General features: G+C 46.9%; 2 protein-coding genes across 3 annotated transcripts; one reads left to right on the top strand and one right to left on the bottom strand.

Moving 5' to 3' along the window:
* Positions 1-16,578: 16,578 nt before the first annotated feature.
* Positions 16,579-33,782, bottom strand: LOC117877314 (cytosolic 5'-nucleotidase 1A-like). 2 transcript variants are annotated; one of them, XM_034770295.1, is made up of 7 exons: positions 33,563-33,782; positions 27,495-27,553; positions 24,561-24,728; positions 22,450-22,579; positions 21,595-21,717; positions 19,886-20,064; positions 16,579-18,852 (listed from the first exon to the last, which is right to left on the bottom strand). In XM_034770295.1, the coding sequence occupies exons 2-7, from the start codon at positions 27,537-27,539 to the stop codon at positions 18,550-18,552; spliced, it is 948 nt and encodes a 315-aa protein (XP_034626186.1). In that variant the 5' UTR covers positions 27,540-27,553; positions 33,563-33,782; the 3' UTR covers positions 16,579-18,549. The 2 variants fall into 2 exon arrangements, with proteins under 2 accessions (XP_034626186.1, XP_034626185.1); XM_034770294.1 differs by having other exon boundaries at positions 33,576-33,782.
* A 10,806-nt stretch (positions 33,783-44,588) lies between these two features.
* Positions 44,589-68,872, top strand: SYT8 (synaptotagmin 8). The gene is made up of 9 exons (XM_034770444.1): positions 44,589-44,778; positions 54,468-54,599; positions 56,598-56,755; positions 57,683-57,778; positions 58,461-58,628; positions 59,941-60,108; positions 62,840-62,957; positions 64,049-64,182; positions 65,291-68,872. Exons 2-9 carry the CDS (start codon positions 54,485-54,487, stop codon positions 65,522-65,524), a joined length of 1,191 nt encoding a protein of 396 aa, XP_034626335.1. The 5' UTR covers positions 44,589-44,778; positions 54,468-54,484; the 3' UTR covers positions 65,525-68,872.
* Positions 68,873-71,197: the final 2,325 nt, after the last annotated feature.

Genomic DNA, 71,197 nt, shown 5'->3' with positions numbered 1-71,197 from the left:
AAAAGACCTAGGTTTACAATTTATGATTAAAATTCTACTATCTACACAATATACATAGACACAAAATGTAAAAACTTAAATATCTTAGAAACAGTAGCCAATCAGTTGTTTTAATTGTCATATTTGAATTCAGCACATCAAAATACATAATAAATAGCACATTTTATCTCTGAAGCTGACGACTTCTCAAAAATTGTAGACCAGTGTAATTAGAAGGTGGGAATCATTATTGTTATCTTCTCCATTTCCAGTTGTTTACACAGGCAGCTGGCCTTATCTCAGTCTTAACTAGCATGTATCAGCCAGCTTGTTGTCCTCCAAGCCCCTATCAAGGTGAGATACTGGGAACCTCGATCAGCAAATCCAGCCAGCTCTGATGAAATGGAGACTCAACTATGCATCAACTGCAGACTGACGGCACCACATCCCTCAGCACCAGATTCTCTCCCCTGACAGCTTCACAGAGACACTGGACAGGAAGCAGATGGCTGTGGTACCTGAGAAAAAAAGAGCTCTCAGGGGAAACAAATGGTTACTTACTGTCACCTCCAAGGAGAGGAAGGGAAAGGAAAGAACGGAGCCACTCAAAAATGACAGCCCCTGGCAGGGTCTGCAGCCATCTCAGCGAGACCTCCGGACAATGTTACCAAAGGCTGCCACTAGATCTTAAAGAAGCAGAATGGATTCTTGCAACTAGTTCATCAGCTGGTGTAAATCAGCAAAGCTCCATTGACATCAGCGGAATGAGGCAGATTTATACCAGCTGAGAATCTGGACCTTGATTTCTGTCCATTGCCAGGAAAGGGCTACTAACCAGTGAGATGAGTGCAGGCTCCATACTATAGACAGACCTAAAAACCTGTTTGACTGGGGCCCAGGGGAAGCTGGGCACTCCAGTTATTGCCAGAGTTCCTTCTCTGCTTCCCCCTGAAAAGGGAGAGAAGAAGCTGGGAGATAGTTAGCAAGACTAACAATGTCAACCAATCATTTATATTTGAGCAAGGGCCGGTGTAATAGGGTTTACAAACCCCTACAAACTAAGCACGGGCCAAAGGGAGAGGAGAATCTTCCCTGCTTATAGGCAATCAGGTGTCCGTTCCGATCCTCTGTCCGTTCACGTATCTGGGCAGAGTTCCTCTGGGCGGCTTCCACTGGCTCCCTTGACACCTTTGAGGAGCAGTGGGCGCTGCCTGGGGTTCTCTGCTCGGTGTCCCCATCAGGTTCCTTTCTTTTGACCCTTTGACCGCACTCCTGTCCCTGTTATTACTTTAGTTGTCCCCCGTAATCATTTGGGTTTCAGGCCCTGTGGGTCCTCCCCTTAGGCTGGGGGGCAGGGATCCTTTAGCAGTGGGCGGACAAAGCTTCCCAGAACCCAATAAGTATAGGCAATCAGGCTAATCCCATGCCCAACCAGCTGCCAGAATTGCCAGTGGTGGAGACATGCCCCCACAGCTGTGACCAATAAAGACAACCAGCAGAAAGGCCTAGCATAGGAGAGGGTCAACAGCTCCATGCCAGGCTGCCTGTGAGAAACCAACCAGGAGACAAAAAGAGACTAAGAGAAGAGTTTACAGCCAGGTCTAATTGTAGATGAATTGAAGGGGACCAGTTAGGGGAAAAAGCTGGGCCCCCTAGGAAGACTGCATCAAGTGCAATTGACAGCCTAACAGTAGCTTCTTTAAGAGAAGCTGTACCTTGCCCTCTCAAAGGAAAGTACTGACAATCTGCACCAAGAATGGACCCAATGGCTGCCAGTTAGATTCCAGTAGCCAAGAGGGACAAGGTCTGGGATTCTTGACTGATTGAAGGGATGCATTGCTGGATGTGTTGCAATCCACCTGCTCTTGTAATTAAACCTCTAGCATATGCCACTCACAGTACTAGCTCAATTAAATGAAGCCTGAAATGCCATGGGGGTTAAAGAGGCCAGGGCAAGTGGGCAGATGGTGGGGGAGTAGAGAGAGGATAGACAGGCAATGGGGTAACACCTGATACTTTAGCCTATTCAGAAGGTCTCCAGTTTAGTACAAATACAAAACGGTTTTGGAAGCCTCTGCTTTGTTTCCTAGGGAACATGTCTCCAAGTTGCAAAAAGCCCTGCCCAAAATGGCATGTATGGGCAGCCTTTGAGCCACAGAGACCCAAGACTGGGTGATGCAGATGAAGGCAAAATACCCATAATGCACCTAGCAATACTGCTCTTGGGGGATGAAGGTCCTTTCTATCCCCTATAGGTGGTCATCTTATGTCCAGAACCACAAGATTTCTGCCTGTTTAATGTTTTGTATATGGTATCCACGGGGGGTCTCATGTTTTGGCTCCAGACTTCCATATAGTTAGACTGCATGTGATTGATCAGCCTACTCTGTGAATCCAGGCTTCTTGGCAGAAAGATACAGCTGTTTGCTGTTTGCTCTTGACCATGCCTTTTTCTGCAGTCAGCGATGCAACAAACATAAGAGGGCTTCAGATGTGCTGGAATAAACAGTGCTTGCTGCTTTAAGAGCCAGTGACGTAGCCTCCATGATGATCCCTGAACTTGGCAGCTGCTTTTAGACCCAGTGACTTAGGCCAGCAAAATTTCAAGCTGACTCACCAAGGGGTGACTGGCACGTGAAGGACTCATCGAGTTCTTTCACAAACACAACAGTACTCTACTCTTTGTGCTAAGGGGTGTGCTGAGCTGTGTGCTCGAACCCCTTATTAACAGGCTGTCCTGTTACTAATCTCTGGGGAACGCTGGGGAAAAAATCTTTGTTTGAGAAAACTCTTCAGAGCACATTGCCTAAACATGAAACCCAGCTGTGGCCCTAGTGAGATACCCAGTACGGCAGCTGCAGGTTTGCTGTGGGTTCACCACTTACTTCAAAGCGCTGCAGTATTGGAAACTCAGTGCTCGGAATCATTTCAGCTCGTAAGAGGGTTACTAGTGGCTTTTCCACTATTACTCTAGGACACTGCAGTGTTTTACCCAGGACAGTATTTCACACTGGCTGTAGTATTTTACTGGCTCAAGCTCTTTTTTTGTCTTTTATCTAGGAAGTCAGGAGGGGCTCACTAGAAGCTACTTGTAAATGTTTTCTATAATGAATTCAAATGACGATCTTGTATGTGAAAAAGGGTAAAAACACACATCCACACATGAGCACCCACCCACCCAGGGACACACACACACTGCACGCACACACACAGAGTATGCATATATACGCACACACAGATGCAGGAATAGTCACACACATAGAGTACATATGTACTTGCACACAGAGTACGCATGTACACTCACAGTCTCTCCCTCATACACAGTGTACACATATACATGCACACATAATCTCTCTCACTCACAGTACACACACAAGAACTTAGTCACACACACAGGGTACACACATACAAACACACACGGATTACCCACATACATGCAAAACCACACACACACAGACATGCATTATCACACATATACAGACACACATAGAGGACACACATACAAAGTCCAACATGGAGAATACACACACATTTGTGCATGCTTACATAGTCACACACATATACACACAGAACACAAATGGGGGACACACAGAGTCTCTCTCTCTCTCTCTCTCCCACACACACACGTCTACCTGCCTTTTGCCTTGTCATTTTTGTTTCCAAAACAGTCTCAAGTTGCAGCCAAAAGTTAATAAATTGAAATTTCTTGGACACCATCAATGCAGCTGTCAGTTAGCATGTAAACACCTGGTGTGCTGCCAGTCCCCTCCACAGCACCACCATTTCATAAAAAAGACCCAGTTTTTCTTATTTTTCTTTCGAACTGCAATCACATTGTTACAACAAGCCCAGGATAACTGGTGCTTATGGGGCACTGCTGTGGGGAAGCTCACAACCGTAGGAGCCCAAAGTGGTGTTGCTGTGAGGAAGCCCATACTGCTGGAGTGCCATTTATACATTTGACAGGCTCTGTGTGTGTGTGTGTGTGTATGTGTGTGTGTGACAGAGAGAGTGAGTGAGCGAGAGACTTTAGGAACACTAATCTCATGTGCCAAAGTCCTGAGGCAGCTGTCACCTCCCCCTGGCATCTGGATGGACAGGGTAGTAAATGTTTTCACCCAACCTTATGGTGACCCAGGTCATTGTGACTAGGAATAAGGGGCAAAGAAAGGGGATTGGGGACATGCCTTGGGCAAGGATCCTCTGTACAGTAATCTTCCCTAGCCCAGCAGAAACAATATCCCACTGAAGCAGGTTTCTTCTGATCTCATAGTGAGCCTGTCACATGCCTCCACAGAACAAAGCTGGCTTGTCTGGCTCTGGCTGAGGAGATCAACTCAGCCTCTTAATAGGCGCAAAACGGAGCATATCTGGGAAGCCAGGATTTCAAATACCAGCCAATGGTGCGCTTCCCGCAGGCATCATGGGCGAGGGCAACGGGGGCCAAGGCTGACCTCACGGCAGGTTGCAGAGTGTCTTTAAAACACACAAATTGCCTACATGGAGTTGTTTTGCAGTCCCGGGAGAGTTGGACAGAGCACACCTCTGTATAGGATAGGTGTACAGGTACGGTGTGAGTGTCTGAGGGCAGAAATGTGCACTAGTCGTGGGAGGAATGAATTCACTCATTCAGTGCTCTCTAGGGCTGCCCCCAGCAGGCCGTGCACAATCCTTGGGTTTGTGCGGTTTGCCCCGGCTTCCTCCTAAGTCACTGCTGCGTGCAGCCATGTGGTTGGAGAGCCCGGGGTATGGTGCAAGTCTAACCAACAGGTGCTAAAGTAAGGGTGGCTGCACGGCTGAGCTGGACACGCCCAATTGCTCCAACACAGACCCAGGGTCTGAATTACTTGCCCCACAGCTGCAGACTTAACTGAAAGCAGCTCACAGAAGTGTTCTTGTCTTTAACACTCAGATGCCCAACTCCCAATGGGGTCTAAACCCAAATAAATCCATTTACCCTGTATAAAGCTTATACAAGGTAAACTCATAAATTGTTTGCCCTCTATAACACTGAAAGAGAGATATGCACAGCTGTTTGCACCCCCAGGTATTAATACATACTCTGGGTTAATTAATAAGTAAAAAGTGATTTTATTAAATACAGAAAGTAGGATTTAATTGGTTCCAAGTAGTAACAGACAGAACAAAGTGAATTACCAAGCAAAATCAAATAAAACATGCAAGTCTATGTCTAATACAGTAAGAAACTGAATACAGATAAGATCTCACTCTCAGAGATAGTTCAATACGTTTCTTTCACAGACTGGATGCCTTCCTAGTCTGGGCAAAATCCTTTCCCCGGGTACAGCCCTTGTTCCAGCTCAGGTGGTAGCTAGGGGATTCCTCATGAAGGTTCCTCCCTTTGTTCTGTTCCACCCATTTATATATCTTTTGCATAAGGTGGGAATCCTTTATCCCTCTGGGTTCCCACCCCAACCTTCTCAATGGAAAAGTACTACGTTAAAGATGGATTCCAGTTCAGGTGACATGATCACATGTCACTGTAAGACTTCATTACCCACTTGCCAGCACACACGTATACAGGAAGACTTACAGGTAAAACAGAGCCATCTGCAGTCAATTGTCCTGGTTAATGGGAGTCACCAAGATTCCAAACCACCATTAATGGCCCACACTTTGCATAATTACAATAGGCCCTCAGAGTTATATTTCATATTTCTAGTTTCAGATACAAGAGTGGTACATTTATACAAATAGGATGACCACACTCAGTAGATTATAAGCTTTGTAATGATACCTTACAAGAGACCTTTTGCATGAAGCATATTCCAGTTACATTAGCATATTTTCATAAAATCATATAGAGTGCAACGTCACACCTGTGTAACCCACACACACTCTGGGTGTGGTGTTCTGTCCCGTCTAGTGGCACTGAGACCACTTAGAGAGAGTTAAATGAGTCTGTGCTACACCTTAGCTAACGGCTCATGCTTATGAGCAAGTACATCCCTCAGCCCACGCCGCTTCCAGCAGCTCCCATTGGCCTGGAGCAGCGAACCGCGGCCAGTGGAAGCCGCGATCGGCCAGACCTGCGGACAGGGCAGGTAAACAAACCGGTCCGGCCCGCCAGGGGCTTTCCCTACACAAGCGGCGTCCCAAGTTTGGGAAACACTGCTGTAGACTGTAGAGGCTTTTAGCTCATGCTGTAGAGGCTCATGCACTAAGCTCCAGAGATCCCCAGTTCAATCCTGCCTGCCGACGACTGGGGTCTGTCGGCGTTACACCTGCTCTCCTTCCTGCTGTCCTCAGGCAGCATTGCTGCCTCTCCACACTGCCCCTGCAGACCCTCCGCCTGATGATGTGAGGAGCCCGTATCAGCCAAAGGCAAGGAGAAGTGACCCTGAGTTCTTCTGCTCGCTGTCTGAGCAGGAGCAGAACACTTACTTAGAGCTCAGCCTGACTCTTGCCAGGGTTCCCGTCTTCTGGGCCGTCACGCTAAACACAGCCCTGCAACCAAAATGGGAGAGCTCTCCTCCTCCACTGACCTGGATCTACTGCAGCCCCATGTCAAAGGATCCAATGGGATAGCAGAGATGCACATGTGTGTGGGTTGCTGCTGGCGGCAGGAGACTGGACCATTGAACTCTCTCAGTATGGCGAGCCCAATGTTCCTGCCTGTTATCCAGGGCTGGTGAATTGGTGACGCTTTACAGCATGGCTATAACCTCCAATGGGCCTGTATTTTACAAAATACATTGGTCCACAGTAAGGAGATGTGGCCTGTTTGAATTTTGGGAGGGTTAGGATTAGTCCTAACTCCTTCTTCCCCAACATAGCTTCATTCCCACCCAGAGGGAGGATTCTGATAGACCCACCTGTCCAGTGACCTACAGAGTCTCAATTGCAGAAGAACAGGCGAGTGAGTGTGGTGTTCATTTGGCTCAGCTTTACGGGTGTCACACTGATACACTTTAGTTGGAGCTGGTGGAAATTGCCCACATATGAGTTTGTGACAACATTTTTCATCAAAAATTAGATTTCAGAGGAAAACTTTCCTCCTCCACCCCCTCCCCCAAATAATAAAAAGCTTGGATGAAAAACTGTGTTGCAAAGTTTGGGGGGGGGGGAGGTTGATCAGTTATACAACTGGTCACATTTTCTTTGATTTTTTTTTTAATTAATAAAACTAAACAATAAAAACTTTCTCCTGCAGCCCACAACTTCCTCACCCCTTCTGCTATGGCTAGCGACCTCCTCCTCTTCTGTCTGTGCTGAGCCCTGATGCATGGCCCAACAGCATGTACTCTGAGCCCCTGGAGTGCTAAATAGCTTTTGGAGCAAGCTAAAGGTTTGGTCATTGAAAATCTATAACTTAAAGACCAAACACGAAATATTCAACGCCAATGGTCTTTGCACCTTAACATATGGATGTGAAAGCTGGAAATCCACCAAAGGTACAGACAGATGTCTAAATGGCTTCAAAAGGAAATGCCTTGGGGAAATACTAGGCATTAAATGGATTGAATTTATAACAAATGCTGAGATTGGTCAGCATACCCAACAACCGCTTATCTTTAAAGTTATCCAGAAAAGAGAATGGACATATCTGGAATATGTATTAAGAACGACACCAGAGGACCTGCCATGGTAGACATGCCATTCAGCAGATGGAGGAACATGTAAAAGGGGCCGACCGAAAGAATCTCTCCATCAGTCACTCTGCAGAGAAGACAAAAACTTATGGGAATTAACAACAGGGAAAACGTGCAAAGAGCAGTCCAGGATAGACAGGGATGGCAGAGCCTTGTTTGTGCTACGAGAGATGTCTGATGGCTCAGGAAGTATTCAGATTCAGAAAGTCCATTAAGTATTGGAGTGTGGACAGTTCAATAGTAACTGGGCCTAGGATCAGAGCCCATGATGGAGGATGGGCCAAGAGTCCATCACTTCGGTGGGGAGAGGGAACCAAAAGCAGAAGTGCTAGCATGGCTGGTTTGGGATGAAGCAAGACCAGTGGCTGTGTGTTCCTTCCCCTTCCCTATTGCAGGCATGTTTTGCCTCTTTCAGGCTCATCGCCCCTTGTGCTGACAGCATGGGCTGAAAACACATGGCTCCATTACCCCATCTTTAGCAGTTTATGCTGTGTAATAACCCACATGCATTTCTGTTTATTTAGGGTGAGTGTAGGCACTAGATTACCCACCCTGAATTGTGGGTGGTTTCTCTTCCCCCATCGTGCATCTGGATAACCTCCCAGTGTCCTGCCTGCCTGCCAAAGATTCCTATCTGCACCATTCCTGAGTCAGCTAATCCCTACTTGCTGAGATATTTGACTGTCAGTCTTAAACTTGGCACAGAAGCCTAGGGAATAGGGATTAATTAGGAAGTCTCATTCAGTGCTGTGTAGAAATTCTAACGTCCCAGCAGTGTTATCTCCGAGGTCCCAGCCTGGTACAGCTGAATGGTGGTGATAAGTAAGCTGGTGTGGCAGTGTAGTGGGGGTGTGACACAGGGGCATCCTTCCTGGGAAAGTAGTGGGGGTGTGACACAGGGGCATCCTTCCTGGGAAAGATGGATGAAAAAATTCACAAGGCAGCAAGAACTAATGGTTAGAGCAGGGAACTGTGAATCATGACTCCTAACTTCTAACCTAGTCTTTGACACTGGCTTACTATGTGACCTTGAGCAACTGCTTAAGATTCTCTATGGCTCAGATTCCCCCCACCCCCCCCTGCTCTTTTAGGGTGACCAGATGTAGGCTCCTATTACCCCCCTACCCCCATCTCCATCCCGATTTTTCATACTTCCTGTCTGGTCACCCTATGCTCTTTGCATTGCTTAGGTGACAGAAAGTGGCCCTAGCTGGCCAGCACAGAATTCTCTCAGGACAGGGCAAGTCTTAGCTGGAGTTAACTAGCACAGCCTGTGTTTACACCAATTGCTTTTCACAGCCCTTAGTGTAGGGGTGTGTCACGGTGCAGCAGACCACACTTGCACTCTGCCAATTTGCAACTGGCATATGGTCTCCTAGGGCTCATAGCCAGCTAGCATCAGTTAAAGCAGCTGCTAGGCTGTTCTAACTTCTGCTGGGGCTGGGGCTGGAGCAGGTGCACTCTGAGAACCAAGGGGCCAGTTAGTGCTCCCTCTCTGCCTCTGCCACACTAAACAGAACTCAATGCAAGACAGAATCTGGGCGTATGTCTCAGTTTCCTATGGTTAAATCTGGGAGAAGTATGTTTTCTTACTTCCCATGGGAGTTGTGAGGGTTCATTAGCTAGTGTTTGCTCAGTACTTTGAAGAGGAAAAGTACTTAGCATTATTAAGGGTGATTACTTGTGGGGGCTACTTGAAAAAGCTAATGTTTGCACCTGTATTTAGCAAATGTAAAGTCTAGAGCCAGATCCTCTGCTGGTGCAAGTTGGTGTAGCTCCACTGACTTCCCTTTATATCAGCTGAGGATCTGGCCCTTTATGTATTTCTTTTACAGATCTGTCTTTAAGTAGGGTGACCCGATGTCCTGATTTTATAGGGAAGTCCTGATACTTGGGGCTTTGTCTTATGTAGGCGCCTATTACCCCCCACTCCCTGTCCCGATTTTTCACACTTGCTGTCTGATCACCCTATCTTTAAGCAAACCTCGGGATCCAAACATGCCTGATGTTATCTCCAGATCTGAAGTTGGCAGTCATTCTCCCATCACCTTGCATTGCAAGACATGTAAAAAAGGAGAGTGGCACCTACTGGTGAAAATATAGAACTGAAAATGATTTTCACAAACATGAATGTTCACGAAAACGTCTAAGGTTGGGTTATTTATGTCAAGTTTGGTTGTTCCTAAACAGATGACTCCGTGTTTGGATTTTACATAATAGGAGGGGCTGGAAGAGACACCTCTAGCTCAAGTTGCCCAACACTTCCCATGATAAGATCCTCTTTTCAGTTGCTTATAACTTCAATTGTTTGAGCTGAAATTTTCCATGCCGGGTGTTGGCCTCAGGTTGAATTTTTTTTTTTTTTAAGCTTCAGCAAAAACAATTCAGCTGTTTATAAGAACAAGATCAGGGGAAAATACATTATTTGGCCCACGTTAAAAATATTCCTACAAGCATTTTGTAGAGCAGTTCTACCACTTGTGTACATTGGAGTAATGACTTGAAATTGGACAAGAGAATTGCCTTGATGTCAGAAATGTGCCTTTTACATGAAAAACTGCCTACATATGGCCATGTGAGAGCCCTTTGAAAAATCTCAGTTTGCAAATCCTCAGTATAAAGTGGTTGGATTCTGGCAGCCAAGTGCTCTGAAGAGTCCATCTGCACCCCACTCAGGGCCACAGGGTGCCCTTTCTCTGCAATTGTTGCTCCTGGGGCACCAAGAACCGGGACTGAAAGCAGGGAGATGGCCTCTCCTGTGCTCTCAATGTTCCCATGGCTAGTCCCAGTCAGTGTGGAGTAAGAAGCGACCTGACTTGAATGCAGAGAGTGTACAAGAACCAGCAGAGCGGAGGGCGTGAATTGTGATAAGGAGCCAGGGAGTGGGGAGGAGACTGAGACTGGGAACTAGTGGGTGGCAAACTGAGATAAGATGAGCAGATGGGAAGGAGCCTGGGACTGGCTGGGCAAGCAGACTGGGACAAGGAACCTAGAGTGGGAGGCTGGGACTGGGCGGGGGGAGTGAGATTGAATGAGTCTGGGGGAGGAGGGAGGCTGGGATGAAGAGTCAGAGTGGGGAGAATACTGGAACTCTGCCAGGAAGACCAGATTGGACAGGCAAGGAAACAAGGCCTAGGGTGAGGAACACAGGGGGAATGAAGACTGGGAGTAGCCAGGGGAGGAGACTGAGCTGAGGAGCCAGGGAAAGGGGGTGGGAAAGAGACGGGACTGGGACAGGGACAGACTAGAATAGAAAGGGGCAGAAGGGTCTGTGACCACTAAAGAACTCTCCCCTCAGAGCCAGGACCCCAAGATTCCTGAGCCTCACCATTCCTCTGCTGTCAGCAAATATTTGCGAAACCTACTGGCAAAATGTATATCATTTGCCTCTAGGGGCCAGTCCACATAAAAGATGACAACCTACTACTGCAATCAGTTACCCTGTTTACTCAAGTGGCAGAGATCTGTACAATGAATCTATAGGCTCCAGCCCTGTCGATGTCCCATATGGGTATCGATATGCTGCCACATGCTGAGTTTGTTTTTTCAGGTTTCTTTTTTTGTTAAACTCAGGCAATTATACACAGAAATTGCATTAAAACAACATTAATGTCCTGTTCATTGACATCCTGAATGACGCAGGGATAATGTGGTAAAATAGTATGTGATAATGTAATTAAAGACTGGATTATAATGCACACACAAAAGGAGGTCAAATTAAGATTACACAAGCAACCTTCTGGTATTTCCAAACTTTTGAAAGCTTGACTTTGCAACCTTACCGAATGTTCTTTTAATGTAGTATATAAATATTTGGAACAAATATAGGAAATTGGCCAGCAGGCACCATAACACACAAAACACTGTAAAAGTGGGTGGAGTTGGGGGTGAGGGAGGAGACAGAGAGAGAGAGGAGCAAAGTGTGTATTTCTTAACCTACAAAGGCCCAAACGTGGGACACGACGCTTGACAAAGACCAAAAGGAGGAACAGAAAACAATCATTCATGCAGGAAACTGAAAATGCGGTGGGCTCTTCTATCAGGAATCACTCAATCCTGATGTAAATAGGAGTTTCTGAGTTTATTTGTAATATAGGTAACTTGGGGACTAAAATGAATGATGTCTCTTCAAACAAAAGACACTTCAGAGCCATGGTACCTGGGAAAACAGTTTTTAGAAGCAATGTTAAATCACCAGAGATTTTATGTACTTGCTTCCTTAAGGGGCTGATCTAAAACCCTTTGAAATCAATGGAAATCTTTCCCTTGACTTCAGTGGACTCTGAACGAAGCTACATATGCTTAATAAATTGTCTGACTATGTGCATGTTTTTAATAAAAATCTTGAATAAACACTCAACTTTCCTTTCAAGTGTACAACAGGACTGTAAGAAATATTAGGCTGTTTTTTACCCCTTTATTCACACACACGGAAAAAATTCTTTTCACCGTCAAATGATGTTCATACATCTATTTATTTATCCAAGAAAATAGCATTGGCAGGAATGGAATTTGTAAATCATTTTTAAAAAGTCGTTTTCTGATCGCATTGAAATAGAAATGATTCACCTTTTTTCCTCCTCTCCCCATGATCCTTCTCTTGTTCATCCACTGGGGCTATAGAGTTTGTGGCTATAATCTGCTGATCTCATGTGTCCATGTTTTTCTCATGCTGGTGTGCAGTGTTTTGCCTCTAATGCATGACACCCTCCTCACTCCCTAAGCAGACAAGTCATCACCAGTCTGGGACTATTAACATTTCGTTATCAAACTCTGACCAGTTCCAAATGCATCTATGACCCACAGCAGTGTTACCATAATTCTTATCCATGAATTTTTCTCGGCATCTGTCATCATCAAAAGTAAGACCAAAATTTAAATATAAACAGCAAACAACATTCATTTCTGATGGCTGCAATGGTTGATCGCATGCAATGTTTTCCTATTGGATGGACATAAATATGCACCAGATGGAAAGACACAGTGTGGTCCTTTGATACTGAGTGAATATGGGATGACATTACAAAAATGAAAACTTAGGCTGAATATCAGAGAATCTATTAGCGGCTAATCTGGCATGTCTCGCACCCCCAGAAAGGGCATCTCGCACCCCCACGGGGTGCGTGGACCCTAGGTTAAGAACCACTGTATTAGCCTATGGAACAATGATGGAAACCCAATCCCTTGGCACATTTTAAAATAGACTGGATGAAACACGAGACTCTGGGCTGTAGGGAACAATTCTGCACTGACAGGCATGACCTAACAGGCCTTTTCCATTTGTGAAATCTATGATTCACCTCCTTTTTAGGGACTGGTGCAATAAAACCTTAGATTTCACTCAGGAGATACTCAAGCGATTCATAGCTAAAACAGAGGCAGACTGAATTTGTTATCATCGGACAGTAGTCACTGTTATTAGTGACTAGACCTGGCTGTAATTTTTCAGTTGAATTTTTTTTTCAACCAAAAAGGACAGTGCTGGTGAAATGTGTCCTGAAAATGGTTCAATTTCCACTAAATTGTCAATTTTTTTTTTTTTTTGGTCAAAAACTCGACATTTTCCTACGAGCCATTTAAAGACAAGGTCTTTGTATTGGACATTTTTGCTGAAATAAAATGAGATTTTTCAACCAGCTCTTCTGTGCCATGCAATAGTCTATTACTGGTGAAGAATGGATGTCAGACTCTTTCTGCACGATTGCCTTCAGTTCATCACTTATCAGCACACAGCACAATCAAACAGAGAAGGTGCAGAGAGGGGCTACTGTGATGATCACAGGAATGGAGAGCCTGCCCAAGGAGAGGAGACTTAAGGGGCTTGGTTTTTTTCTGGCTAAACAAGCCAAAGGCTGAAGGAAGATATGATTGCTCTCTATAAATAAATCAAAGGGATAAACACCAGTGAGGGAGAAGAGTTATTAAAGGGCCACTGTTGACTCCCTCAGGGAACAGATGGGCAGGATCCCCTGGGAGAATAACATGAAGGGCAAAGGGGTCCAGGAGAGCTGGCTGTATTTTAAAGAATCCTTATTGAGGTTGCAGGAACAAACCATCCCGATGTGTAGAAAGAATAGTAAATATGGCAGGCGACCAGCTTGGCTAAACAGTGAAATCCTTGCTGATCTTAAATGCAAAAAAGAGGCTTATAAGAAGTGGAAGATTGGACAAATGACCAGGGAGGAGTATAAAAATATTGCTCAGGCGTGCAGGAGTGAAATCAGGAAGGCCAAATCACACTTGGAGTTGCAGTTAGCAAGAGATGTTAAGAGTAACAAGAAAGGTTTCTTCAGGTATGTTAGCAACAAGAAGAAAATCAAGGAAAGTGTGGGCCCCTTACTGAATGAGGGAGGCAACCTAGTGACCGAGGATGTGGAAAAAGCTAATGTACTCAATGATTTTTTTGCCTCTGTCTTCACGCACAAGGTCAGCTCCCAGATTGCTGCACTGGGCAGTACAGCATGGGGAGAAGGTGACCAGCCCTCTGTGGAGAAAGAAGTGGTTCGGGACTATTTAGAAAAACTGGACGTGCACAAGTCCATGGGGCCGGATGCGCTGCATCCGAGGGTGCTAAAGGAGTTGGCGGGTGAGATTGCAGAGCCATTAGCCATTATTTTTGAAAACTCATGGCGATCGGGGGAGGTCCCAGATGACTGGAAAAAGGCTAATGTAGTGCCCATCTTTAAAAAAGGGAAGAAGGAGGATCCGGGGAACTACAGGCCAGTCAGCCTCACCTCAGTCCCTGGAAAAATTATGGAGCAGGTCCTCAAGGAATCAATTATGAAACATTTAGAGGAGAGGAAAGTGATCAGGAACAGTCAGCATGGATTCACGAAGGGGAAGTCGTGCCTGACTAACCTAATTGCCTTCTATGATGAGATAACTGGCTCTGTGGATGAGGGGAAAGCAGTGGATGTGTTATTTCTTGACTTTAGCAAAGCTTTTGATACGGTCTCCCACAGTATTCTTGCCACCAAGTTAAAGAAGTATGGGCTGGATGAATGGACTGTAAGGTGGATAGAAAGCTGGCTAGATCGTCGGGCTCAACGGGTAGTGATCAATGGCTCCATGTCTAGTTGGCAGCCGGTTTCAAGTGGAGTGCCCCAAGGGTCGGTCCTGGGGCCGGTTTTGTTTAATATCTTTATTAATGATCTGGAGGATGGTGTGGACTGCACTCTCAGCAAGTTTGCAGATGACACTAAACTAGGAGGCGTGGTAGATACACTAGAGGGTAGGGATCGGATACAGAGGGACCTAGACAAATTAGAGGATTGGGCAGAAAAAAACCTGATGAGGTTCAACAAGGACAAGTGCAGAGTCCTGCACTTAGGACGGAAGAATCCCATGCACTGCTACAGACTAGGGACCGAATGGCTAGGTAGCAGTTCTGCTGAAAAGGACCTAGGGGTCACAGTGGACGAGAAGCTGGATATGAGTCAACAGTGTGCTCTTGTTGCCAAGAAGGCTAACGGCATTTTGGGCTGTATAAGTAGGGGCATTGCCAGCAGATCGAGGAACGTGATCGTTCCCCTTTATTCGACATTGGTGAGGCCTCATCTGGAATACTGTGTCCAGTTTTGGGCCCCACACTACAAGAAGGATGTGGAAAAATTGGAAAGAGTCCAGCGGAGGGCAACAAAAATGATTAGGGGTCTGGAGCACATGACTTATGAGGAGAGGCTAAGAGAACTGGGATTGTTTAGTCTCCAGAAGAGAAGAATGAGGGGGGATTTGATAGCAGCCTTCAACTACCTGAAGGGGGGTTCCAAAGAGGATGGAGCTCGGCTGTTCTCAGTGGTGGCAGATGACAGAACAAGGAGCAATGGTCTCAAGTTGCAGTGGGGGAGGTCCAGGTTGGATATCAGGAAAAACTATTTCACTAGGAGGGTGGTGAAACACTGGAATGCGTTACCTAGGGAGGTGGTGGAGTCTCCTTCCTTGGAGGTTTTTAAGGCCCGGCTTGACAAAGCCCTGGCTGGGATGATTTAGCTGGGAATTGGTCCTGCTTTGAGCAGGGGGTTGGACTAGATGACCTCTTGAGGTCCCTTCCAACTCTGATATTCTATGATTCTATGATTCTATGAATTTCTTCTGCAATTGTGTTGCCTAGTCACCCAGTTTTGTGAGTTCTTCGCAGTCTGCTTTGGACTTAACTATCTTGAGTAATTTTGTATCATCTGCAAATTTTACCACCTGACTGCATATCCTGTTTTCCAGATCACTTATGAATATGTTGAATATGTACCTCTCTCCATTCTCACCTTTTATTCTTACCCTTTGTTTCCTATCTTTTAACTGAAGTGCCTGGCAGTATTTTCAGGTTCATCTAAGAATCCTTAATTTACTTTAATGATAAGCCTTTTGCTATCTTAATCACCCTGCCTCTGTTTATAAACAAACTCCCAGCCCAAAGGCTGTGCTACTCCCAGCTTCCAAACTCATCACATATCACACGCAAGTTGTTGCAGTTAAGAGCTCCACCTGGGGCTAGGGTAAGTAGACCTCCCCTATGAAACTCGGGGGGGAGGGGACTAGAACCCTTCCTTGCCCCCTTTAAAGGGACCAGCATTCCATTCCAGGAGTGGAATTTAGGTCTTTTATGTGCAATGCAGAGCAGTGAGATGGTTGGCTGGTTCACAGGAAGATTCCACTAATGTTTTTTAAAGGGCCTTTTCAAGGCATATTTTGTCAATTAAACATTGTTTTTCACCCACTGCTTGTAAGAGCCCCCTTGAAGCAAAAAGCTAAGTTCTGTTTGCCCAGATTTTGTGACCTGGACGCATGCCACAGCAGCGATGGGATCAATTGGCCAACACGCCTGTTTCAGTAAAAACAACATTGTGGCACCTTAGAGACTAACAAATTTATTTGGGCATAAGCTTTCGTGGACTAGAACCCACTTAATCAGATGAATGGAGTGGTAAATACAGGAGCAGGTAAAGATACATGAAAGGATGGGAGTTGCCTTACCAAGTGTGCGGTCAGTCTTATGCCCAAATAAATTTGTTAGTCACTAAGGTGCCACAAGGACTCCTCATTGTTTTTGCTGATACAGACTAACTGAAACCTGTTTCAGTAAGGAGCAGCATGGTGGCCTCTGGTGGTGAATGTGTGCATAGACAAAAGGCTGAAATTCAGCTCTGGGAAAGAAACTGCAGGTTAGCAAATATAAATTAGGCTCCATCCTACTGCTTATGCCCAGTAAAAAACCCCAAAATATCCAAAACCACTCACGACAGGCCTCGGATACACCAGCACCAGCAAGAACAATGCCCCAGTGTAACCAGCTGCACCTGTTACAGCCAGCAAGAACAAAAGCTAATGGCCACTTACTCCAGAAGAAACAAGGAATGTGTAATGCAGCGTGCTTAGAATAAGGCACTCGGCTAAGCCCTCTCCTACTACCCCAGTTCTCTGCTGTTATTTTTGAATCTTCCTGCCCCTTTTGGAATAGTTTGCTGAGATCCAAGCACTAAAATCAAAGCACTGCTGCTGGCAAGAGCACACAGGGACTGGAGTGCTAGATCATTACTGCAGCACCATACCTGTAGGGTCAGATTATCAGCTAAGTTGGCATAGCTCCTCGAGTCAAAGGAGCTACCACAGATTTACACCAACTGAGAAACTGGCCCATAATTTATATCTCTATATATGTAAATACACACACGCGCACACACACACACACAGGAAATAACTCTAGTATCCTGTGTATATTATGTCTACATGAGGGCTTTGCATCATATTTGTGCGCAGCTATAACCAACACAGACTTAGTTCTTAAAAAAATTATTACTGGAAAATAACATTGGACATGATTTGTCTTGGATCCTAAGTGTGAATGACCAGATATACCGTAGGGCTTGCCATTCTTACCCTATTCTCAGCACAAACATACTCGAGATACTGCAAGAAAAGCAGCTTTGCAGTGTTGTGCATTATAAACTGACAGTGACTTGATCTTTCTGTGCCATTTAGAGGAGAGAGCAGCAGAGAGGCTGTGTGGCTGGCAGGAAAAGAGAGAACTGAGCAGAAAAGAGACGTGAAAGAGAGAGCGGTTGACATTAAATTAACTACCAGATATTAAGGACTGGATTCTGATTTCACTTACCTTGATATAATTCCACTGATTTCTGTGGGGTTACTCCTGATTTACACCAATGGGAAATCAGAATCAGGCCCAATGTAAGGCATACCTACAAACTAGAATCTATGAGAAGACAGAGTCCCTGGTCCCTGGCACTCAAATCCTGGGAGGTGCTGAGCATCTGAAACGCCTGCTGAAGTGCTGAAGCTGCAAGTGCTCACTAGCTGCTCAGCACCCCTCAGGATTTGGCCCCATATATATATAAAACATACACACTAAAAAAAAAATAGTTTCCTTTGAAAAAGCACAACCCCCAACAAATGCAGCGTTTAGAGGGCATATTGGTATTTGAATAGCAGTACTGGCCCAACGCTCCAAAGACCAACCCCCACGTCTGAGTGTAGGCCGAGCTTACATTGCCTGCCTTTTACGACAGTTACATGCTGTCTTCAGCTCACATGGTCTCGTCACTAGAGCTGTGGTTTCAGTGCTTGTATGACATGAGTGGTGGAGCACATTATCCCTAGTGGCTGGCAGGGCTGCAGTCATTGAAGAGACGGCTAAGGCAGATCAAGTGATGGGCGTAATAGTTACATTTCAAGCATCCTTCCTTCCTGTGGATTTTTGGCCTTCTGTTGCCACATCCCCAGGATCAGATGGACCCTGTCTTTGGAACTAAGAGAGGGACCCAAGAGTAATAGATCCAGCACCACATCAGCACACAGCATCTTCTCTCCCTCTCCCCTGAGCTTGCTTAGCACAGGTTTAGAAATCCTCCCTTATCCCTTCTGGCAGAAGCTTTGTCCTTGTGTTCTCCAATTGCATTTGGGAGGCCTGATCCTTGGAGGACCTTTGCCCCTTCATCCCTGCCCATCAGCAGTTACAGGGGACCAAGGCAGAGGGTATGCCAATATCTTGAGCCCCCTGGATGTTATGAAGGCCATCGTCAAAGAAGATGTGGGGTTGGATCTGGGAGAGGAGAGGGCCCTTGGGAGCCCCGTCCATGAAGAAGGCCTCGTCAATCGCCAGCCCCCATTCGCGGAGGGTCTTGATAGCGCGGATGCCCATATCCCGGCTGCTGCGGGCAGTCACCAAGTAGGTGCGAATAGGGGAATTCTCCTGGCTGAACTTCTTGCGCATCTTCCCAAGATGCATGGCAAATGCCTTCAATGGACCCTGGAAACCACACAGAGATTAGAGGTTGGGAGAACACGAGGAGGGGTTAATTTCACCTTTGCACAAAAATAGTCAGAAAAGAGAGCTCAAGGAAGATGGAGCAATTTCTCACAGAGGCTAGGAATGTAGATTCCTTACAGCTGCAGATCTCGGACTTTCCAGGGCCTGGACCACAATTAACTAGAGGGATGGTCTCGTGGACACTTCCCCACCCATCAATCATAAAACATCCCTGTTGCAATGACAGCAATTGCTTACATGGAAACGTGATTTTAGGAAAGCAGTTTATGCTTTGAATAGCATAAACCCATCATAAACCTGAGTAGCATGTACCCATCTTTTAATGCAGCTTAGCAGCTAGAAACAAGAGGGAGCCAACACTGTGCCACCAGTCAGCTCTCCTCCAGCAAGTGGTCGGCAGAGCACCAGTGGTCTGTGAACTGTGCCATAGTGTGAACTGTGTAGTAGCACAGTGGGTTAGTGCTCTAACCCTTCACTTTTGAAGACTTGATGCAAACCCCAAGTAGGTCGGAAATGGAAGTGAATGTTGTGGCCTTATCTCAGTCCTAAGTGAGCAGATGGACACATTCCAAAAGGCAGCCCCACAAAAAGAGGACCAGTTGATTGTGACAAAGGACAGTGAATTTGCTAATAAAGGTTTGCAGACTGGGAAGAGGGTTAGAAATAGAGCAAATATTCACAGGCGGCCTATCTGATTTCAGAGCAGGGCTAGTGTCACAAACCTCATCCACAGGAGAAGAGACCTATGGCCTGTTACAGCATTCACTGAAACCAAAGGGGGACTCTCCAATGCCTTCCATGGGGTGTTGGATCAGGCCAAAGCAGTCAATGTATAGGCCAGAGGCCACCCATGAATGTTTGTGCGTATTCTGCTGCAAGGGGCTATTGGTGAAACCCTAGCAGGAGGGCCCACTCACTGGTCACTGTGGGTGAGTGTAACACAACCAGACTGAGCAGGTTAGAAGCAAGGTAGGGACTGGGAAGCCCATTAAGGCAGGGCAAGCTAACATACCTCTCCCATGGGCACGGCTTCCATTGCCCTCTCATACTCCAGAGCCCCCGACAGCCCCTTTTCTCGAAAAACCCGGTCTGTCTCATCCGAGAAGAGCACGGCATCCCCATCAAACACCACTCGCAGTTGGGTGCTGGGGGTCTGCACCTCCTGCTGGAAGATGAGAGCCGCTGACACTCCTGTGGGACAGAAAGAAGTGTCACTGCCCGGATGAGACTGGGAACCAGAGAGACTGTGTCCACGCTCCGGTGAGGGCCCCAGAATACGAGTCCTGGCTGCCTGGAGATGCTATTCAGCAGGGCACCCCCATGCGGCAGCCAGTGGAGTCACAGAAAAACTTTGTGCTTGCATGCAATGGAGGACAGGTTGGGGAGCAGTCAGTATAGGCATAGCTTCCTCTGGGAAATTGTTACAACCTCATCCAATGCCCACTGACATCCATGGAAAGACTGTCACTGACTTCAATGGGCTCTGGATCAGGCCCTCGCAGCTTCGGGTTCCCCAAGTGAAAAGAGATGATAGATTTCCATATAGGGCTCATCCGGCAGAGCCATTCTGGGGGTGGGAAGGAGAGGCAATGCTCAGATGTCACTGTTTGGAGACACCTCCGTAGGTGCTGTGGGAAGCGTGATTTGCTGCACCTATGCACCATGTACACCCAGCACTCTCCTGCCTGTGCTTATCCTACCCTGCCAAACCCAGACATGCTCACTTGGTGCAGCTGGTGAAACTGGCTGGCACCTCCACTATATTCTTCTATGCACCTGGCCTAATGCTGGCCCTCTTCCTGCAATGGAGAAAAGGGGTTCTCTGCCCACTCTCACATACTGGGATTATAGCCAGGAAATGGGTTTTAAACCAGGAATCTTACTCAATCAGGCAGCTTTAGGGTTTTACTTCACTGCAAAGAAAAGATTTCTCGTTCAGACATTAAGTTGCTTGTGGATTGTGTTGTTTGCCTGAATGAAGGAACCTCGACAGCTGGGCGAGGTCCCAGTCAAACCAGCAATGTTCATGAAAGAGAGACTCTGGCCCTGAAAGTCCTTGGAAAGACTCCTACACCCTGATTGAGGTTAAGCGCATGCTTATGTTCATCCCCATTCAGGAAAGCACTTCAGCATATGCTTAATTTTAAGTGAATCACAGAAAGCAAATTTCCAATTTATAATTATAGTGCTCTGCAAACCTGATTCTAACAGCGACTCATTCAATCCGGAAGCAGGAACAGCTTGAATTTACAATACTGGATGCTCGTAATGACCAACTTGTGGCCGAATTCATAGGCAACAATTATTCACACAAACTATTTGATGTATAATTTAGAATAACGAATACATCTGAGAAAACCCATGGTCTGTTTGTGGGTATCTGGTAAACAGAAAGAGACTAAACTCTTCAGCAACAGATGAATTATGAATTACTTGCCCAGTTGCACCGGAGACCTGCTAGTTCATTTGACATGCATCATCAAAGAGTTATGTGTGACTTCTAGACACAGCTAAACTGTTAGGTTCTGAATTGTTTCCAGGCTGAGACGTAATGTGTCAAGATCGGCACAGAACCACTTCTCTGAATCGAGTAATAAACCCTTCTGGAAAAGCAAGTCTTGACATAACTTCATCTTGGGGCTAATGCGGGGAGGTGGTATAAGGCCCAGGTATAAGAATGAAATCCCAGGCTGGGTGAGGGAGGAGAGGGAGAAAACACACCTCGCCGGAGTGCATTGCACACATCCATCCTGTCGGCTGAGAGGAAGAGCTTGACATTATGGGATTTCAAGTACTGGGTGGAATCTTCATCGCTGACAAAGCAAAACTTGGAAATCTCCAAACCTTAATGTCAGAAAAAGTAAATGAAATCAAATTAATACCTAGCTCTTACACAGCGCTTTTTGTACATGGATCTCAATGTGTTTTACAGATGAGGTCAATATCATTATCCCCACTTGATGGGAAAGCCCAGGCACTGAGCAGGGAAATGACTTGCCCAAGATCACCCAGCAAACCTATGGCAGAGCTGAAAAGCTATCTTTAATTTCTATTTCCAGCCTGCCTTGTGCTCCAGCCCACACACTGACATAGCGCTCCCTACATCTCCTGCCATGGCCGACACACCCTAATGCAATGTCCCTTTGTTCAATTGATGTCACGACCCTGCCAGGACAACAGGTGCTCCAGATATCAGTGCAATACTCCCATCCTGCTGCCTTACACTTATGCAGTGACCCTCAGCACAGCCACCATTATCTTTCCTCCCCACCTCAACACAATGTCCCTCACAACGTTAAATCTTCACTCTTTATCTCCTACAGTCATGCAACATCCTTCTCAGGTTGCCAGCCATTTCCCGCAACATCCCCTTCACTTCATCCACTTTTTGTGCTACCATCCCACACATAGGCTGGGTCCTTCCCCTTCCATACCACCTGTCCCCAGACTGGTGTGTATCCCCCCTGGATCCACCTCCTCATCTATTTCACAGCAGTCTCTGGAGGACCGGATGACAGTTTTCCCCCCATTCACTGAATGTGGGCTGACTTCAAATGAGAGGTGGGATCTCCTTACCATGTTGCTTAGCACTGTTGACGATGCGCATGCCACTCTCTGGACTGTTGTTGGAGAGGATGATGACATCAAAGAGGCCCTTCTCCTCTGGGTTTCTCTCCAGGAGTTTCTCATTCACAAACTGCACGGCCTGGATGAAACAGCCGGAGACACGACATTCTTTTACAAAGTTGTATACTCACAAACGTACCCACAATCTGCTGCCACACAATTTCCAGCATTCCTCCCCCCATCCAGGAGACAGAATCGCTCTTGCTGGTGTAGAGAAATGTAGAAGACAGTGGCCCTCTGCACCCAACAGGGAACCACTCAAAGAAGGGCAGACAAATGCATTGCCATGTACTTTCCCTCAGGAATTCTGTTGTGGGAGGGGATGGCTTTACCTTGCCCTAGGGTATTACAGGAGTCCTGCAGTCGATAGGCGAACATTAGTGTGTCCCCTGATTGTTCTAGCCATGTCCCCTCCATGCAGGGCCCCTGGATGCAGAGGGGAGATTGCTGCCTTTCCACCGCCAACAGCCCTGACCCTGGGCTTAAGCCAGAAGAAGCCAAATTTAACAGTGGCCTATTGGTTGCCATAGTTATTCTCTCAGTAATTTGGTTTTGGTACTTTAAGCCTCTGGTTAAACCGAAGTACTCCACCCCTTCTGGGGTAATGAGAGTCCAACGTTACTCCCAGTCTCATTCCTTGGATCACAGCCCTCCCTTAAGGGTCTGTTACTCTCCTCTCCTCCCTCGGGTACGACAGCAATGCCCCCTGCTCTGCTTCTCCCTCTGACTCAGCGGAGTTCGTGCCCTCTCTCTTCTGCAAGTTCCAACCTTCAGGCCCTCGACAGAGAAGCACCAACTCTGGCCCCCCTTCACTTCCCCTTTCATGCCACTTCCTTCGCTCTGCAACAGGCACCCCCTCGTTGGAGTGATTCACCCCACCCTCTGGCTATCTTCTCTTGGGCCTTTTCCCAGGCCCTTTGACCAGAGAGACCTGGAGCTCTTGCCCTTTTCCTAATGTCTCTGTCTTTCTCCTAGTGGGGAGACGAACAGCAAGTCTTATCCTCTCCCCAGTATCTCTCACACTGATGAAAAGGGACTCCTGCTATCCTTGCCCCTTTCCCAGCATGTATTGCAGCGTGGCCTACAGCTCCCCTCAGCCATGGGAATGACAGCTCCCCAGATCCCTTATTCTGGGTCACATCCTTTTCTGTCAACATATGTTTGGCCTGAATTTAGCCTATTTTGTCTATTATACGTAATCTATTATATATACACTAAATATATATAATTCAACTTGCCTACCCACTTTCAGATGTCACCAACCTCTGCTGATGTCATCTTCCTTCCAAACTGCTGCTGTTATGTCCTTGCTCAAGAAGTTACTTCATGGTGCTGATGTTGCTCTGTCTCTAACCTTCCCTCTTTCTAAGGTAAGGTTTCTAGGATGGTTGTGGTGAGGAAACTAGTGTCATTTGGAGTCCATAGTTTTCCTTGATTTCTTACAGTTTGTCTGCCATCCTGGGTATGGCAGTAAGGCTGGTATTTATGCTTTAAACACTAAATAATTTTTAAAAATACCATAGTGATGTGGTGCTATCCAAGTTGGCCACCGTCAGTTTTGGAATGGTGCCTGATGGTTTATCTGTCTGCAATGTATCCCTCCACAAAACAGAACAACACACAACTCATGTGTATATTTCATTGTTCCAAATGATGGCCAAGAGTCACATTCCTATGCATGTCTGAGGAAGGCACCTCAGCAAAGACCACACCTGATAAGAGCTAAGGCTGGAAGCATCTTGACCTCACAAGAGCCGAGATCTCACCTGGCTACGGGCAAAGGCCCAGAACTTCAAAGGTATTTAGCTGTCTAAAACTCTCACTGATTTTAATGGGAGGTGGGCACCTAAATACCTTTGAGAATCTGGGCCGAAGCATCTCACCTGGATGAAAGCAGAGGCCATACCTCATCATGAGTCAGGTACCACTCTTTGCCTTCGTCAGGGAGAGATGCCCCAGCCAAAGAGCACAAGGCTTGAAGGAACTGAAGGCTGAACTTTGCCATGGACCAAGTTTCATACACATCTTGATGAGAGTGGGGGCCATTGCTGGCGTCTCACCTGAATGAAAGCGAAGGCTGTACCTTGCTCCAAGGGCTTATCCTCATTGAGTTGCTGATACTTCACATACTCTTCCTTGCCCTTTGTCAGGAACAGCTGATGTTCCTCCTCCAGGTTGAAGATGGCCCTGGTTGTCACGGCAATGACCAGCGCCTCATTTGGGTCTTTCTGCGATGGGCGGTGGGAGATCCAAAAAGAAGAGAGGGGTGGATTTAAAGAAAGAGATGGCAATGATCAATCAGGAGAGGGTGCTGCAAAGGAGCAGTGGGAGCTGCAGGCTCTGACATCATCTCCCTTCTCCCACACACTTCCTGGGGTCCTAAATACAACCACCTGGGTGAGCCTTGCAATTGCCCACACCCCCCACCACAGGCAGCCAATCTCTGCAGAGGTGGGGCCGTTCAGTGCCAAGACTTGAGCAGGCACAGTGATTGACCACTTCCGTCCAGCCTATCTTTAAAGCACCACCAGTGTCACAGTGGTGCTACAAACCTTCCCTCACCTGTGGGTGTTGTCTGCGAGCTGGTGGGTGGACACTGATAGCGCACTTCCCCACTTAGTGGAGTCCCCCATTCAGAACCTAGATAGTGTGTTTAAATCTTACACATTATAGCAGCTGGGACAAAGTTTGTTTCAGGTGGAAGTTACTGGATGAACGGAGCTGTACACTGGGGTCAGACCAGGCAGGAATAGATGTGGGATAGGACACCTATTCTACCAACAGCTCACTTGTTACATATATTTGTTGACCAGGATGAATTAAGGCATGACACCTGAGATTCAAACCCCACCATGGCAGCTGTGAGTTTTAGATAGCATGACACACACTTGATTGTTGTTGGCCCTGCTTAATCCAGGGAAGAGAGGGACCTAGGGAGAGAGATGCACGCTGGGTCTATGATGTTCACTCTCAACCCCTCAGGTCACAAAAGATAGGGCAGGCAAAGGTTGGCGGTCACGGCCCTCCCAACTTGGCAGCATGCATGGCGTATACTGTTGTCTGTTTGCGACAGTTTTGGGCAGCTACTCCATAATTTTGGCTGATCTGGACACAGTATAGCCTCATTCCACTACCTGTGCAGAATTGTAAATTCCAACAGAGGTGACACCATCCACGGTTTCCTGCCAACACAGATTAGCTTCACTGCACATCACCAGCCCCACCTCCCTTCACAGGCATTTTTCACCCTAGTTTGTCTCCACTCTTGCAAGAATAATAAAAAGTCAATAATGTTTTTCATGGATGCTACCACTTGTGAGTTTTCATTTCAGCCACTGCAAAGGCAGGCTTTTCCAAACGAATCAGTCTCACCGTCTCTTTATATAACCGTTGGTTCAATCCTGTGATGTTTCCCTACACAGCGCTCCTATAACTTCACTGGGAGCTGCAGCTGCTCAGTAGTTCTGAAAACCAAGCTGCTTTTATCTAAGTGCCTGAAAATAGGGATTCTTTAGTTCCCCTGGCATGAACATTTTAGCTCCAAAATTGAAATCAGAAGTAGATTTCAGGAGTTCCTAGCTCCCATTACTGTGCTCAGATCCCTATATCTTGTTTCTCTTTGTTGGTGGATTTTGGAATGTAAGCAGAGTCAGGATGAGCTCTACCCTGACATCTGGTGGTGAATTATGGCGAGTGTGGAAAAGAACTCCAGGGGCTGATCTTGTTTGCATAGGCACACCCACCCACCTGGCAAGAGACAACAGCAACTGAAAGTGGTTACTTTGGATGGGGTGGGATCCCTAGTTTCTCTGTTATTGGGGCAGGAGGAATAAAGTGTTGTTACCCTGATTATGTGAATCAAGGATAATGAAACTGTTTTATGACAGAGGGTCTCACCATCACCTAAGTAGCACTCGCTAGACAAGGGACATGGGTTCCAATTCCCAGTGAATGGAGAGAGGATGGGGACAGGTATTTGTACCTGATAGTATAGGCCCCCTTTGAGGGCCTGAAACACCAATTGTACCACTGTCTCTCTCCACTGTTGAATATCAGAGCTAACTTTGATTCCATTAGGAGTCTAGTTACAGGTTGCTGAGCTGAATTCACTTTGGGCCAATGGTGTACCAGCACTGGGGCTCCCCTACTACAAGCTGAAATCACTAAAAGAGCTAAAGTTACTAAGAGCTGAGATCACTGAGTGCTGTGTTAACTAGTGGGGAAGCCTGAAGCTATATTGCTAAGTGGCTGGTGGAGCAGTTTGCGGGATGGCTGGAGGAGCAGTGAGTGGCGCGGAACCGCTTGCGGGGACGGCTGGAGCGGCCCAAGGAATGGCGAGCGGAGCCGTTTGTGGGGACGGCTGGAACGGCTCACAGGTTGGTGAGCGGAGCGGAGCAGCTCGTAGAGCAGAGCAGTTCGTGGGACGGTAGGAAGTGGACTGGCTCGTGGTGAAGGCTGCAGCGGAACCCCACGGAGAGGCGGCCGGTCGGCCTCGGATCACGTAAGGCGCCCCTTAACACCCTGTGTGCTCCCCTTTTACTCTGGGGCTGCACTGATCAGGGACAGAGACTTTGGGTGATTTTTGGGTTGCTGGATTCAAGAACCAAAGGGAAAGGACACGGCCCAATTTGCTGGGGTGGGTCTTTTGCTCATGGTTTGTGTTATGAATCCTGTTTATGGTGTTTTTTCCAATTTAATTCTGATGTCGTTTACCTCATGTTATTAAACATTTTCTGCCACACTCAGACTCTGTGCTTGCGAGAGGGGAAGTATTGCCTCTTAGAGGTGCCCAGAGGGTGGTATGTAATTGTCCCAGGTCACTGGGTGGGGGCTCGAGCCGGTTTTGCATTGCGTTATTGAAACGGAACCCCTAGATACAGAACCCGGCCCTTGTTGCTGCCAACTTAGATGGGAAGAAGGGTTACAGGACTATCACACTGAACATAAGCGCTTGAAATATGAAATATAAAGTGGTCTAAAAAATAACTTCTTACCTGTTTCACATTGGTGTTTATAACTGTGCTTTCAGCCTCTGCCATCTTCTATCTCCGACCTCAAACAACAGAAAATAAATTATTAAACTTTGACTGCTATGTTAGGTCAAATTCAGACTCAGGAGATGTTTTAATCTTTTCAAATTTTAATCAACAAGTGGCATGGCAGTAGAGGACGCGTGGAGAGAGGTGCGGGCAGGGTCGTCTCCCCTCCCCTCCAGATTTGCTGCTTGGCTTGTACTGGGCATGCTTACATGGACTGAGCATGATCAGTCACACTGCGGAAGCCACTGCCCTCACTCTGCCCTCCCTCACAATCGGCAGGCATGGGTCACCTACAAAAGAATAAATGTCTGATCTAACCATTTCAATCTAATCTGATCATTACCAAATTCATCCACATTGCCTCCTATTCAGCCAATGCCAGATCTGATACTTATGAAGGGATGGTTAGCTTCAGAAATCCAGTAATTAGCACTAGAATAGAACTAGTCACTAAAAATAGTCAAACAACAGAAGTTGTGATAAAAATAAAAAATGGACCCTTTGCATTTCAGGCCTCTGTGCATAGTGTTTTTAGGGCTAAGCCTTTATATTCTGAGATAGACTGGGATGGAGGCACTGGAAAGGGATTTAGGAGATCTGAGTTTCGTTCCTGGCTCTGCTACAAAGCCCAGGTGGAAGTCCCTTAAATCTTCTTCTGCCTCAGTTGCCATCTGTAAAATGGGGATAATAGTTCTCTAACTGACAGGGGCATGTTGGGAGACTAGACTAGGCTAAATGCATTGAACAGCTAAGAGACAAATTCTGCTTTGATTAATACTCCTTGCAATCTCCACTGGTATAAATCAGGACAAAAATTGAACCAAAGGTTCTGGTTCCCTGGATCTTTCTGCCTCTTTCTCAGTAAGAGGAAGGTGCTGGTGCAGTAGGCATGGAGGGTGTCCATAGATCTGTGGAAATGAATTAAGCTTGTTAATCTGTTACTTTCCTAAATTGAAAGTCTTTTTTTTTAATTTACCATGCAAATCTATATCAGACATCGGGGTAAGTCTGTATTAGATCACATCCATTTACTGAACCAGTACAGAACACAGACAGTAAAAACATGGAGTGAAATCATAGATCTACGTAAGTTGGTAAAACTCCCATTGACTTCAATGGACCAGTCTTTCAACCAAGGATCTTATCTAGGGCTGGTCGAATACTTTACAACAAAACTATTTTTTGATGCAAAATTGGGTTTTCGACTGGAGACTTTTTTGAAGAAGCATGTGCTTTCTGAAGATAATTTCAATTTTTCATCAAAAAATAAACACCTGAAAACCGAAAAAATTTCACTATTCAGCCAAAACCCAAAATACTTCAACTGAAAACCAAAATATTTTGATTCTAAAATGCCATTTTGGTGCCTCATGGGAGTTGTAGTTTGGGTGCCTCATACTCTCATTCTCCTCCATGGGCTAGGCTGCCTACCTGGACTTGATCTCCCATGATGCACTGTTTGCTGTAATCAACCATAAAATATTCAGCACTTTCATTACTAAAAGGTAACCTTGTTATGATTTCACTGGGCAAACATGTTTCACTGCAAGAGTTTAATTTTATAGGTCTCCTGCCAAAGCTAAGAGTACTGCAACAGAATAGAGTTGTCCAAAAAACAGTTTGCATCCAATTAATTAAACAGGGTTGTTATTATTATTGTTGGTATTTGTTATTTGTGTTACTGTAGCACCAAGGAACCCAGGCAAGGGCAAGGGCACCAATGACTGGAGGACAGCTAATGTGACGCCAATTTTTAAAAAGGGCTCCAGAGGTGATCCCGGCAATTACAGGCCAGTAAGCCTGACTTCAGTACCGGGCAAACTGGTTGAAACTACAGTATAGCAAAGAACAAAATTGTTAGACACATAGATGAGCATAATTTTGTTGGGGAAGTCAACCTGGTCTTTGTAAAGAGAAATCATGCCTCCCCAATCTATTAGAATTCTTTGAGGGGGTCAACAAGCATGTGGACAAGGGGGATCCAGTGGATATTGTGTACTTAGATTTTCAGAAAGCCTTTGAAAAGGTCCCTCATCAAAGGGGCTTAACATAAGAATGGCCCTACTGGGTCAGACCAAAGGTCCACCTAGCCCAGTATCCTGTCTTCCAACAGTGGCCCATGCCAGGTGCCCCAGAGGGAATGAACAGAACAGGTAATCATCAAGTGATCCATCCCTGTCACTCATTCTCAGCTTCTGGGAAACAGAGGCTAGGGACACCATTCCTGCCCATCCTGGCTAATAGCCATTGATGGACTTATTCTCCATGAATTTATCTAGTTCTTTTTTGAACCCTGTTATGGTCTTGGACTTCACAACATCCTCTGGCAAGGAGTTCCACAGGTTGACTGTGCGTTGTGTGAAGAAATACTTCCATTTGTTTGTTTTAAACCTGCTGCCTATTAATTTAATTTGGTGACCCCTAGTTCTTGTGTTATGAGAATTAGTAAACAACACTATCTTATCTACTTTCTCTACACCAGTCAGGATTTTATAGATCTCAATCATTTCTCCCCTTAGCTGTCTTTTTTCCAAGCTGAAAAGTCCCAGTCTGATTAATCTCTCCTCATATGGAAGCTGTTCCATACCCCTAATCATTTTTTTTTATTGCCCGTTTCTGAACCTTTTCCAATTCCAATATATCTTTTTTTGAGATGGGGCAACCGCATCTGCACACAGTATTTAAGATGTGGGCATACCCATGGATTTATATAGAGGCAACATGATATTTTCTGTCCTATTATCTATCCCTTTCTTAATTATTCCCAGCATTCTGTTTGTTTTTTTGACTGCCTCTGCACATTGAGTGGATGTTTTCAGAGATGACTCCAAGATCTCTTTCTTGAGTGGTAACAGCTAATTTAGACCGCATCCTTTTATATGTATAGTTGGGATTGTGCTTGCCAATGTGCGTTAATTTGCATTTATCAACATTAAATTTCATCTGCCATTTTGTTGTCCAGTCACCCAGTTTTGAGAGATCCCTTTGTAGCTCTTCGCAGTCTGCCAGGGTCTTAACTATCTTTAGTAATTTTGTATCATCTGCAAATTGCTTAAGCAAAGTAAGCTGTCATGGGATAAGAGGAAAGGTCCTCTCATGGATTGGTAACTGGTTAAAATATAGGAAAGAAAGGGTTAGAATAAATGTTTAGTTTTCAGAATGGAGAGAGGTAAATAGTGGTGTCTCCCAGAGGCCTGTACTGAGACCAGTACTATTCAACATATTCATAAATGATCGGGAAAAAGGGGTAAACAGTGAGGTGGCAAAGTTTTCAGATGATACAAAACTACTCAATATAGCTAAGTCCCAGGCAGACTGCAAAGAGCTACAAAAGAATCTCTCAAAACTGGGTGACTGGGTAACAAAATGGCAGATGAAATTCAATGTTGATAAAAGCAAAGTAATGCACATTGGAAAACATAATCCCAACTATACACAGAAAATAATGATGTCTAAATTGGCTGTTCTTGTTTTTTTATAGGTATCAAAGCAGAGGGAGATTTTAAGGGGCAAATGTGGTGGTTTCGTTAATTTGGATGGTTGCCATGCATACACAGCTAGTTACATGGTGTCTCTAGACTGCAGAGGTTTAGATCGTGGCATATTTTTGGGATTTCAATTTAGTGGTCTGTACAACCCAAGTGGTTTGTGGGTTGTTGTTATATATGCCTGCTTGTAAATAACCACAACTCAGTGCTTGAGCTCCACCCTAGCTGTGCATATTCCTCTATAACTCCCTCTGGTGAGTCAGAGAAAATAACTCGCCAGGTATGAGGTACATTTAGGTCTACAATCAATGGTGGTCAAGGAGAAAGTCTCTAGCTCAGTGGCTCTCAACCTTTTCAGACTACTGTACCCTTTTCAAGACTTAGACTTGTCTTGTGTACCCAGTGGCACTGCAACATTTTTATTAGAGGGAGTGCTGAAAGCCAGACCCCTTACCCCTGTCCAGCCCCCAGAGCTGAGGCTGGGAGTAAAGCCCCATGCATGGGGTGGCAACTGGGATCCCGGGCCCAGGGCTGGCAACCTGGATCCCAGGTGCGGGGTGGCAGCAGAGACTTGGGCGCACGGGGCAACAGCCGGGACCCCGGGTGTGGGGTGGCAGCCGGGCCCCTGGGCGCAGGGCCAGCAGCAGAGCCATGGGTGCACAGGGCGGCAGCTGGGACCCCGGGTGTGCGGGGCCAGCAACCGAGACCCCGGGCATGAGAGGCAGCAGACGGGACCCCATGTGCGGGGCTGGCAGCTGGGAGCCCGGGGCTGTTGCAGCACACCCTGCACCTCTAGTTCCTGCGCCGATGTGTGTACTCCCAAGTTTCTTCTCACTTAAAAAATCACAAAATCAGACATAAAAACACAAAAGTGCCACAGCACACTACTACTGAAAAATTGCTGACTTTCTCATTTTTACCACAGAATTATAAAATAAATCAATTAGAATATAAAAATTGTACTTACATTTCAGTCTACAGTATACAGAGCAGTATAAACAAATCATTGTCTATGAAATTTTAGTTTGCACTGACTTCGCTAGTGCTTTTTATGTAGCCTGTAGTAAAACTAGGCAAATATCTAGATGGGTTGATGTACCCCCTGGAAGACCTCTGCATACCCCCATGGGTACATGTACCCATCTTTGAGAACCACTGCTCTAGCTTAACCAGAACGGTACATTCTCTCAGGTACTGCGGATGCTGGAGGGTGCACATAACCCATTGGGTTGGCTCTCATGTTGATCATGAATTGTGTGTCTGAGTACCACTGTCCTCTAATAGATGGGATACAGCAGACCAGCATAGGGGTATATCAAATAGCTCCAGCTCTCACAGCTCTTGGAGGAGAAACCTGGGCTGAAGCCAAAGGCGGTGAATCCTATTCTCTATGCCACATGTAAACTAGGGTGACCAGATGTTCCAATTTTATAGGGACAGTCCCGATATTTGGGGCTTTTTCTTATATAGGCTCCTATTACCCCCACTCCCTGTTCAGATTTTGCACACTTGCTGTCTGGTCACCCTAATGTGAACAGCCACTGAAACCCAGTGTTTTATGTGAACACCATGGATTGGTACAAGGCACATAGGCAAGAGCTGCCACTTGTGATGTTACGACAGCATGGGAAGCTGCTGAATGCTGGAGGGAGATGCCCATTAGAAGCTGGATTTGTTCGTGCGCACACATGCATTTGCTGGGGAATTAAATCAATCCTCCCATTATAATGTAGAAGGAATATTGTTATAAACATGTAGCAGCAAGAGAGGTTTCCCACCACAGAGCTTCACCCAAGCAGGCAACTTGGGTCTAACCACATCAGCTGAAATGGAAAGAGAAATGAACCAGAAGAAACAGATCCATGTTTCCCTTCCAGCAGCTGAACTGAAGCAACAGTAGGGCCCTTTAGGCCAAGTCTACACTTAAAAATTAGATTGACCTAGCTACATAGCTCTGGGCTGTGAAAAATATTGTGCCCTGTACGACATAGTTAGATCGACCTACCCCTCATTGTAGACACAGCTAGGTCAATGTAAAATCCTTTCCATCAATGTTGGAAGTGTCTATATCACCGTGACACAGCTGCAGCACCCTAGCTGTGCCACTGTAACGGCTGCAGTGTAGGCATACCCTTAGTGTCTGTGATGTTTCTTTGTTCTTGCAAGTGATGCTGGACTTTGCCTCTGCCCCCCTACCATCCTTGGTCTGATTGTTCTCCTGCATAAAACCAAGTTTGCTTAATTTCCATATTCCTGTCCTACTACTACACACACAGGGGCACTGGAACAATTTTTATTGCAGGGGTGCTGAAAGTCATTGAACAAAGCTGTAAACCCCCTCTCTGTATATGATGGAAACCACTTCAAGCTGCAGCCCCAACACCCCTAGTTCCAGCACCCCTGCACACACACACAAACACACAGACACACACACACAGACCAGCTTGAAAACTAATTCACTCTTACTTGGGAAAAAGCATCTTTCTTACAGACTGCCCTCAGGACAACATACAAGAGCTGTCTATAGACACATACAAGCCAAACTCACTGTGTGTGCTTCCTCCACTCTCCAGTGCAGCTTGTCACAGCAGTGGCAGCAGCATCCAATTTTTTAAAAAAGATACTGCCTCACCCTTTATATTTCCCATCCCCTGGCAGGAAGCAGAAAGGAGTGTGGCAGTGCCCATGCTCAGAGAAGCAACGCAGCATATTGGGATTCGTAGTCATCTCTGCGGCCAGGCATCCTCTCTGCAATGCAAACAGGAAGAGTTAGACTTCATTTCCCAGGCTGCGCAGCATGGCAGGCTGCCAAGTTGTGGGGAGAGGTTTTAGTCTTTAGGGTGGATCCCAGGACACTCCTCTGGTAATAACAGGTTCTGGGCGCAGCCAGGCTACTAATGAAAAGGCAGTGATAATCTCAGAATCAGAGTGCAACAGGGCTGCTCTGTTACTTTTCAGTGGTATGTTTGGTCATTCCTGCAATTCCTTCTGTTTTTAGATTCAGAGCTATTTGTAACTCACTTTCAGCTCTTTCATTTCATGGCCCTTGAAAATGGAACTGTCATAATTTAGACCAATAAATACACATATATATACACACACACCTACCCAAGAATACAAGTAATTTACTATATATATATATATACACACACACACACACACACACACACACACACAGAGAGAGAGAAACAGTGAGTTTGTTGATTACTCAGGCAAAGGGGCTAACACAGAACATGACTAGGATGCCAAGAAAAATTGTCTGTTCATTATGTGAAGATTTTAACATTTCCCACGATTATTTTTAATGTTTTAAAAAGGGGATAAAAACACTCTTCCTACCGCCCATGCTGTTGGAGGTTTAAACCTCCTGTCCAGCAAAGCATGTGTTGAAGCATCTTGAAGTCAAGGGGTCTACCCACGTGCTTAAAGTTAAGCAGATGTTTGAGGGCTTTGCTAGATCAAGGCCCAGGTGCCATAATTAGTGCTAAGTATCATTATTGACTCTTTTTCTGAAATGTGTACAAGATCTAGACTCCAGTGGATGCATTGTTCTGTTACTCTGAGGTAGCTAATCTCTTCAGCTGACCTGCTAAAAGAGTCTATTTGAGTTTTTAAAACATTTTCCTTTTGAAAAACAAAGTAAAAGCCTTTTCTCCTGCCATGCCATTGGCATGACACACGGAGTTCTCTGCTGCACAGAAGCAGACCAGCTCTGTGTCCCAGGATATTGCAGATCAGACTCCGATGCACAGATGGCCTTGAGAAAGCTGGCAGCTATGTGGAAGTGCTTATGTCTTCATCAGAGGGTGGAGCAGATAAAACAATTGGGTGAAATTGCCTTCCTGTGTCAGTAGGTTTTTTAACCCTTTTGTTTCAGGCTGTCTGACTGGGCTGTTTTCAGGCAGTACACAGCTGTGTAACAGGGCCGCCCAGAGGATTCAGGGGGTCTGGGGCAAAGCAATTTCGGGGGCCCCTTCCATAAAAAAAAGTTGCAATACTATAGAATACTATATTCTCGTGGGGACCCCTGCGGGGCCCGGGGCAAATTGCCCCACTTGCCCCCCCTCTGGGCAGCCCTGCTGTGTAAAGACATACACTCGGGTTTCAGGCTCACATATCAATCTTGATTCTTTCATTGAATAGCCCTTTCTCAGTTTCTATTGCATCTGTGTCTGTTTCAGGGGCCACATCCTCCGCTGAAATCAGCATAACTCCAGGGCAACCAATGAAGCTGTGCCTATGTACATCGGCAGGGACTCTGGCTCTGCACGTCATGTGTGGACCACTTCGGCATATGTTTATTAGCCACCGTTTTTGAGTTCATAGCTTCTTTCATTATTGTTTTTATGAATAGCTCCCCCCTTCACTGGAGGAATCCTCAGGTTCTACCTTTAGCTCACCAAGCCCCCTGAAAAGGGGTTGGTTTTATTACAGTTTCCATGTCCAAATGCTGGGCGTGTTCTATACTCCTGCCAGCTCCCACATCACTGTGACATCACTCTTTGTTTGGCATGTTGAATCCTTTGCTGTGTTATTTTTTGTAAGCTCTTATGCACTTCCGCAGGGCGGTTAATTGTGTGGTGAAGGGGTGAGGCTATGATAGAGGAGATCTGAGTTCAATACTTGGCTCTGCTACAAGTTTCCTGTGTCACTTCAGGTGAGTCATTTGATCGTCCTCTGCCTCAGTTCCCCATCTGTAAAATGGGGAGAGTGGTAACATTTCCCTACCTCATGGGGGCAGGAGCATTCAATCATTTGTGGTATGCTCAGAGGTAGGTCTATAGTTAGAATGTTTACACAGTCACATGCTATGTTTGTCTATACATCTGTTTGTTCTGGTTCTCGGTTTATGAATATTGCCTTTTCACACGTCATGTCCACCCCCTTAAGTAGCCCTTCATTGCTGCACCCTAAAGCTAGTTGACCGATACTGAGACAGTCTTCTAATGTGCCAGATTCAAATAGTGTGGGCCTGATTCTCCTTTCCTGAATCCCTGTGTTTGGAGTAAAGAAGGGCAGGGGCAAAGAAGATTTTTAAGCTGCCTTTGTGTTCCTCATATTCTGGGACTGTGCAGGGGCCTGCCTGTTTCCCTGTATCAGTTACGGAAGCCTCAGGGCTGCTCTAAGTTAGACTTTGTGTTGCATCCCACAGCCCTAAATTCAGTGCATTCTGGTCATACCCCCACTCCACCCCCTGCACCAGGGGCTGGGAGCAGGACCAGAGTTGAATCCTTAAGCAAGTCCCAGGAGAGGCCCTTAGCACAGAGATATTCTCAGGGGGCCATTTCTGCAACTTTTAAGATCCCTTTAAGCTGCCAGAGTGGCATAAAGGGGCTTTAGTGTTATGGAGAATCAGGCTCTGGTTCTTTATCTTTAAGTCTCCTCTGCTTTCTGCTCCCCATTTTGCTCCTTAAGCAAAAAAATACGTCTTTAATTGGTACGATTTTTTGCCAGGGTACAATGATCTTTGAACTTATTCGTTACTTCTTCAGAGCTTTCTTCCCCTTAATCATGCTCGGTATGAAATGCACTATATAGCTGTAGTGCTAGTGCTATTGCACCATCAGTAACTGGGCTTTTCTTTTTTTCCATTTGACTCACTCCGTGGCCCTTCTATGCAGCTCAGATTGCTTTCTGAGCCTTTCCTCAGATCTCCTTAGCATTCTCCAGGAGTTTTAGGGCAAGTGGAAGATTTACGTGTCACAGTCACATAGCGTGTACTGCAGCTGTTTTTATTGTGCCTGTCTCCTGTTGGAGTCAGCATCCCTTTCACCAGAGATTTGCAGTCAGGTCGGGTTTTCCAGTATTCCATTTTTTCCAGATCTGGTCCCATGTAATATTTCAGTGATGACACAGGTAGATTTTAGGGTAATTTATTACAGCACCAGCAGTAGTGTGTTAATCTAGCCTGGCTGTATTCTCTGGAGCTGGTTCATGTCTCTGTGTGTGGGTGGGCAGTAGTGTGGGATTGCACGGCCTGTCCTGCAGCACGTGTGGCGATTTTACACTTCCTTCTGAAGCTTACCTCTTCATAGCACAGGTGTCAGCAGAGAGAGGGGATAGCGCCCTGCTGCAGCACACCCTTTTGTGATAATGGAATCGTTTGGGGGGGAAGGGATAAGAGGAAGTTGTGTTAATCCGAGGGTGTGTCATGCCCAGCCAGAGTTGAGATGCTAATGAAAACCTTGTTCACTGTAACGACGTTAAATGTGGCTTCTCTGTCAAGAGCTGAGTGAACAACTGATTTTTCAGTTTAGGGACTGGACTGAAAAATATGAAAAAAGAATTTGGGTAGTTTTGAACTGAAACTGATTTTTTTTCCCTCACCAAAATGAAACAAACAAACAAATGATCATTAAAGACTGAAAACCATCTGAAATGAAACATTGGAATGAAATGAGATTGGGGGGGGGGTGTTGTTTTGTTTACATTTCAGGTGTTTTTCACACTTTGTAAAAAAATATCTAGCTAAAGTTTGAAATTAAACGTCATTTCAAAACGAAAACTTGAAATGTTACATTTTGAAATGTTTGAAACCAACTGGACTTTTTATGAAAAAAAATTTTTTTTGGCAGCAGCTATTTACTGAATTTGACCTTAATTCGCAAATAGTTTTGATGCCCCCCCAAAATGCATTTTGTGGAAAATTTATTCGCTGAAACTAATTCTTCCAGCTCTAGTTATCACTGGTTTACTCCCGTTGTAACAATCACCATTCAAATCATTTTAAACTTTTATTAAAGAGACAGAAAAAGAGAAAAAAACAGTTAAACCATTTAAAATATTTAGTGTTAAAACAGGCTTTCATTGTAACAATATTCTTTGTTCCCATTCCCTTTATCTGTCTCTCTCACCAACAGAAGTTGGTCCAATAAAAAATATTACTTCACCCACCTTGTCGCTCTATATAGGGGAAAGTCTTGTCTGACACTTTCCGATGGCATTAAAGATAGTATTCATTCTCCTTCTTTGGGTGGGGGGGGAAGAGAAAAAGTTAGTTTAGATAGTCTCAAGCTGCATGTGGTATACTTGTTGGTGTCCGATCCTGTTTTCTTTCAGGAAAAACAAACACAAGAGAGAAGAGAAAATGCAGCTTCTGTCTTGGGTGCTGATGTTACCTTGCAGCTTCCCAGTTGGGGCAACACAAGCCCAGCACACTCTGATCAGCCACTCCTAGACCTGGCTAACTCGTACCAGCGTTGAGCTGTTGAAGGTGGTGTTTTTAGCTACCTGTCCTGTCATTGGATCACAGCAGTGTCAGGGGAGGCAGGTTTGTATAATTTTTGGTGGTGCCCAGAACGGGTCCAAGTCCCGCCCCTGCCCCCTTCCCTCCCTCCCCCCACCTTGTAAGCGGATATATGTTTTTTAAAATAATGTAAAAATGGACTGGAAACAGTAAGAGTTTAACAGTTTCCCTATATTGCACAATTTGGGTGTGGGGGGGTGAGGGCTGTGGCTGGCAGGTGCTGGCCTGGGGTGGGGTTGGGGATGAGGGGTTTGGGATGTGGGAGGGGGCTCAGGGCTAGGCCAGAGGGTTGGCATGCGGGGGGTGAGGGCTGCGGGGTGGAGCTGGGGATGAGGGGTTCCTGGTGCAGGAGGGGGCTCAGGGCTGGGGCAGAGGGTTGGGGTCTGGGGGGGTGAGGGCTCTGGGGTGGGGCAGGGTTGGGGATGAGGAGTTTGGAGTACAGGCAGGCTGCCCCAGGGCTAGGGCCAGAGAGGAGGACTCCACAGTCCCCTCCGGCCCTCTCTCCCTCTGCAGCAGTGAGCTCCGGAGGAGGGGGCCCCCTCGCACACTCACCTGGCACCATCACTGCACATGCTCCTAAGTGCCAGGCCCCTCTGAGGTCCATGAAGCCCCCTCACCTCCCCAGTGGTGGGTGGGTGCCTGGGGGGAGAGGGCTGCCACCACATGTGGCCTCCTCTCCTGCTGCAGTCTGCTGTCTCTCACCATAGCCTCACGGGGGATGGGTCTGCCCCTGCCACAGCATGGGGCAGGAGTACTGGCTGCAGGTGGGAAGGCACGGATCACATAGTCAGACAAAAAGAACAGGAGTACTTGTGGCACCTTAGAGACTAACAAATTTATTAGAGCATAAGCTTTCGTGGACTACAGCCCACTTCTTCGGATGCATATAGTCGGACACTCACCCAAGCCCCAGCAGCTGCTCAGGTAAGGTCCAGACTCCGTCTCTCAGAAGCCCCCTTGGTGTCACCTCCCGGTGGGTGCAAGGGGAGGGGAGGGCTGCCAATCATGTGGTTGCCTCCTCCTCTCCGCAGGTGCAGCAGCCGCCTCAGCCTGCCACCGCTCTTGTGTTGTAGGCAGCAGCGGCCGGCGGTGGCAGCGAGGGAGCACAGCGTGGAATGGCAGGGCAGCCGCTCGCTTGAGGCAGGGACACTCCAGGGTCCAGGGAAGGCACGCGGGGGCAGCAGGCAGGGCTGGGGGAGAGCATTGGTGGAGCCGGGCCCCTGGGCCCTGAATATTCCTGGGACCCGGGCACCATGGGCCCATACAACTCGCCGACCCCAAGCAGTGTTGCAAAAGGTGGAGCTGTCTTGGACGGCTAAGCCACATTCTTATTAGACAGGAGACAAATGGAGAGAGACAGGAAAGAGGAGAAATAAAGTGGGAAGGAAAATGACACATGGGGGAAGGAGCGACAGCAGGAAGCTAAGTCTCACCAGAGACGTTTTCTTTCTTTGCTGGTCTCTTCTCTCCCCTTTTGTTCAGGATTTAGCTGAAGATGGTGGAAGTGGTGATGTCATTGGTTTCCCTCTGTCTGGTCAGGATGTTTTTCAGGATCAGGATGATGACGGCTCAGTGGTGTCATGGTGGATCCCAGGAGACAGTGGAGTGGCAGCAGCTATGAGGGTGAAGCTTGCTCCTTCGAGTCCAAGAGTTCAGTTATTCCTCAGTCAACAATGTCCAACAAGGGGAGGCAACCACCTCCCATTAAAATTAACCAATCAAACTCATTATGGCAATTTAACCACCAGCATTTATTTCCTCCCATTTCTCTAATCTTTCATGTTATTATTATGCTAACCTGTGACTTTCCCCGGAGTTTTGCAGACCCTTCATCATGGTTCTTTTCAACAATCCAGTTTGTATCATTTGATTTGCCTTCAACTTTAATAACAGTTTTATCTAACAACCTGATTTGGAGTGTTGTTAACTAGGCCTCTGCACAACACTCCTTCCCACAGCCAGCTATTCCTATAGGAGGTGCAGGGGTATCTGTTGTGATTCTCCAAGAGTCCCTGCAATAAAGATGATATAAAATAGCTCTTCAGCATTGGAGGTAGAGACACAGAATCTACTGTCAAATGGGCCAGCCCAGCAGATTAGAAATTATTCAGTAAGCTATCAAGAAGGAGAGACAAAGCTCCTGAATAATTTTGTTCTGGGGCTGTAACCTACTGGGTCCAGTGCCCGTAGCTAGTTAGAGGCTAATATTCCATCACCATTTTAACCCCTACTAACTGCATCTTTGAGCCATTAGATATCTCTGTGTGCTGTGCAGTGTTCCAGAAAGGTGTAGTCCCTGGTAAAGCAAGGAGACAAAGCTGGAACCAAAGCTATGGGGAAGTCTGTTTATTTGTATTGATAATTTGTAGTTTTCTTTAACAAATGCCTCCTGCCTCCAGACTGTGCTATTTTATATATCACAACACAGGCCACTACATCTTGCTATTTATTAAAGAAGAACAGGAGTACTTGTGGCACCTTAGAGACTAACATATTTATTAGAGCATAAGCTTTCGTGGACTACAGCCCTCTTCTTCGCATCCGAAGAAGTGGGGTGTAATCCACGAAAGCTTATGCTCTAATAAATGTGTTAGTCTCTAAGGTGCCACAAGTACTCCTGTTCTTCTTTTTGCGGATACAGACTAACACGGCTGCTACTCTGAAACTTGCTATTTATTGACGCAATGTTTCTTTGTTTTTCCCCATCCTCTTTCAAAAAAGGCTGTATTCATTCTGAATTTTTTGTAGCAAATAACTAGAGACAAGCGTAAACCAAACCCACTCCCCTACTTGTCCCCCTTCCCATTTCTCCATTCCTTCTTCTGAATACATGAAATCCTGGGGGAATTCAAAAACCAGATCTGGCTCTGAATTTTGTGGCGTGAGCCTGTTTCTGGATATGACAAAGAACCAGCTTAAAAGCCTGACATGTTGTTCCTCTGGCCTTAACATTACATATCTAAACATTTGTTAAACACCTTAGTGCCAGAATTCCTGCACAACTAAGACGCAGCCTTCACATTTACCGTCTGTGAAACCATTTTCCGCATCCCAGGTAATGACTTGCTATCCAATAAGCTGACTACAGTGGTTATTATGGTCCAGAGTTAATAATTAAGCAGTCCTGTTTGCTATGGGCTATTCTCTTAAATGCTGCACCGGAGAACACTACACTAGGCATGATATACAGAGCAAAGTTGACAGAGAAAGAAAACTCCCTCTCTCAAAATAAACCCACGAGTCTGATGTAACACCAGTTCACTGGTTTTTGTGACATGCCCAGTGGCTTGTGAACTTTGTCTGGATGGATTTATTCTGCTGGAAGGATGTAGCTCACTGGCCACAGTCTTGATAAATTAGGCAGGGAGAGAGAAAGAGGGAGTGTGTAAGTGAGAGGGGAAGGATGGGGATGATCTGATGTTCTGATTCTCAGAGTGTGACATCTGAGAAGTGGATTTTAAAAGAAAAATAAATTGTGAGCACACTTTCCCAGACAATAATGTCTTGAGGAATAAGCTTCCACACACGATACTGAGCAAGGAATGATGGAGGAGCACTGGCTGCGGAGACCCCACAGGTCCTGCAGCCCCACCAGGAATCAAACTCAGCCCCGCTGCATCTCAGTCATTTAGAACCTTTCTGCACAGCCCTGTGGGGAATTGGGTTATAACACAATTGCAAGCGGAGAGCATTATAGCAGGGTTTGACCTTGTCTGTGTTAATGGGAACAAATCATAATGCAAGAATATTATATTTTATTACAGCCTTGGAGCCTGATTCTCCGCTGGCTCCTAAGCAGGGGGGACATAGGTGCCTTCCTGCTCACCCAGATCCTGGGGGGTAACCGGGGACTGAAGCCTCAGAGCTATTTAACTAGCACTCCTGGAGAAGCTCCCAATGGCCAGCTTGCTGTGCTGGCTTTACACCCCCTGTGTATTCTGCTGTGCAAAGGGAATTGCCATCTGCCCTGTCAAAGCAGCTCTCCATCCCTTTAGTGCCAAATGGATGGAGCAGCTGCCAAGGATCTTGCATGTAATTGTTCCAGGCAGGTTCCCAGTTAGGCCATGTCTACACTGCAAAATTAAGTCGACCTAACAGTACAGCCGCTGCAGTAATTACATCATTTGTACATTGCTACACTTTGATCCTTGTGTCGGCGGTGCACGTCCTCACTGGGAGCGCTTGTATCAATTGTACTGCCAGCGTGGGGCATTGTGGGATGGCTTCTGAAAGCCAGTAACAGTCCATGTAAGTAACCCAGTATCTACAATGCCACTGCGTTGACCTACCTACATTGACCGGGACTCTATGCCTTTTGTGGAGGTGAAGTTAAGTTGTGTAGCGGGGCAGTTATATTGGCGGGAGTAAAATTTTAGTGTAGACACTTCCAGGGACGGCTCTAGGCACCAGTGCTCCAAGCATGTGCTTGGGGAGGCACTTTCCAAGGGGCGGCACTCTGGATCCTTTTTTTTTTTTTTGCTTGGGGCGCAAAAAGCCAGAAGCCGGGGCAAGGCAGGGGGGTGAGGGCTGTGGCTGGGCATGTGGACTCTGGGGTGGGGTTGGGGATTAAGGGTTCGGGGTGCAGGAGGATGCTCTGAGCTGGGACCGAGGGGTTCGGAGGGCGTGAGGGGGATCAGTGCTGGGGCAGGGGGTTAGGATGTGGGGGGGGGGGGGCTCAGGGATGCAGGGTCTGGGTGGCGCTTACTTCAAGCAGCTTCCAGAAGCAGCGGTATGTCCCCCACTCCAGCTCCTATGCCGAGCTGCAGCCAGGCAGCCCTGTTGCACTGTCCACAGGTGCCGCCCTGGCTGCTCCCATTTTGGCTGTGGTTCCCAGACAATGGTAGGGTTACCATATTTAAAAAATAAAAAAAGAGGACACTCCATGGGCCCTAACCCCACCCCTTTCCCACCCCTGGCCCCGCCCCAACTCCGCCCTTTCCCTCCCCTTCCCCAAAGTCCCCGCCCTAACTCCCCCTCCTTCCTCCCAGCCATGCGAAAAGGGCTGCCCGAGCGCTACCGGCTTTACGGTTTGCCAGGCAGCCTCCAGACCCTGCGCCACGGGCCGGCGCTTCCCCAGCACAGCTGGAGCCCGGGAGGGGAAGCGCCCAGCCGGGGGCGCAGGGTCTGGAGGCTGCCCGGAAAACCATGAAGCTGGTAGCACTCGGGCTTCGGGCAGCCCCTATGCCTCCGGACCCTGCGCCCCCGGCCGGACACTTCTCCTCCCCGGCTCCAGCTGCTCTGCTCCTCCCCGGACTCAGACTTCAGCTCTGTTTAAGAGCCAAGCTGCCCAAGCCAGCACTACTGGCTTCAGGTAGCCCCCCTTGCCTCCGGACCCCGAGCCGCTGGCTGGGCACTTCTCCTCCCCGGCTCCAGCTGCTTTGCTCTGGCGGTGCAGGGTCTGGAGGCACGGGGGCTGCCCAAAGCTGGTAGTGCTCGGGCAGCTTGGCTCTTAAACAGAGCCGAAGTCTGAGTCCGGGGAGGAGCAGAGCAGCCGCGGGAGAGGAAGTGCCCGGCCGGTATTTTTTCCGGACATGTTCGGCTTTTTGGCAATTCCCCCCGGACGGGGGTTTGATTGCCGAAAAGCCGGACATGTCCGGGAAAAACAGGACGTATGGTAACCCTAGACAATGGGAGCTGTGGGGGCGGCACTAGGGGCAGGGACAGCGTGTGGAGCGGAGCCCCCTGGCTGCCCCAAGCATAGGAGCTGTAGGGGAGACATGCCGCTGCTTCCGGGAGCCGTGCGGAGCAGCCTCCGACCCTGCTCCCCGATTGGAGCGCCGGAGTGGGGCAAGTCTCAGACCCTGCTCCCCAGTGGGAGCTTGAGGGATGGATTAAAATGGCTGGTGGGCCGAATCCGGGTCGCAGGCCGTAGTTTGCCCACCCCTGTTGTACACAGTGGTGTAGAAATGCTGGCTGTGGGGTAGCTACCAATGACTCCTGCTCCAAACTTCCCCAGTGAGGAGAAGCCTATAGCAAGTGGCTTTAACAGAAGGTGGGGGTGTCAAGTGTGCTGAGGTGGGTCAAAATAAGGAAGATCATTAACACCAAATTTAATTAAGCTTCCCACTTCAGAGGTTGCTGTCCCCCTGATGCAAACAAGCAGCAGAGTAACAATACCTGTTGCCTCCAGTTTCTTCAGCCTGTTAGCTTGTGCCCAGGCAGAGAGAGTCTCTTGATTTTGCTTCCTGGTCCCACTGGGAGTTCCCTCAGTGGCTTTTTTTGTGTGCAGGTGAATAGGTTAATGCCTGAGGTGGGGCTTCCTAGAGCCTTTCCAATCGGTCTAGTTTCTCAGCTCGCAAAGAAGAATTTCCTGTTTGGGCTGCACTGTACAGAGACACGGTGATCCCTGCTGTGAGCCACCAGCTCTGTGTGCTGAGCTGAGGGCTAATGGGCCCCACAACAATGGGTCCTTTTCAGATTCTGAGGTAGGGAGAGGAATCAATAGACCCAGGAGAAGGGCTCAGCTGCTGCTAAGGTGGGAAAAAGGGAGGCTGGAAACAAAGAGGTAAGTGGTTTCCTTCCCCTTATATAGCCCCTACTTGCTTATCTGATACAAAATGACTGGCCAAATTCCACTCTGTGTGCAACCCCATTGACTTCTATAGGAGCTGTAACCTAGATCCCAGTCTGCCCTCAAGCTCAGATGTATCTCCCTCAGTGATAATGAGTATCTCTCTCCTGGGAAATCCCAGAACGAAGCCAAGTTTTATTCTGTACAATCAGCTTAGTGCCCGGTGGCTTCGGTATATTCATTCTTGTGCACAGCATTCATTTCCTGCCCATTAGGGGATGGCTGGAGGGGCTTGTCTGCAGAATGTTAAGCGTTCAAAGGCTAGTGGGCAAATATGGATTTTTGCTAGTTTCAGCTCTATTGTTTACTGCAGTCACCCACAGAATAAGCAGAATTGTTCATTGTCCAACTTTGGTGGTCAGAATAAAGGTATTTCCTGTATATTTATTCTGTCTCTGATCAAATGCACTGCAAAGCAAATAGTACTGTTGTACAACGATGGTGTAGCACCTTCCATCTTGATGGGACCCAAAGTTCTTTACAGACAAAATACATACAGCTCTGTTGAAATGCAGCCATCTCGCCGACTGGCAGGCCAATAACTATCTAGCATGCAGCATACTGCCTGATGGGGTTGAGGGGAGAGGAGATTTGGGGAAAGGAAATCAGTTCCACGCTTGACTTCTATGCAAACTATTGAGGGAAGTTGTATAAAGTCTAGTATAAAGTTAGCCATTTGAGGAAAGATTTCAGAAATATGTGCTATGACATGACCTTTTATGTGTCACTGCATATTTTATATATCATGGGGCCAGATTCTGCCCGGGCATAAATCAGCATAGCTACAGATTAGAACTACCCCATTTTTCACCAGCTGACAATCTGGTCATTGAAAGCAAAGATTCTGGGCCAAATCCTTGGGTGGGCCCATAATACACACAGCACAACTCAGGGAGAGTGGAAGTGGGTGAAGACGTCCATAAGAGCAAGCTACAGCAGTCTGAAGGTGGCTTCGATTTACACCATCTACCCATGGTGCTAAGGGGCCATTCCAGCACCTGGGGATCACTGTGGGATAGGGACACCAGGACTATGCCTCCTTTTCCACATGACCAGAAGTGGGGGCAGTGTACGAATTGTTATGGCAACTTGCCCCCTGAAGATCCCCTGTAGACAAGAGAAGTCTTCAAGTAACCAGTTAAGCCAGCTTTAGGGCTGCTTTGAACTGCCAGAGCAGCACAAATCAGCTGGAAGGTGCAGAAGGTTCGGGGCCTGTCTATGGAGAATGAAAACCCATAGGGGGCTTCTATTTGCTAGTCTTGCCAGGGGATCTACTCCATTATATCATGGCAGGAAGCAACCTGCTCAAATCAGAGAAAATCCGACCGATACTCTTTAGTTACTCGTACAACTTGGCCATTAATGCCTAATGAAGCATTTAGGCCACATAATTCTCTGATTTTTTTCTGTTTGTGAATGCTCCACAAACAAATTGTGATTTTCTCCAGTTTTCGTGAGCAGTTTTATTGCAAGTGTTCAATCTTCAAATTCATTCTTCCCGGACTGGACACATAGTACTTTCCTGTTACCTACTCAGATTCATGGGCTGAGATTGGGGAGGGGGGGGCATGTAGAGGTGTTGCCCCCCAAACTGTATACCAGAGGTTTTCAAACTGTGGGGCGAGCCCTCTGTAGGAGGGCACGGAAGAACGTTGGGGGTGGGGGGTGAGCGGCGACACCAGATGGCTCAGGCCAGCCCCGCACGACAGGGCTGCTCGGGCTGGCCAGCCCCACACAGCGGAGCTTGGGGAGAGAGTGCCATCTCCGCCCTGACTCACTCATTAAGTACACTGTAATTTAAATACCACTAAATTGATAAATCTGGAAGTTAGACCTATACCTAATATTAATAGTAATAAGCCCCCTGCCCTCCCAAATATAGGAATCATACTATGCCTATGCTTGGATTGTATTGTACAAATGCACATAACTGTGAATTCTTAGTTTGATTTCAGTAAATATTCTTCAATTTTTTTGCTTAACATTCCCTGTTTCACCAGAAACTTTGCCAGGATCATAATTGTTAATTATTTGTATTACAGTAGCTCTGAGATAGAGACCCCATAAAGGTAGGTGTTGTACAAGTACATACGAGACAGACCCTGCGCAAAGAGCTTACAATCTAATAGACAAGTCAGACAACATGTGGGAGAAAGAGAGAATGATTGTCTCTGTTACAGACTGGGACCTGAGACTGAGAGAGATTGAATGACTTGCTCAAGGTCACACAGGAGGTCTGTGGCAGAGAGGAGAACTGACCCAAGATATCCTGGGTCATCATCCAGAGCCTCAAATGCAAGACCACCCAGGAAACTCATTTGTTAGACTATTCATGGAAAATAAACACAGAAAAGCCTGCAGCGTTAGCTGAAATGAGTGCAAATAGTTGAGAAAATATTAGCAGAAAATATTTTGCAGTATTCACTCATCTTTAGTTACTAGCCAGTCAAAAACTATCTTTAAGTATTTATTTGCTTGTGTGGTTTTTGGGGAAAAGAATCTTCCTTGATGGGCTGATGTTTGCTCGCTCCTACTTGTTCACCTGACTGGATAGGGTATCCGATATTTACCCTGGGCCAGCCCCTCAGCTGATGTAAATCAGCATAGCTCCCTGGAGGTCCATTGAAAAGCTACTGATTTACACCAGCTGAGGATCTGGTTTAGTATGTATTTGCACCAATACCAATATTGCACCATCCAATCTCTAGATCTCTTTGGAACTCAACTTTGTTGGGGGGAGAGCAGTCCCTCCCCATCAAAATCTCAGAGCTAACTGCACCTGCACTTCTTGTGGGTCCGCCCCTGTTATATTAAAGGATGTGAAAGACCCCCCTAATGTGAACCTACAATCTACCAAGATGGCCTAGGTATAAAAAGCTCTGGCACCACCATCAGTGATCCATATTGCACAGCTTTCTGCTTCCTTCCACCGTAACCACTGTCTTCCACACGACCAACCTAAACTGGAACAACCATAGCTCAAATGAACACTTCCAACTGGATAGCAGCGTTCCCCATCCCCAGAGATCCTCCCATACAAACAAGCCAGGATGGAAGGGCCTGCGACTGCCTTATAAAGCTCAGAGATTTATCCCTTCTTTCTACCAGAACAGCAGAACCCCTCCAGCTCTGTACTAACTTTCTCCTGCAGAAAGAGTATTGCAGTGGAAAATACTGGGGCAGGATATTTCTTTCACCTAATAGCAGTAACTGGGACTGAAGTCAGTGGCAGTTGCTCAGATGCGGTGGAAAAAGAATGGGGCCCTGGGATTTGAAGCATAAAGAGGGAGCAGAGAAGTAAAAGGTAGCTAAAATGTCTTGCTTCTCAGTTCTTCCTGCTTGAGGGGAAATTGAGAAAGCTGACCAGCTCTGCTAATGCACCAGGGCTAATCCCTGCCCCATTACACACACAGATTGACAACATGTGACTAGCTGTTTTTGATCGATGTTAAGCCTCAGAAAATCAACCTGGTATCCTAGCTATCAAACACAAGACAGCCCATCACCGGCTTTCTATATATAGGGACAGGCCCTCAGCTGTGCTAATTAGCAGAGCACCATCGAAGGGAATGTTGATGGGCTGACACCAATTGAGGAGCTGTCCCTGTATATAAAAGTCAGCATCTCTCCACTCATGTCAGTGGTGTGATGCTAATTGACACCAGCGGAGGAGCTGACCCATAATGTTAATAGAGCCCTTGGGTTACAGAAGGTGTTGGGAGGAGAATAGCACCAGAAACCAATTTTCTGCAATGTTTAGTAATTAGGTGCCTGGAGAGACTTCTTGGGGAGGTGGCCTTGGGACACTAATCTCTGACCTTTAACAACACCTAGTAAAGCAGGAGCGTTGCCAGGCAATTAACAGGCAGGGAAAGAGCTGCTGCGGACACCTGGTTCCCACCTTTGTGTGTACACACACCCACACGTTAATCTGCGACAGGCTCACACCCATTCTCGGGCTGAACGTCACTCGAGGGTGTGTAGCCAGGCATAAATGTTGCATTCGTGGTAGATGAAGTGTGGTCCTCGGAAGAAAGCTGTCCCGGGCCTGGAGGAGTTGGGTGCTAGAGAAGGAAAGGTGAAAAAGGATAACAACAGGGGAGCCAGCAAGTTCCCCACACAGCCCTTCCCCTGAATCTCAGTACTGTCCTGCAGCCAACGCATTAAAACTTCTGTGGCATTTTTAGAATGAGCAGGGGTGTTAGTCCCTGCTGTCCTTACCAAATCCCCTTGCGGTTTCAGTTGGATACCTTGTTCTTCACCTCCTATCCTAAACTGTTGTGTAGTGTTCAGGGCCGGCTCTGGCTTTCTGGCCGCCCCAAGCAAAAAAACCCCAAAAAAACCAAAACAAAAAAACCTGCAGCGGCTGGAACAGCAAAGCAAAAAAAACCCAAAAACCCTGCGGCGCAGCCGGAGTGCGGGTGCAGGGGGACTCCCTTCCCTGCAGATGTGCCCCGGCTAGCGGGGGAGTGGGAGGGAGCGGGGAGAGAGAAAAGGGGGGTGGCCAGGGCTTCAGCGGGGTGCTGCAACGCGGCCCCTCCTACTGTGCCCCCTGCCGGGAGGGCCCCGCACTGCTCCGGTCGGCTGGGAGGGAAAGACGCGGGCTGCCCTGCTGGGCTTGCTGCAGGGCACTCCCGTCCTCCATGCCGATGCCCCCTACAGGGCGGCTGGAGCAGAACAACAACAACACCCCCCCCCCCCCCAAAAACAAAACAAAACAAAACAAAAGCGGCCGTGCCGCCCTAGGATTGGGCAGAATGCCGCCTCCTACAAGCTGCTGCCCCAAGCACCAGTTTGCTCGGCTGGTGCCTGGAGCCGGCCCTGGTAGTGTTGTTGTGTGCTGTTTAGCAGCTGCCGTATTTCCACCCCAGAGGTGGAGGATGAGATCCTTTAGCTCCCTCAAAGGAGTGTCGTAGAGCTAATTTTATATCATGCTTTGAGATCTGGTGAATGATGATACAGAAGTATCTGTGGTCTCTTCCTTCTCTTACTTTATTGTTTTCTACCATTGAGCCTCAGCCATTTGAGCATGAGTTTTCCTTCCCTCCTTCCCATTTCTAAGGCTCCTGCCAATAAACAGTAAGACAGTCTGCCTGGTGAACGTGGCAGTGCATAGATGCAGACCATGAGCCTGATTCTCATATACACACAGGCCCTTTTAAACCACTCTGGCAGTGATGTAATGTACTCTGACTTTACGGCCCCTCTTTGCTGCCAGAGCAATATAAAGGGGCCACAATATAAATGAGAACTAGGCCCTGTGTGTGTGTGTGTGTGTGGTGTGTGTGTGTATGTATGTATAGAGCATGTGTGTGTGGATTTGTAGCTATCCATTACGTGTGAATGTATTTGTAAGTGTATGTCTATATTGATATGTGCTTGTGTGACAGTAGTTAAGTGTCTATTCTTACTATATGCATGTCTGTATGTGTACATTCAGTATATACAATATGTGCATACGTGTGTAGGTCCGTGTGGGTGCATGTTTACATCTAGAGTAAGTATCTCTGAGTCTCTGATCACATGCCTGTCCTTGTGCATGCTGGCATTTGTGTGTGCCTGTTTGTGCATGAACTGGATACTATGAATTTGATAAAATCCACATCATTCAGTGCAGTGGGCCATTTTTCCTGACGCTCTGTTCCGGATGCCAGCGGAGAGTTATCACTGTTTGTTCGCCGTAGCTATCTCGAGGGCGTGGCACATGCCAAAGATCCATTTGTTCCATGTGTATAGGAGGAACCAGCTTATTGTCCCACAACTTGTATATTCCTAGGGTTAGATTGTGACTCAAGCACACAGCCCTGAGCAAGGGGTGAGGCCAAAGCTGCATCAACCAGGGAGTAGCCCCAGGAGCCATTTTGCCTCAGAGACTCCCCTTTGAGTTCCAATGCTTCCTTCTTGCTCTCCAGGAGTAGGAATTTACCTTACCATCAGTAAAGTCCTACTTACCCCAAGCTGGCTCAATGAGTAGGGAGTTGGAGCCAAGGTTATGCTTGTTCCTCACCCTTCCTTGCTCCACGAGGGAGTACGCAGGCAAATAACCTTGCTTACTACTACATGCCTGTAACAATCTTGGGGTTCATTAAATAACAAGCCAGTGAATGAGAAAGGAATAAAACTTTAATAAAACAAACTGGAGAGCTTCTGTAGTGAGCTGCGGCCCACAGCCATGTGGTCCCTGCCACCCTCCCTAGGTACATCTCCAAATTCCCACACTCACAACACTATCGCTTATGAGAGAGCATCTCCAAATCACAATCTTTCATAAACATATCTCTACAATACCTGGACCCAGTATCTTGCTGCCTTAGGCATAGGGGTGTACGTGGCATTTTTGTTCCCTCGTCTGGATGCGTGGTCTGAGCACAGTTCAGAAATTTGGGCATCACTATAGACGTCTATTATGCGGCAAAGGCAGTAGAAATTCCTGCACTATAGAAAGTGTGAATGGGAATATATTTCTAATCTGACAGTTTACACACAGTTTCAGGGGGGAAATGCACACAATTAGAAACCCAATGTTCTTTACCTGGGGTACTGAACACACCATATTGGATTATTAAAAGTGCAAGACCATTAAAAATCTAATTTGCTTTGCACCATTTTTATGGATTCTCTTTTTGCATTTCATGAAGCTTAGAGGGACATAACTGCACAGGTTACTTTCACTTTTGTTTACAGTTTTCACTTTCTAATTCACAGCACTAGCAGCCGGTTAGGGTCGCTGTAACTGCAGGGGAATATTTAAATTAAAGAGAGTTTTTTCACTGAAGTTAAAACAAAATTAATTAAAGTACTTTCTAATGGCTGCTTTGGAGTAATTTTAGTTCAGACAAATGTGTGCTCGGGATTCTAAAATGCCTTTCTTCAGCACTGAATAGAGTCCGTTCTTTGTTCTGCCCGCCGGATGTTTGGAAATTTACATGGGATTTTCAAAAGTGCTCAGTGTTAGCAGAACTCTGATCTCAGTTGGGGCCTCTAGATACTACTATGCTGCAAGTTATAATAGCCTTGAATTTAATTAAATCCTTAGTTGAGGTTTGTGAATCACTTTGAAAACAAAAAGCTCTGTGTGCATTTATTACTGTTATGAAACATTCTCACCAAAACTCAGCCAAGGGAAGTTTCTCTTTAGGAATATTCTCTACCCATGACTTGTCTCTTTGCTGAGTGGCAGTGTGGTAGGCAATATACACTTGCATTTTCTCATTAAATGCAGACATGCTCACATTCAGCAAGTGGCTGCTGGGAGCCAAGGTAAATAGGCACATACTTTGCAGTGTCCATCACATCAGTCTGGCGTGGCATTGAGTAATATTATTCCAGGGAGGAGATCCACACACCTGGCTTTGATTATTGACTGGCCAACACCCAGCATGTTCATGGACGGGTGTTGCGCACTCTTCCTTGGGAGAAGGGCCTTGTATATTGTAATTGTGTAAACATTCCTAGTAATAATACTAATAATACCTAGAGCTTTTCAGCAGCAGATCTCAAAGCACTTTACAAAGGTCAGAATCATTATCCCCCTTTTCCAGATGGTGAAACTGAGGCACAGAGATGAAGTAACTTGCCCAATGTCACCCAGCAGGGCAGTAGCAGAGCCAGGAATAGACCAGGTCTCCTGACTCCCAGTCCAGTGCTCCATCCACTAGCACACACTGCCTTCTGCTGAAGTCCCTACTAAGGACTTCTCTGATTGCTGACTCACTATCACAGCAATTTTTCCTTTTGCTTCCCACTCAGACAACATTAGGCCAGATTGTGACCCCTTTGTGCACAACGCTGAGCTATTATTCATGGTTACCCCCAGGGGAGACAGTATGGTCAAATAGCTATTGCACTGGCCCAGGAGACAGGAAAAGTGTGTCACTTTTCTTCTCTGTGCTTCTGTTTCTCCCATTCTTTGTCTGTTTTGTCTATTTAGACTGTAAGGTGTTTGGGCTTGGGACTGTCTCTCACTCTGTGTATGTAAAAGGCCTAGCACGAGGCCCTGATCTTGGTGGCGCCTCTAGGTGCTATAGTCATATAAATAATTGAAGTCAATGGGACTAGTTGTGTGAGTTACTGCTCAGCTGAGTAATGGGGCCTGTACCATTGTTAGCACCCTCACGTACACATATCCCAAACCTCTCTTCTCCTTGTTGATTCGTTTAATAATAAATTTCTTCCTGTTAATTCTGAAAAAAAGGCTGATGTGTGGTTCCTGGACATTCATGGATGACACAACTCTTCTTTCTTTCCACCTGTCCATGCTGTAATGTCCCACTGGCCATATGACTGTGTCTCCATGCTGGTGGGTGCCAGATGCAATGCTCTCATAGAACAGCGGTAATGCAGTCATGGCCTAGAGTTTAAGGATCCAATACTAGATGCTATGGTGCACTTCTATAAAGGTAATGAGATGCTATCCCAGTGCTGGAGGCTGTGATTAACATAGCAGAGGTGAAGATGCAGTCATGTCTCAGGGCTGGATGCTCCCAGATCCTGCACAGCATCATAACGAAGATGGTGTATTATGATGCAGTTCTTAGTGTCTAGTGTGCTCCAAGTTTACTAACGTGCTGTAGTTTCAGTTGGACACAGTGTTCTCCACTTCCTGTGCTCAACTGCAGTGTGGAGTTACAGCCTGCTTCTAATCCTCTTTTACGTTCCACCCCAGAGGGGGTTGCATTTCAGTGAGTGAAAACAGAGGTCTGTCTGTGTGGTTTGTAACACCTCCCAAACATGTTGGAATCCTTAGGGACATATGGGTACCCTATAAATGCAAGGGGCCCATGATTCTCTATGCAGAGTTGGGCACTCCATGCATGGATCACTGACTTTCCACTATCTTCCCCACCATTGCTTCATGTGGATATTCATTTGCCCCATGAATGGAATTCAGGAGCAGGGCTGGGGAAGAAAGAGAATGGAGCAGGAGAGAAACTGCTCTCTGTGGGATCATCTATTACCAACTGCGGGTCCCCTCTGAGGCTGCTACTGAGTCAGGGGATCCAGCCAATGCAAGCGCAACTCCTGCTCCAGCCATGCTGCCACAGGGAGAGGTCAGTGCCAAATGGCTCCTGTTTCTGTGGAGAAGGAAGTTCCTTTCCTCCTGGATCCTTGACATTTGTAGGGTTGGGAGGGAGCATGAACTCCTACACCTCCAGCTCCTCAAATCTCTCCCACCTGAGGCGATGGTTGCAGGTAAGCGCCATGAGGGTGAATGGAGCTTTCATCCTCCCTGTCCCTTTCCCAGTAGTTTCTCTGCAGGAGACGACTGTCACATTACATAGAATCACAGTATTTCTTAAATAGGAGGCATTTATTAAAGAAAAGCACAGATGACAGACACAATCAAACAGACTTCCGCATAGCTTGAGTCCCAGCTTTGTCTCTGTTGCTTATCAGGGACTACAACCTGTCTGGAATTCTGTCCAGCACACAGAGACACCTAGTGGTTGAATATTATAATGCAAATTAACACGTTATTACAGAGGCGATCTGGTCCAAGCTACTCATATTTTACTATGTTTGTTTCATGTATTATATGTATTTACTCTTACTGGAGTCCGGGATTGGAGAGACAAACAGTGCAAAGGAAATTAATTTCCCATTTATCGTGTTTGTTTCTTCAGGTTGCCCACACCTACTCATGGCTAACAAAATGAGTTCAGACATCACTACTGCCCCCAGTGCCCTCACGACAACCGCTGCTCTGACTACTGCCAAGCCTGGCTTCATCGATGGCATTATTAACAAAATACCTTGTGAGTAAATTAAAGGTGGCAGAGTGGGCACAAGTGTTGGGTTCATCAGGGATTAATTTATTTGCTGAATTCATCGTGAGTCAACCATGCTTCCTCTTGGACTTACCCTTGATCTCACAGATGGCTGCCACCAGCCAAAGCTCCATGGCTGCCCCTATAAGCTTTAAAACCCTCAGCTCCCCCGAACCTCTGCCAGCAGCAGCCAGGGAGGGAGGGAGGTGAACCCTGCAGACTGAGGACACTGCTCCTGGCCTCAGAGCCTAGTGGTCCCTTCTCCCAACCAGCTCCTTTGCCTTTTTCACCCCTCCAGCTCCACTTCATGGTGACCTGAAGTGAAAACTCAAAGACAGGATGACTTGATGTGATGTCCTTAGGACCAAGTTCGAATGGGGGCTCCCATAGCCACTGGGCACCTTAGAAAGAGCAACGAAGAAAGGGGAGATTTAGGAAATGACAGCGCCACCTAGTGGCACCACAGTTTAAGGTTGTGTTCAGCTGTACGGTATAAGCATGGTGCCAGGGGCTTGGCCAAGGGAGGGCCTGAAATTCTGTGGCCTGATTCCTGGATTGTGCTGCACTCCAGTGGCAGTTTCTGATACATTTTTAAAATGTAGGTAGCTCTTAAATCTAAAAATGACTCGTACAATCAGCATAGTGTTTATTTTGGGGTGGCAGGAGGAGGTGTTTAGCTGGATGTTTCTGATAGAACGATCAGCCAGGAAAGAGTGAACAATGCGGCCATGGAAACTGGTATCTTTAGGTTTCAGATCTAACAGTCTAGTGAGATGAACACAGTGGTTCATGGCTGTCGGAGAGCGATTGTTCCAGGCTGTCTCCGGACTCCTGGAGGCAATAGTGCAGCGGTTACATCCGGTTATGTTCTGTACCTTTAGTTTTTTCAGCCATGAACATTTTTTTTCCAAAGTGAAAGTTTGTATTTTGCGGCAAATTCCTGCATCAAGGGAGTGAACTCCCAGGCCAGTTCAATTGCTGCAGAACTGCAGGCGAAACGCGACCATGAGTACAAGAGCTTAGCAAAGCCAATCTTCAGAACAAAGAACAGATATAGCTCATCTGGGAGCCCACATATTAACCTGTAAATAAATATGAATTCCCACAGCTACAATGCTGGTTCTGTCACGCTGACCTGCACTGATTCCTCAAACAGAGGCACCTCTGCCACCAAAATGACACATCATTTAATTTGGGCATAAGCTTTCGTGAGTAAAAACCTCACTTCTTCGGAGGTTTTTACTCACGAAAGCTTATGCCCAAATAAATCTGTTAGTCTTTAAGGTGCCACCAGACTCTTTGTTGTTTTTGTAGATACAGACTAACACGGCTACCCCCTGGCTACCCCCTGGCTACCCCCTGATACTTGACATCATTTAATGATGGCTGGGAACATAACATATATCACTGCCGGATCTGAATTCACAACCCCTTTACTACTTCTTATTCTCTTCCAAGCCCATGATGATCAGGAAGCACATAAAGGAACCTGCCGGGATGTAAGCAGGTGGGATTTAAAGGACATGGCAGTGTTTGTGCAGGATGTGACACTTAATCCATCTCCATGGGGTTATTCCCCGCCTCCCCATCCCGACAGCTAGGATCTTAGGCACAGGGAAGATAAGGCCAGACTTTTCAGATGGGTGTGCCAAGCGTTGGACAATTCATTAATCCATATTCCAGCACGTCAGTCAGAGTGGCCTCATTTTCAGAAGTGCTGATCACACACAGCTCTGAGTTAGGTCAGGGGGAGTTGCAAAAGCTCAACATCTCTGAAAATCAGACCACTTTTATTTAGGTGCCTAAATGTGGATGTAGGTGCCTAAAGTCCACCATTTGGGCCTTAAGTGATATGCCCAGGGCTCAGATGATAACTCAGGAGTCCTGATAACATTCTCTCCCTAGAAACAGGGATTATCTAGACAGGCATGCCATAAAAAGTGATCTAACCCCATTTATTTCTCTGTTTCCAAAACGGTGCAACAGTACCCAAATGGGCCCTCATCGCCATTGCAGTCGCGGCAGGCCTTCTCCTCATCCTCTTCCTCATCTGCATCATCAAGTGCTGCTGTTGTAAGAAGAAGCACAAGAAGAAGGAGAAACTCAACTTGCAAAACATCAATGGCTCGACCACTGCCAGCCTGGTATGCTCCTCCCATTGCCCCTCCTCCGCCTTACTCCACAGCTGGTAGATGCACTCAGAAGCAGCAGCATGTTCTACTGAGCTGAGTGACAAGGCTGGAGAGCCAAGAACTTACGGGTTTTGCCATGGAATCATAGAATCATAGAATATCAGGGTTGGAAGGGACCTCAGGAGGTCATCTAGTCCAACCCCCTGCTCAAAGCAGGACCAATCCCCAACTGGGGCAGCTTCTGTTCAGAAACGACCTCAAGCTAAATTAGCAATGTGTGCTGCAGGCCAGAATGAGGATGGTTTAGCACAGATGTGTATGGAGAACTTCCCCAGCACCTGTCTGTCTGATGACTTTATGGTTCTAGTTAGTGCTATGAGTTACCCATTTTCATGAGCTCCAAATTAATCAGATATGGAAACAGAGGAAGAAAAATGGAAGTACAGGATGCAGTCTGTCTTTGAGTCTGGGAGCAGCCAGCACGAGAGAGATCTATGTGTAGTGTGGCAGAATAAGACATACCAGTGTCCCTTTTTGGACTACGGGGGCTTATTGATGGAGCCTTGCATAATCCTGAGGCTGTCCTGATTTTTGTTTGCTTGGTTCACTTCAGTGTGGCCGGTCTTCAGATTCATATTCCCAGAATGTAATAGGGATCCTTTCATCATTTGTCACAATCTAAACATGACTTCACAACAGTGACCTCCAGGACTGCAGCACATTGCAGTACAGTGTAATGAGCTTGGGGTTCACTCTTATCTGTTCAGGAAGGAGCAAGCAGCTTGGGCTGGCAGCATCATCTCTGGAATATGGGGACATGGTTAGAGAACTGCATTGTTGCCCCTAGTCTCCAGCCATGGAGAAATCCCAAAGATCCCAGTCTTGAACCTTCATTAGCATTATTATTTTGGAAGACATTCTGCTGCTTTCTTGCTGTAGGTCCAGCCAGATATGGAAGATTTGGAGTCTGGACTCGAGAACGAGAAGCGAGGAAGGCTGCAGTATTCCCTGGAGTATAACTTCCGTAGCCAGGAGGTAGGATGAGCTACCTAGTACTGATGGAAGTGGCAGGAAATGCCTTTTTTTTGCATGGTCAGATTCTCCTCCTTCACCGCATTCCAAACCCTCTCCTTTCAGAGCAGGGCCGGCTCCAGGCACCAGCGAAGGAAGCTGGTGCCTGGGGCGGCCAATAGAAAGAGCCGGCACTCCGTCCAGTATTGGGGTGGCACGTCCGGGTCTCCGGTGGCAATTCGGCAGCGGGTCCTTCATTCCCCTTCTTCTTCTTTGGCGGCACTTCGGCAGCAGCTCAATCGGGTTTTCCCTTTTTTTTTTTCCTTCGCCGCTTGGGGCGGCAAAAAAGCTGGAGCCGGCCCTGTTTCAGAGCCAGCTCTGCATCTTTTCCCCTTGCCCATCACATTTTCCATGCCCACACCAGCCAGTCAGCATGCTGATCCTCTGCTGTGCACACAGCTCCAGTTCCTCCCCTAAAGCTGTGGGCACAGCTGCAGATACTAAATAGGTCCTAGCCCGCCAGTTGGCCATCAGGGTCCCTTCTGCCTTCTTGGCCACTGATCAGCACCCCAACAAAAAGCACCCCAGCCGTGCTTTTCTGTGTCCAGTTGCAACAGACTTTGCCTACAGCCACCTGGAAAGTTGCAAAGCCGAGCCAGCTCTCCTTCCTTACATGGAATAACCTTTTGCTGTTGATATTTTTCAGATGAAGGTTGGAGTGAAGCAGGCAGCAGATTTAAAGGCCATGGACAGCGGGGGGACCTCTGACCCATACGTTATTGTCTACCTAACATCTGATATGAGGAAGAAGTATGAAAGCAAGGTTTACCGGAAGACGTTGAACCCTGTCTTCAATGAGACCTTCACCTTCCAGGTGAGAAACGCTCTCAGCTACTCCCTCTCATCCACATTGCTGCTGTACGTTGCTCTTGACTCACTGCTTGTGAGCTGAGAGCAGACATCAAATAGCTAGTGCTGATCCTGCACAGCGCAGATACAGAGTGTGGCATGTACGAGAGCAAGGCAAACAAGTGAGCAGGAGGAGGACATGATCCTGTTAGTGAGAGCAAAATCCTTCTGCTTTGTGGCAGGAATAGGGCCAAGGAGGAGAGACGCAGAAGACAGATTTCTCCTCAGGCCCATCCATTCTTATCCACATGTCCCCCTTTTATGCCCTGTATTCTTGAGAATAAAGAAAGAGGGTCTGAGATTTTCTTACATTTATACTTACACCTTTTCCCCCGTCACTGGGCGGCTCTGTCACTATCCAGTGTGCCACACTGCCTGGTCTGTTTCTGGCTCTCTTAACCACCAACACACACCAGATTGTTACCCTTTTACCACGTGGCTATTTATTCTTCACTTACACAGTATAACTGAATGCATTGCAGGCTTATACAGTGAGAGGAGACTTCTACACAACCATCTCTCCTCAGCTCAGGCTCACCCTCTGAGCTTCCCCCTAGCTCCTGTTCCTCCCACTTACATCTTCCCTGTTACTGAGCCAAATTACCTCCTTAGTCCAGCAATTACCACCCAAGGGTCATTAATCCCCAGCAGAAACTGACAAATTGGCTTTAATGAAGCCTGTACTTTTCCCTGTGTTGCAGCAACCAGGGTGCTACTAATAGTGCTCTCTCACACTCCCCTCCATTGCCCTCCCTGAATCCCTCACTCATGTGTGTGCTGCAGCACAATCAGTTTGCTCTCCCGGTTGTGCAGCACCATACACACACACACCTGCAGGAGTAAAGCTTTGGTCTCTTGTACAAACACAGCTGTGTCCTGCCAGTTTCTTCTGCTGAGTCTGAGTGGGAAATGGGAACTTGTCACCTCTCAGTGGTCCCTCCTGCAAATGATCCCAGCAACAAATCTTCTCTCCTTCCTTTGGTTTCCAGGACCCAGGGGTCCTTCCTGCTCAGGGCTTCAGGCCAGCAGAGTAGCGTGTTGGGAATCCTAGCGCTGAATGACCATGGAGGCTGACTCTCACTTTGGGAGAGGAGGAGGGCCTGCCCAGGCCCAGATGTGCCTTCAGCGCAAGGGGAAATGGAGTGGCAATGGAGTGAGGGAAGCTCTGTTACATCTCTGCTGCCCCAGACTCACGAGACGGAGCTCCAACAGAAGAGCACGACAGTGGTATTGTTAACTCCCACACTGCAATTCCTTTCTCGTCTCCTCCCGGACAGATTCCCCAGGCGGAGATGTCCGAGTCCACCCTGGTGATGCAGATCTACGACTTCAACCGCTTTGCCAAACACGACATCATCGGCGAGGTCCGGCTGCCTCTGGGCGACTTTGATCTGCAGCATGTGATTGAGCAGTGGCAAGAGCTCACCGCTGCCAGTAAGATGGAGGTAGGTATCCAAGGCAAACCCTGGAATGAGGGGAGCAGCAAGTGGGCAAAGGGAAACCGAACCAGTGGCAAAATATCTCACAGATCTCCCCATGGAAGTCTTGATTCCACCACTTTCACTCGTGTTGAGCAGCACTTCCCTCATCAGTAAGTACTTCTGCTGAAGTCCCCCGGGCTAGGACTGTTGCAGCCCTTACTCAATTGCACAGGGGCGCAAAGCCTGCCTGGTTGCTCAGATTTCCCCTCCAGACATGGCGAGGAGAGCAGAGGCTACTCCCTCCGCATGCCTTGCAATGAGCCAATAAGTGAGGAAGGGATGGAAAGGGGTGAAGAGTGGGAGAAGCCGGAATGGATGGCCGGGATTGTGGGTAGTAAACTGCTCCATGAGCCTGGGTGAAATAACTCGCTCCTCCCCCAAAGGAGTAGGAAAAGCACATTTGTAGCTGGAATATTTGCCAAAAACAAACGTTGAGTTGCTCTGATTGATATATAACCAGAGAACTGCAACTTCTGCTGAGATGGTTGGTTACAGAAGCAGGATGGCTAAGCCAAGCAGTCAAAAGTCATGAGTCAGCAACCCCGCCCCCACCATCATTCATGGCCTGACTTCAAAATCATGAGATTTTTCAAAATAATAAACATTGGGTTCTTTTTATTTGTCTTGCTTTTTGAGCCATTAAGGCTCACATTTTCAAGCTTTCCTCTATAGTCATGAGGGCCAGAAGACTAGACCTGTACTTTTAAAAAGTTGTTTGTTTGAAAATGGAAATTCTCTTATAATGACAGAAGTCCAGGAGCTGGGGTTTTAAGAAAAGCACCAAATATTATGAGACTCATAATATAAATCACAAGAATTGGCAATGCTGTCTAGTCATGTGGAATTGTTTCTATTCTCTGGTTGGATGAAATGCTACTAACCAAAACAGTGTGAAATGCAAATGTTGAAGATGACAGTCAAATCTACAGTTCAAAATTCATGCCATGCTGGTTATTCACTGTAAATTATACCACTTATGTAATTAGAGTTACATAAAATAGTTACATAAGTTATGCAAATGAGTCCCATCAGTTACAGCATGAACTATAGTTTGTAGCTTTGGTTGTAATACTCCTAATTAACAACTAGAAGTTTGCTATTAATTTTGTCTAGTTATAAAACTGGACAGTTTCTTGGTGTGTCTGAAGATTATTTGCAAATGGGGGGGGGCGGGAAGGTAAAATTCAGTGAATACAAGATTAATTGTAAATTATTTATTCACCTGATAAAAATCCACAATGAAGTGAGTAGCAGATCCGATCAAAAATTTGCAAATTTGTCAACATTTCAACAAAAAACTGGGACAGTATTTTCAATGACATTTCCATGAAAATATTGTCCCACTTTTCAACCTGTATAGCTGGTCAAAGTGTTGAAAAATAGGCAATTTCATCAAAATTTCAACAAAAAAGAGACAACATTTTCAACGAACTTTGCCCCCAGAGGAACGTGGCCTTTGATGAACTGTGACTTGCAACGTATGAGGCTATCATTCCACACTAGAGCAGATCAGAAAACGGGACATCATTTAAACAAACGTTTTCACATTTTCACCCATTCGTTTTATGCAATTTCAACCAAAAATTTTTGTTTGAAATTTCAAATTTGGAAGTTTTCTCCCACTTCTAACCCCCCTGAGTGTGAGATGTAACCTGTGTCCTTACTGTTGTGGTCATGTCCTGTGGCATCCTTCTAGGAGAATTGATTAAATGCAGGAATAAGATGTTGCATTCACAGGCCAGTTCCTTTGTGTATCCACAGGACAGGTGCAGCAGAGGCAGTGATGGAGAGCACTAGCCTTAGTCACCCTAACCCTGGACAGGGGACAACGGAAGCCCTACCACCCTGAGGCCTATCCCTAGTCTCCCCTTAGGAACGGAACACTGGCCCGGGGGGATTCCTCCCTTTAGTATCACTAATCCTAGCCCTGGGGGCCCCTCCCCTTAGTAATGCTAACCCTAGCCTGGGGAATCTTAACCTGATACCAGGGACCCCTACCCTTAGTATCCCTAACTTTAACGTGGGAATCCCTACGAGCCCCAGGCCAAACCCTAGCCCAGAAAAGCCTACCCTTAATAACCTTACTCTACCCTAGGGAGCCCTACTCTCAGTAACCTTAACCGTAGCCTGGAGAGGCCTACTTTTAGAAACCCTAACCCTAGCCTGGGGAGCCCTACAATTAGTAACTCTCACCCTAGCTCAGGGAGCCCTACCTGTCCCAGGCATAACACTAGCCTGGAAAGGCCCACCCTTAGTAACCCTAACCGTAGCCTGTGGAGTCTGACCAGCCCCAGACCTAACCTGACCCAAGAGGGCTCCACCTTTGGTAAAACTAACACTAGCTTGGGCAGTGCTACTGGACCCAGATCTGATCCTAGCTAGTGAACCTTAGTAACCCTAACTCTACTCTGGGAAGCCCTACCAGCCTCATGCATAATCCTAGTCCAGAGAAGCTTACCCTTTGTAACTCTAAGCCTACCTTGAAGTTCCCTACTGGCCACAGACCTTACCCTACCCTGGAGATCCCTACCCTTGGTAACCCTATCCCTACCCTTGGAGTCCTACTGGCCCAAAGGCTAACCCTAGTCCATAGAGGCCCACTGGCCCCTGGCATTGGCTGGGTTGGCTATATTGCTCTGATCTTGTCATCAAGCATTCACTGATCACTTCTCTTTTGACTTTGTGTTTCTAACAGCAAGAGCGCCTTGGGGAGATCTGTTTCTCACTCCGATACATCCCCAGCACCAGCAAGCTCACTGTGGTGATCTTGGAAGCCAAGAAGCTCAAGAGGATGGACTCAAGTGGATTATCAGGTAAGGAGGAAGGGCCCACAATGATTGTACAGTGTGGGATTCGGGAGTGTGGGGCACACAAGGAAGGACACACCATGATGCTGCATTGACAGATAAGCTCCAACTAGACAGGTTCTCCTTAAACACAGGTCTCTCTCTGCCCCAGCACAATTCAGGCTTGACTCCTATTGCTATAATGGGAGTGGAGATAAGACAGACAGAAATACAGAAGGCACCAACAGTATGAGTTGTGGATTCAAATTCAGCCTCAGGTGATGGGGAAGAATGAGTTTGATTGTCTAGTTCCAGTTTCCAACACCATATATTTGCAAGAGAGATAAGGGGTGAGGTAATATTTTTTTATTGGATCCACTTCTGCTGATGAAAAAGGTCACCCACCTTGTCTCTCTAATATCCTAGGACCAACATGGCTACAACAACACTGCAAACATAGATCTGTAACACAGTTTGGCAAAAGCTTGTACAATAGGCAACTTCTGCGTTTGTCTTCAGGAGAAGGGCTCTGGGGGCCCCCAAACAGTGTGTGTGGGGACTTTGTGTCTGTGGGTGGAAAGGGCTCAGGATAGACCTCCTCTGTGTGTATAGGGCTGTGTTTAAACTAGGAACCCCCTAGCATATGAGGTTAGAAGCCCCATGCCCTATGCCTCTCCTTTGCGTCTATCCCTCTTCCTCATTTTGCCCCATCACAACCATTGTGAGGAGTAGCAGGAAGGGCTGCAAGTTGGGATTCAGGTGCATTGGCAGAGCTGTGTGGAATTGCAGGAGATATCACAGATCAGGACTGAGGTTGATTAGCTGAATTGTGGGGGAAGCCCAGGGCTGGGAAAGCAGGGGTTTCTGCAGGTCAGGGCCGAGGTGCACTGGCAAGGCCGTGGGCTACAACAGCAGTGGGCCCTCTAGATCAGGACCGAGGTGCATTGGCAAAGCCATGCAGAGGCCAGTTCCCAGGAAAGCTAGCAGAATTCTGAAAGCCAATGTTCCACGAAGCTGTTTCATGGGCGAGCTGCGGAGATCTTTGCGCCAAGGGATAGCATTAATGATACTGGTTGGCCATGCCCTCCACTCCTTCCTACGTTCTCTTTGTTTCTCAGACCCCTTCGTCAAAGTGCAGCTTATCTTGAACAAGAAGAAATGGAAGAAGAAGAAGACAGGTGTGAAGAAGAGCACTTTAAGCCCCTACTTCAATGAGGCGTTTACTTTTGACGTGTCTTTCAACCAGATCCAGGTAGGTTTCCCCAGCCAGGGAGAGCATTCGGTAACAGACACGCACTGCTAGCAATGAACCCAAGGTCACTGGCTGTGAAGTGGCTGCTATAACTGAGAGTGCTAACAAAAAAAATAGTCCTGTTGGTGCCATGAGCTGCCATTGTGATGGTGGCTTAGCCTTGCTCTGTTGTTCTGCCAGGCTAAGGGAAATGAAGTGGTGTCTCCTACAATACAGGGGTCTCCTGCAATACAGACAGACATGGAGTTTGGAACTCAGGGAGGTGAAGGGTTTGAGTGGGGCCAGGGGGGGTGAGTGGCTTTCAGGTGCTGCCTCCTCTTGGCTGATGTTGTCATCCTCAGAGGAAATCCGTCACCCTGGATTTACACTGGGGACGTGTAGGGGACCTTGCTGATTGCATTTTTCATTGCAGACCCAGATACTGTATTTCTCACACTTTTCTGTAGCACAGATGGGAGCAGGGGAGTGGTCAGGACGTAATGGAAAGGAATGGGGAGCATCCCAGAGTGGGTTCTCCCTCTCCATGGTGTGACCATGACCCTCCCAGCCAAACCGCCAAGCCCTTCCCTTTCCAGGGGATAAGCCAAATCCCAAATAAAAGTTCAGACTTTGTTTTCAAGAAGAGGTGGGGATGCATGCCAGTCAGTCAGTCTGTCCAATCAGCCCATCCCCAGTCATGGCTGGCTTCTTCCTCCTTTTATACAGGGCCACTAAGCATGTAGGGTTAACAAACCCAGCTGCATCTGCTCTACAGTAGCCACTTAACCCTTCCCTGACTGATTTTATACACACTCCTGCAGAGGCCTACATGCCTCTCCATAGGCAGCCCCAGTCAACATGCTCAGGGGCTAGTGGTACATTTTAGGAGACAGAGAACATACCCCTCACAGAGACAAGGGATTAAAACATTTTACAACGGCATCCCTATGGGAAAATCACCCTTCTCTCTCTAGCCATGCTCCCTCATTTTCTTTTCCTCTGAATCCTTTTGTCCACCCGCTTCTTCTGCTTCCTTTTCTATCTGCCCCCTATTGTCTTTATTCTCCCTTTCCATGCATCCCCTCCTTCCTTCTCTCTCTCACCTGTTCCATTTGTGCCTTCCCTCCAGAACATCGACTTGGTGATTTCGGTCTGGGATCATGACAAGGTGACCAAGAACCAACAGATCGGCAAGGTGTTCCTGGGCTGCAGAGCCACGGGCAACCAGCTGCGCCACTGGTCAGACATGCTGGCCAATCCCCGCCGACCCATCGCCCAGTGGCACAACCTGCAGCCGGTAGAAGAAGTGGACAATGCCCTGGGGCTGAAATCCCACTTCAAGCTGCCTCTGCCTGGCAAATAAAGGGAGGCTTCTATCTCTCTCTCTCTCCACTTGGGATCATAAAGAACCTGAGACAATGGGCATGCTTGGATGGATGGTCTGGAGTGCCAAGGAAAGGCAAGAAGTGCCCGGGCTGGGAGAGTTGGGGGGATTTTGCTATGAAGAATCTGTATCGATTAGATTTGTAGCCAAAATATAAGTGAGCAAGAACCAAGTTCCTCAGGCCATGTTGGGAACTGGTCACTCATGCATATGGCACCTTAGGCTAATGACAAGAACTTTGAGAGCCCCAGAACCTACAATCTATCTCCAGCATAAATATCCTCTGCTTCGAGCCAGTGGAGGGAACTGCGGGGAACATGTCTTTGTGCTAAATTTTGTGGTTGGGAGTTGACGCAGAGACATGTATACCTAAGGCAGGGTGGGTGGGGATCTGGAAACAGCCTGGCCTCGGGTGAGGAGGGGGATACTGGCGATGTACGGATACATGGAGTGGGTTATTTCCACCATGACTAGGAGAGAGAAATACATGCGACTGAAAATAATGCAGTAGCGACACTTCCTTTGACACAAACCTGCACAATAACAACAATGCAGTTCAATGGACTGGCAAGATTTTTGCACACGCCAAAGATGCTGAGACATGGCAGGCTAGGGAAAGACGTGATGTCAAGGAGTCTGATCTTCAAATTGAGGGGAAGAAGGACAGACTTGCAGTCAAGGCACTGGAGCCCTGGGTTAAATTCTCTGCTCTGCTACAGGCTTCCAGTGGACTTTAGGCATGTCACCTAATCTCTCAATGGGAATACCAGGGCTGCCCCACATCCCAGGAGTGCTGTGGGGCACCCACTTTGACACAATGGTCATGGGGCTATGTACCTAGTTAGACAGACCTCCTGCAAAGATCCCACCCTCAGTTCTAGGAGCCACTTCACAGCCAGTGAGCTTGGTGTGTGTCCATTACGGTGTGCTCTCCCTGCCTGGTTGGATGTTGCTGCTGTATTTAACACGGATTAACTCCCCTTGATTGCAGCATATAGACACTGACAGGCTCCTCTAGTACTTCTGAGCCTTCCTCTTATTGAGCGTGAGAAGCCCCCTCTCTGTGGGAGTGCAGTGGGGCGCACTGTGCTATTCAGTCCATAGCCCCGGTGAAAAATGTGGCCGAGGGCTGCTTCAACGCTGTAGACAAGCTTCATTATTGCTGTGGTGAGGTGGATCGTGTGGACCAGGAAAGTTGGGGGCTTGGTGGGAAATACTGAGAGGTTGGGCAGGGAAAAGCCTCCCTCAAAACATGCTGGGAAGTGGATTCCCTCCCACGGTAGCTTCTGCTTAAAAACAAAAATCAGCTGTTTTAGCTGACAAAACAGCACTGGCCGGGATTCCCTGCACACACCTGAGACCCTCTAGCTGGTGCTTCAGTACAGACCAGTCTCACTCCATCAGCTCACCTGCTTGCATCTGAATGAGGAAAGACACCTGGGTTAGCTCAGACTAGAGAGAAAACTGCTAAGGGTGCAGTGCTGCGTCCTCGGGGACATATCTCTCCTGGTCCTTGAGTTTGCATTTCAAGGGGCCATTCATTCTGGGGATTTTTAAGGGGTTCTTTGTTTTAGATTAAGACCTTAGGTGAGTTTTACCCTGATGCCGTGGAGCACCTCTGCCTGCCTTTGCCAGCCAGGGCTTCTATTGGGAGAAGACGGAATTGGCCAGGTGTCAAACCGCATCTTGGCAAAAACTGTGGGGAACACTGAATACACTCTTACTCTCGGTGCATGTAGTGCCTAGCACAATGGGGCCCCCATCTTGGCTGGGGCTGCTAAGGGCCTCCATAATATGAATAATTCTTAATTATAATAATTAAAAAAATCCCTGTGCTAGAAAAACAGAGGTACAGAGCAATAAAATCCCGAATGTTAAAACAGTTCACTCTGCCTGCTCTGCTGTGGAGAAAGCCATCTGGCCACATGTTTTCCTGGTGCAGCTCTGTTGACCTCAGTGGGTTTACACTAGTAGTTCTTATTGTAACCAAAGGGAATCAGGAACATAGGTCAATGGAATTTGTCCTCCTAACCCCCATAGGCACTTTTGAAAATCTCACAGTAAACAGTTTAAGGAGTCAGATCATTGTAAATGATAAGTGAGAGAATTTAAAACAGAACAGTTAAATATCATATCCTCCTTTACTGATCTGCCATGCCAAATACTAAGAGGACAGGATTTTGGGCCAGATCCTTGGCTGGTCTAAATCAGCATCACTCCAGTGACATCAGTCAGTGGAGGATCTGGTCCCTGTAGCAGCTGTTGATGTTGCTGACTCCTAAAGTGCACTCTCCACTCCTTGTCTGGCTCTAGGTTTCTGTGGTCTGGCATCAGGTGCTGCTGCAGAAAGAACCCACAACTTGGGGCTGATCACCTGGGAGGTGGCCTTGCAAAGTAAGCACAGCATCCATGTCTGCCATTGGAGACTGTCTCCAGACCTACACAACCTTCAGGTGACTGGTGTCCTTACCAATACCAGCATCCTGCAGGTTACATGAAAGCAGCCTTTGAATTGTTTGTGGAGGTTTGTGATGGCTATTGTTCTGTCATGTCCTGAGAAGCCAGAGTGCTTTTGTTTCTAGATAGGTAACAGGCCTGCCCTGAAGGATCCTCCAGTGCTGGGGTAAATCAGGGCTGTACTTTTGCAGCCCTAATTTGGACTAGGGCTGGGTGGCCCTGATCATGGAAGCAAAGCTAATTTTTTAGTTGATTTCCTAATTCTGCAAGGCACTCAGATGCCACGGACATCGGTGAGGAATAAGATTCTAAAGAGAATAAATGTTCTCCATCTCCAGCTAGCCAGTGGCTGGCCCTAGCAGAGCCTGCTGATTACTGAGTGCTAATTGGGCTCCAGGTTTGATTCTCCAGCAAAAATTAGAGCAGCCTTCAGGCTGCTCCAAACTATGCCAAGGACTGTTCCAGTAGCCTGTGTTAGCAGGACACAGACACACCATGGCCACCTTCCCTTTTCTCTGGTCACACCCCTGTGCTGGGGGCCAGGGTTGGGGGTTGGCATGGCAGCTATTACAATGGCTCTACACCATCTGGGTATTTCCCTATGAAGGAGGAATCTTTTAGGTACCTGATCCTGCACTGTACTGCCAGAGCAGAGCAGAATAGCTGTAGCACATTAGAAAATTGAAGCCATCATCTCTGAACTTGGTCCCAAAAGTGTAAGGGAGTTTTAAGTGAGTCTAATTTACACCAACATCACATATTGCCTCTGATTTTGGCTCTTTGTTTCTTATGGAGAAAGACCTGCAGGGACAAGCAACTTGCTTGCCTTCGGGGAGGACAGAACTGAAGACATTAAAGTCTTTGATTTATAGGAGAAGAAAATTAATCTTAAATTATCTGGAGCTCCACTGAATGGCTAGCAGAGAGTTAAACAAATACCAACAGCGTGTGAAAAGCTGAGAAAAAACATAATAGAGATTAATAACCTGAACTTGACTAAAAAAAACATTGTCCAGGATCCTTAATAAATGTTCTGAGTTTAATGCTACTTATTATTGAACAAGCTGGAAAAAAACGAGACGATCATTCTGAAATTGATGCAGCAAGTAGAGTGAGGCCTATAGTGGGCAAATGGAATATAGTGAGTACATTTAATGAACTAAAGGGTAAAATAAATCAGCTGAGAAATGCCTGTAGAACGGACATGCAGAAAATTAAAGCCTCAGGCTTAAGACGCGATAGACTGGACTGTACGAAAGGTAACATTTATAAATGGATGCAGAGTTCAGAATTCATCTCAGGGAGTGGAGGTGGGGTGTTTAGGTCCATTCTATAGTGGGTAGTGGTTTCAGCTGGTACAGTGGAAATGGGACTGTCAGGGTCACTAGAGATGGGTGAAGCTGTGTGCCTAATTTCAAATTCCTTTGTAAATGTTGGCCTTGAAGGATCAAGTTGGCTGTTACTGGGTTTTTGTTCTGTTGAGGAGGGTTTGAATAAAAAGCAGCAGAGGGGGTGGAGAATAAAATATTGGTCAGTTTCCCAGCAGCAACAAAATCAGTGATGCAGAATCTGGGCTGATTCTAACTGTAACTTTCTTTATCTACACATGTACACCAGTCCTGGAACAAAGGTGGTCAAACAGCATGTAGGTCAATCCCTGCTTCCAGGAATTTCAGTCCAACATCAGTGGCTAATTCCCAGGAAGCAACTCTCCCTCAAGAATTGACTATTCAGAGACAAAGATAATGAGCAAGCTTTCCTGCTGCTTGCCCAGCGCCTTCTCTCTTCAAGCTGTCCCTGCACAGAACCTTGCATAACCCAGTCTAGCAACTGCACAGCATATCTTCCTAGTAAAAATTTGCTCACGCAGTAAGAAAAGGAACGTAGAATTCTAAGTATATGAGCACCACCATCTGCCATAACAATACTTACTGAAAAAAGAAGGTGAAAGATGGAGTGAAGAGCTGGGCAGTGTGAGAAAAAGCTACAGAGGGTTCAATTCAATGTTATCCCATGGCCCTTTTGGGTCCAGGTGAAAACATTCTGTCACTGTGGGTCTCTATGCCAGATGAGATATGCTGGAGTGGGGAGGGGATGGGCATTCCAGGGTGTGACCAGGAAGGGGGTGTGTTTAAGGTGTTTACTGTTCTTATTCCTCAATAGTTCTGTGGATACTGGCTGGGGGGAGCTGAGGTCTTACTTTGTAGAACTGGAACATTTGCCTCAGCTAGTGGACAAGCACTGAACTGGAGAAGGACAGGGCCTCCTCACCCTTTATTCAGTCTGGACCTGTTTCCTTGTGAAGTAGCTTGTAGGACGCCTGTGGTTCTGAGGCTTCAAACAATTGTCTGGCATTTTCCATGGATCTTCAAAAGTGAGGGGCATCTGCATGAGAACGGAAGGGAGCTGGTGCTGTCACCAGGACCAGACGGTCTTCATCCAAGAGTTCAGAAGGAACTCAAATATGAAATTGCAGAACTACTAACTGTGGTTTGTAATCTATTGCTTGTACCAGATGATGGGAGGTTAGCTAACATAGCGCCAATTTTTTAAAAAGGCTCCAGAGGCGATCCTGGTGATTGCAGGCTGGAGGTCTAACTTCAGGGCCAGGCAAATTAGTTGAAACTATAGTGAAGAACAGAATTATCAGATACATAGATGAACACAATATGTTGGGGAAGAGTCAACATGGCTTTTGTAAAGGGAAATCATGCCTCACCAATCTATTAGAATTCTTTGAGGGAGTCAACAAGCCTGTGCACAAGGGTGATCCAGTGGATATAGTGTAGAACTTCCAGAAAGCCTTTGATAGGGTCCCTCAGCAAAGGTTCTTAAGCAAAATAAGCAGTCATGGGATAAGAGGGAAGGTATTGTAATGGATCACAGATCCATGGTTAAAGGATACGAAACAAAGGGTAGATAAATGGTCAGTTTTTACAGAGGAGAGAGGCAAATATCTTTGGGGGACCCCACTCTGTACTGGGACCAATGCTGTTCAACATATTCATAAATGATCTGGAAAAAGGGATGAACAGTGAGGTGTCAATGTTTGCACATGATACAAAAAGTTACTCAAGATAGTTAGTTCCGGAGCTGTCTGTGAAGAATTACAAAGCAATCTCACAAAACTGGGTGACTTGGCAACAAAATAGTGGATGAAATTCAGTGTTGATAAGTGCAAGTTGTGCACCTTGA

The sequence above is a fragment of the Trachemys scripta genome, chromosome 4 (genome assembly GCF_013100865.1).
Source record: "Trachemys scripta elegans isolate TJP31775 chromosome 4, CAS_Tse_1.0, whole genome shotgun sequence".
NCBI lineage: Eukaryota > Metazoa > Chordata > Testudines > Emydidae > Trachemys > Trachemys scripta.
This window is presented reverse-complemented; position numbering and strand designations above follow the sequence as displayed.

What these genes read in the sequence shown, in the direction of transcription:
- LOC117877314 (XM_034770295.1), bottom strand. Translation starts at nt 27,539, where the DNA reads ATGGCAGAGGCTGAAAGCACAGTTATAAACACCAATGTGAAACAG. An exon ending in TAAACACCAATGTGAAACAG is followed by an intron (nt 24,729 to 27,494) that starts GTAAGAAGTTAT and finishes CGCCCATCGCAG; the next exon opens with AAAGACCCAAATGAGGCGCT. An exon ending in GTGCAATGCACTCCGGCGAG is followed by an intron (nt 20,065 to 21,594) that starts GTGTGTTTTCTC and finishes TCTGTCCCACAG; the next exon opens with GAGTGTCAGCGGCTCTCATC.
- SYT8 (XM_034770444.1), top strand. Translation starts at nt 54,485, where the DNA reads ATGGCTAACAAAATGAGTTCAGACATCACTACTGCCCCCAGTGCCCTC. An exon ending in ATAACTTCCGTAGCCAGGAG is followed by an intron (nt 57,779 to 58,460) that starts GTAGGATGAGCT and finishes GATATTTTTCAG; the next exon opens with ATGAAGGTTGGAGTGAAGCA. An exon ending in CCGCTGCCAGTAAGATGGAG is followed by an intron (nt 60,109 to 62,839) that starts GTAGGTATCCAA and finishes TGTTTCTAACAG; the next exon opens with CAAGAGCGCCTTGGGGAGAT.